Genomic DNA, 69,952 nt, shown 5'->3' with positions numbered 1-69,952 from the left:
CTGATATCTAACCCGTGCTGTACCTGCCCTGGGAGTGTTTCATGGGACAGTGTAGAGGGAGCTTTACTCTGTATCTAACCCCGTGCTGTACCTGCCCTGGGAGTGTTTCATGGGACAGTGTAGAGGGAGCTTTTACTCTGTATCAAACCCCGTGCTGTACCTGCCCTGGGAGTGTTAGATGGGACAGTGTAGAGGGAGCTTTACTCTGTATCTAACCCCGTGCTGTACCTGCCCTGGGAGTGTTAGATGGACAGTGTAGAGGGAGCTTTACCCTGTATCTAACCCGTGCTGTACCTGCCCTGGGAGTGTTTCATGGGACAGTGTAGAGGGAGCTTTACTCTGTATCTAACCCCGTGCTGTACCTGCCCTGGGAGTGTTTCATGGGACAGTGTAGAGGGAGCTTTACTCTGTATCAAACCCCGTGCTGTACCTGCCCTGGGAGTGTTAGATGGGACAGTGTAGAGGGAGCTTTACTCTGTATCAAACCCCGTGCTGTACCTGCCCTGGGAGTGTTTGACGGGACAGTGTAGAGGGAGCTTTACTCTGTATCTAACCCGTGCTGTACCTGCCCTGGGAGTGTTTGATGGGACAGTGTAGAGGGAGCTTTACTCTGTATCAAACCCCGTGCTGTACCTGCCCTGGGAGTGTTTGATGGGACAGTGAAGAGGGAGCTTTACTCTGTATCTAACCCGTGCTGTACCTGCCCTGGGAGTGTTTGATGGGACAGTGTAGAGGGTGCTTTACTCTGTATCTAACCCCGTGCTGTACCTGCCCTGGGAGTGTTTGATGGGACAGTGTAGAGAGAGCTTTACTCTGTATCTAACCCCGTGCTGCACCTGCCCTGGGAGTGTTTGATGGGACAGTGTAGAGGGAGCTTTACTCTGTATCTAACACGTGCTGCACCTGCCCTGGGAGTGTTTGATGGGACAGTGTAGAGGGAGCTTTACTCTGTATCTAACCCGTGCTGTACCTGCCCTGGGAGTGGTTGATTGGACAGTGTAGAGGGAGCTTTACTCTGTATCTAACCCGTGCTGTACCTGCCCTGGGAGTGTTTGATGGGACAGTGTAGAGGAGCTTTACTCTGTATCTAACCCCGTGCTGTACCTGCCCTGGGAGTGTTTGATGGGACAGTGTAGAGGGAGCTTTACTCTGTATCTAACCCCGTGCTGTACCTGCCCTGGGAGTGTTTGATGGGACAGTGTAGAGGGAGCTTTACTCTGTATCTAACCCGTGCTGTACCTGCCCTGGGGGTGTTTGATGGACAGTGTAGAGGGAGCTTTACTCTGTATCTAACCCCGTGCTGTACCTGCCCTGGGAGTGTTTGATGGGACAGTGTAGAGGGAGCTTTACTCTGTATCTAAACCATGCTGTACCTGCCCTGGGAGTGTTTGATGGGACAGTGTAGAGGGAGCTTTACTCTGTATCTAACCCCGTGCTGTACCTGCCCTGGGAGTGTTTGATGGGACAGTGTAGAGGGAGCTCTACTCTGTATCTAACCCGTGCTGTACCTGCCCTGGGAGTGTTTGATGGGACAGTGTAGAGGGAGCTTTACTCTGTATCTAACCCCGTGCTGTACCTGCCCTGGGAGTGTTTGATGGGACAGTGTAGAGGGAGCTTTACTCTGTATCTAACTCCGTGCTGTACCTGCCCTGGGAGTGTTTGATGGGACAGTGTAGAGGGAGCTTTACTCTGTATCTAACCCGTGCTGTACCTGCCCTGTGAGTATTTGATGGGACAGTGTAGAGGGAGCTTTACTCTGTATCTAACCCCATGCTGTACCTGCCCTGGGAGTGTTTGATGGACAGTGTAGAGGGAGCTTTACTCTGTATCTAACCCGTGCTGTACCTGCCCTGGGAGTGTTTGATGGGACAGTGTAGAGGGAGCTTTACTCTGTATCTAACCCGTGCTGTACCTGCCCTGGAGTGTTTGATGGGACAGTGTAGGGGGAGCTTTACTCTGTATCTAACCCGTGCTGTACCTGCCCTGGGAGTGTTTGATGGACAGTGTAGAGGGAGCTTTACTCTGTATCTAACCCCGTGCTGTACCTGCCCTGGGCGTGTTTGATGGGACAGTGTAGAGGGAGCTTTACTCTGTATCTAACCCGTGCTGTACCTGCCCTGGGAGTGGTTGATTGGACAGTGTGGAGGGAGCTTTACTCTGTATCTAACCCGTGCTGTACCTGCCCTGGGAGTGTTTGATGGGACAGTGTAGAGGGAGCTTTACTCTGTATCTAACCGGTGCTGTACCTGCCCTGGGCGTGTTTGATGGGACAGTGTAGAGGGAGCTTTACTCTGTATCTAACCCGTGCTGTACCTGCCCTGGGAGTGTTTGATGGGACAGTGTAGAGGGAGCTTTACTCTGTATCTAACCCGTGCTGTACCTGCCCTGGAGTGTGATGGACAGTTGTAGGAAGCTGTGGACTGATGGATGGGAGCTTTACTCTGTATCTAACCCCGTGCTGTACCTGCCCTGGGAGTGTTTGATGGGACAGTGTAGAGGGAGCTCTACTCTGTATCTAACCCGTGCTGCACCTGCCCTGGGAGTGTTTGATGTGACAGTGTAGAGGGAGCTTTACTCTGTATCTAACCCCGTGCTGTACCTGCCCTGGGCGTGTTTGATGGGACAGTGTAGAGGGAGCTTTACTCTGTATCTAACCCCGTGCTGTACCTGCCCTGGGAGTGTTTGATGGGACAGTGTAGAGGGAGCTTTACTCTGTATCTAACCCCGTGCTGTACCTGCCCTGGAGTGTTTGATGGGATAGTGTAGGGGGAGCTTTACTCTGTATCTAACCCCGTGCTGTACCTGCCCTGGGAGTGTTTGATGGGACAGTGTAGAGGGAGCTTTACTCTGTATCTAACTCCGTGCTGTACCTGCCCTGGGAGTGTTTGATGGGACAGTGTAGAGGGAGCTTTACTCTGTATCTAACCCGTGCTGTACCTGCCCTGTGAGTATTTGATGGGACAGTGTAGAGGGAGCTTTACTCTGTATCTAACCCCATGCTGTACCTGCCCTGGGAGTGTTTGATGGGACAGTGTAGAGGGAGCTTTACTCTGTATCTAACCCGTGCTGTACCTGCCCTGGGAGTGTTTGATGGGACAGTGTAGAGGGAGCTTTACTCTGTATCTAACCCGTGCTGTACCTGCCCTGGGAGTGTTTGATGGGACAGTGTAGAGGGAGCTTTACTCTGTATCTAACCCGTGCTGTACCTGCCCTGGGAGTGTTTGATGGGACAGTGTAGGGGGAGCTTTACTCTGTATCTAACCCGTGCTGTACCTGCCCTGGGAGTGTTTGATGGGACAGTGTAGAGGGAGCTTTACTCTGTATCTAACCCCGTGCTGTACCTGCCCTGGGAGTGTTTGATGGGACAGTGTAGAGGGAGCTTTACTCTGTATCTAACCCCGTGCTGTACCTGCCCTGGGAGTGTTTGATTGGGACAGTGTAGAGGGAGCTTTACTCTGTATCTAACCCGTGCTGTACCTGCCCTGGGAGTGTTTGATGGGTCAGTGTAGAGGGAGCTTTACTCTGTATCTAACCCCGTGCTGTACCTGCCCTGGGAGTGTTTGACGGGACAGTGTAGAGGAGCTTTACTCAGTATCTAACCCGTGCTGTGCCTGCCCTGGGAGTGTTTGATGGGACACTATAGAGGGAGCTTTACTCTGTATCTAACCCGTGCTGTACCTGCCCTGGGAGTGTTTGATTGGGACAGTGTAGAGGGAGCTTTACTCTCTATCTAACCCGTGCTGTACCTGCCCTGGGAGTGTTGATGGGACAGTGTAGAGGGAGCTTTACTCTGTATCTAACCCCGTGCTGTACCTGCCCTGGGAGTGTTTGATTGGGACAGTGTAGAGGGAGCTTTACTCTGTATCTAACCCGTGCTGTACCTGCCCTGGGAGTGTTTGATGGGTCAGTGTAGAGGGAGCTTTACTCTGTATCTAACCCCGTGCTGTACCTGCCCTGGGAGTGTTTGATGGGACAGTGTAGAGGGAGCTTTGCTCTGTATCTAACCCGTGCTGTACCTGCCCTGAGAGTGTTTGATGGGACAGTGTAGAGGGAGCTTTACTCTGTATCTAACCCGTGCTGTACCTGCCCTGAGAGTGTTTGATGGGACAGTGTAGAGGGAGCTTTACTCTGTATCTAACCCGTGCTGTACCTGCCCTGGGAGTGTTTGATTGGGACAGTGTAGAGGGAGCTTTACTCTGTATATAACCCGTGCTGTACCTGCCCTGGAGTGTTTGATGGGACAGTGTAGAGGGAGCTTTACTCTGTATCTAACCCCGTGCTGTACCTGCCCTGGGAGTGTTTGATTGGGCCAGTGTAGAGGGAGCTTTACTCTGTATCTAACCCGTGCTGTACCTGCCCTGGAGTGTTTGATGGGACAGTGTAGAGGGAGCTTTACTCTGTATCTAACCCCGTGCTGTACCTGCCCTGGGAGTGTTTGATGGGACAGTGTAGAGGGAGCTTTACTCTGTATCTAACCCGTGCTGTACCTGCCCTGGGAGTGTTTGATTGGGCCAGTGTAGAGGGAGCTTTACTCTGTATCTAACTCCGTGCTGTACCTGCCCTGGGAGTGTTTGATGGGACAGTGCAGAGGCAGCTTTACTCTGTATCTAACCCCGTGCTGTACCTGCCCTGGGAGTGTTTGATGGGACAGTGTAGAGGGAGCTTTACTCTGTATCTAACCCCGTGCTGTACCTGCCCTGGAGTGTTTGATTGGGCCAGTGTAGAGGTAGCTTTACTCTGTATCTAACCCGTGCTGTACCTGCCCTGGGAGTGTTTGATGGGACAGTGTAGAGGGAGCTTTACTCTGTATCTAACACGTGCTGTACCTGCCCTGGGAGTGTTTGATGGGGCAGTGTAGAGGGAGCTTTACTCTGTATCTAACCCCGTGCTGTACCTGCCCTGGGAGTGTTTGACGGGACAGTGTAGAGGGAGCTTTACTCTGTATCTAACCCGTGCTGTACCTGCCCTGGGAGTGTTTGATTGGGACAGTGTAGAGGGAGCTTTACTCTATATCTAACCCGTGCTGTACCTGCCCTGGGAGTGTTTGATGGGACAGTGTAGAGGGAGCTTTACTCTGTATCTAACCCCGTGCTGTACCCTGCCCTGGGAGTGTTTGATTGGGACAGTGTAGAGGGAGCTTTACTCTGTATCTAACCCGTGCTGTACCTGCCCTGGGAGTGTTTGATGGGTCAGTGTAGAGGGAGCTTTACTCTGTATCTAACCCCGTGCTGTACCTGCCCTGGGAGTGTTTGATGGGACAGTGTAGAGGGAGCTTTGCTCTGTATCTAACCCGTGCTGTACCTGCCCTGAGAGTGTTTGATGGGACAGTGTAGAGGGAGCTTTACTCTGTATCTAACCCGTGCTGTACCTGCCCTGAGAGTGTTTGATGGGACAGTGTAGAGGGAGCTTTACTCTGTATCTAACCCGTGCTGTACCTGCCCTGGGAGTGTTTGATTGGGACAGTGTAGAGGGAGCTTTACTCTGTATATAACCCGTGCTGTACCTGCCCTGGGAGTGTTTGATGGGACAGTGTAGAGGGAGCTTTACTCTGTATCTAACCCCGTGCTGTACCTGCCCTGGGAGTGTTTGATTGGGCCAGTGTAGAGGGAGCATTACTCTGTATCTAACCCGTGCTGTACCTGCCCTGGGAGTGTTTGATGGGACAGTGTAGAGGAGCTTTACTCTGTATCTAACCCGTGCTGTACCTGCCCTGGGAGTGTTTGATTGGGCCAGTGTAGAGGGAGCTTTACTCTGTATCTAACTCCGTGCTGTACCTGCCCTGGGAGTGTTTGATGGGACAGTGCAGAGGCAGCTTTACTCTGTATCTAACCCCGTGCTGTACCTGCCCTGGGAGTGTTTGATGGGACAGTGTAGAGGGAGCTTTACTCTGTATCTAACCCCGTGCTGTACCTGCCCTGGGAGTGTTTGATTGGGCCAGTGTAGAGGTAGCTTTACTCTGTATCTAACCCGTGCTGTACCTGCCCTGGGAGTGTTTGATGGGACAGTGTAGAGGGAGCTTTACTCTGTATCTAACACGTGCTGTACCTGCCCTGGGAGTGTTTGATGGGGCAGTGTAGAGGGAGCTTTACTCTGTATCTAACCCCGTGCTGTACCTGCCCTGGGAGTGTTTGATGGGACAGTCTAGAGGGAGCTTTACTCTGTATCTAACCTGTGCTGTACCTGCCCTGGGAGTGTTTGATGGGGCAGTGTAGAGGAGCTTTACACTGTATCTAACCCCGTGCTGTACCTGCCCTGGGAGTGTTGATGGGACAGTCTAGAGGAGCTTTACTCTGTATCTAACCCGTGCTGTACCTGCCCTGGAGTGTTTGATGGGACAGTGTAGAGGGAGCTTTACTCTGTATCTAACCCCGTGCTGTACCTGCCCTGGGAGTGTTTGATGGGACAGTGTAGAGGAAGCTTTACTCTGTATCTAACCCCCGTGCTGTACCTGCCCTGGGAGTGTTTGATGGGACAGTGTAGAGGGAGCTTTACTCTGTATCTAACCCGTGCTGTACCTGCCCTGGGAGTGTTTGACGGGACAGTGTAGAGGGAGCTTTACTCTGTATCTAACCCCGTGCTGTACCTGCCCTGGGAGTGTTTGATGGGACAGTGTAGAGGGAGCTTTACTCTGTATCTAACCCGTGCTGTACCTGCCCTGGGAGTGTTTGATGGGACACTGTAGAGGAGCTTTACTCTGTATCTAACCCCGTGCTGTACCTGCCCTGGGAGTGTTTGATGGGACAGTGTAGAGGGAGCTTTACTCTGTATCTAACCCGTGCTGTACCTGCCCTGGGAGTGTTTGATGGGACAGTGTAGAGGGAGCTTTACTCTGTATCTAACCCGTGCTGTACCTGCCCTGGGAGTGTTTGATGGGGACAGTGTAGAGGAGCTTTACTCTGTATCTAACCCGTGCTGTACCTGCCCTGGGAGTGTTTGATGGGACAGTGTAGAGGGAGCTTTACTCTGTATCTAACCCCGTGCTGTACCTGCCCTGGGAGTGTTTGATGGGACAGTGCAGAGGGAGCTTTACTCTGTATCTAACCCCGTGCTGCACCTGCCCTGGGAGTGTTTGATGGGACAGTGTAGAGGGAGCTTTACTCTGTATCTAACCCGTGCTGTACCTGCTCTGGGAGTGTTTGATGGGACAGTGTAGAGGGAGCTTTACTCTGTATCTAACCACGTGCTGTACCTGCCCTGGGAGTGTTTAATGGGAGAGTGTAGACGGAGCTTTACTCTGTATCTAACCCCGTGCTGTACCTGCCCTGGGAGTGTTTGATGGGACAGTGCAGAGGGAGCTTTACTCTGTGTGGTAAACCACTGTTTGTATTCCTGTTTGTCCTGTTTGTATTCCACTGTGTACATGCCTGGGCATGCCTCGGCTGACTCCTCCCACAGGTCCTAGTATAAAGGTGACTGCTCCCAGCCCTTGTATCCTGGACCGGTCGACCACTCGAGGCAGACCTCCATTCTGTTGTTAATAAAAGCCTTTAGTTACTCTTCTAACTCTCAGTCTTTTATGAGTAATTGATAGCGCATCAATTTTATTAACAACATTTTTATAATGGAGAAGATCCTCACACCAGCATGCCTGGACTTAGATCATCGGGAGGCGGACTCATCCACCAAGTTTACTCACTGGCTTAAGTGTTTCGAAAAATTCCTGACCGCCTCCGAAGCAATCAAATCGGACGAGGACAAACTGGATGTCCTGACCTCCAAAGTGAACCACCGAGTGTACTCGGTCATCCAAGACGCGACCTCGTACGCGGATGCTATCAAGCTCCTCAAGGACCAGTACACGCGCCCAGTGAACGAAGTGTACGCCAGGCACCTCCTGGGGAGTCGTAAACAACAACCTGGGGAATCGACCGTGGAATACCTTCAGGCACTGTCTGTGCTTGGCCGGGCCTGTGGTTGTAAGGATGTAAAGGCCGCCGTGTACACAGAGGAACTTATCCGGGACGCTTTTGTAGCGGGCCACAGATCCAACTACACACGACAGCGACTGTTGGAGCAGAGCAACCTCGACCTCAACAAGGCCTCTGAACTCGCACTATCGTTGGATGCAGCCTACCAGGGCATGGATGCCTACTCCTCTGCACCGTGGACGCCGCGGGGAATGACAGCCTGGGACACGGTAGGACCGCCTCATAGCGCCGTGCCACCCCAGCCACACCCCAACAACGGCCCAACTACCGCAGCAGTGTCCCAAGGCCAGACAGCAGTGCCCCAAGGCCAGAAATGCTACTTCTGTGGCCAGGCAAAACACCCCAGAGCGCGCTGCCCGGCGAAAAACGCGATCTGCTCGGGCTGCGGGAAGAAGGGACACTACGCTAGCGTCTGCAGGGCCAAAGCCACCCCGAACCCCAGCAGCGCCGCGTGTGGTCCATGCGGGCCGCCATTTTGGACCTCCCCGGCCGTGTGCGAATCACCGGTACAGCAGCCATTTTGGACGCCTCCAGCCACATGGGGATCATGGACGCCGCCATCTTGGACGACAGCCGGGACGCAGCAGGCCCCCGACACCGCCTCATCTGATACCCGCAGCGACACACCGACCCCTACGCTGGCATCCGTTACACTGGACCAAGCGAGACCGCACCAACTGGCCAGTTCCACAATGGACATTAAGGTAAATGGTCACGATACAATCTGCCTTTTTGACTCTGGGAGCACGGAGAGCTTCATCCACCCCGACACGGTGCGGCGTTGCTCTCTCCCAGTCCTGCCTGCGCAACAGCGGATTTCTATGGCCTCCGAGTCCCAGTCGGCGGACATCGGCGGCTACTGCGTGGTGACACTCGTAGTAGACGGGACCGTGTACGATCATTTTAAACTTCTGGTCCTGCCTGACCTCTGCGCTGCCGTCCTGCTGGGGTTAGATTTTCAGTGCCACCTTAAAAGTGTTACGATGGCGTACGGTGGACTCCTACCCCCACTCACAGTCCGCAGCCAGCAGCTTCCAAATTGCCCGCCGCGCACCAGGTGCAACCTCTCCACACTCAGAGTCACCCCCCCCCCCAACTGTTTGCTAACCTCACCCCCGACTGTAAGCCCATCGCCACAAAGAGCAGGCGATACAGTGCCGGGGACAGGGTTTTCATTAAAACCGAAGTGGAGCGGCTCCTGAAAGAAGGGATTATTGAGGGCAGCACCAGCCCCTGGCGAGCCCAGGTTGTGGTCGTTAAGACCAGCGAGAAGCAGCGCCTGGTCATCGACTACAGCCAGACAATAAATCGCTACACCCTGCTGGACGCCTACCCACTCCCCCGTATAGCTGATATGGTCAACCAGATCGCGCAGTACCGCGTCTTCTCGACCATTGACCTGAAATCAGCGTACCACCAGCTCCCCATCCGCCCTGAGGACCGCCAGTACACTGCCTTTGAGGCAAACGGCCGCCTCTATCACTTCCTTAGGGTTCCCTTTGGCGTCACCAACGGGGTCTCCATCTTCCAAAGGGAGATGGACCGGATGGTAGATCAAAATGCGTTGCAGGCCACTTTCCCATATCTGGACAATGTGACCATCTGCGGCCGTGACTTGCAGGACCATGACGCAAACCTCGAAAAATTCCTCCGCACCGCCCAACTCCTAAACCTGACATATAACAAGGAGAAGTGCATATTCCGCACAAACCGCCTCGCCATCCTTGGCTGTGTTGTGGAACACGGAGTCATCGGCCCCGACCCCGACCGGATGCGTCCCCTTATGGAACTTCCACTGCCCCACTGCCTCAAGGCCCTGAAGAGGTGCCTAGGGTTTTTCTCCTATTACGCCCAGTGGGTCCCCTACTATGCGGACAAGGCCCGTCCGCTGATCAAGTCCACCTCTTTTCCCTTGACGGCAGAGGCCCGCTTAGCCTTCCACTGTATCAAGGAGGACATTGCCAAAGCCACCATGCACGCAGTGGACGAATCCATCCCCTTCCAGGTGGAAAGCGACGCGTCCGACTTTGCCCTGGCCGCTACCCTCAATCAGGCGGGGAGACCCGTGGCCTTCTTTTCACGAACCCTCCAAGGCCCGGAGACCAGACACTCCGCTGTTGAGAAGGAGGCCCAGGCGATTGTGGAGGCTGTGCGTCATTGGAGGCACTACCTGGCCGGAAAACGATTTACCCTGCTCACTGACCAGCGTTCAGTTGCTTTTATGTTTAACAACAAGCAGAGGGGCAAAATCAAAAATGACAAGATCTTGAGGTGGAGAATCGAACTTTCCACCTACAACTACGAGATCTTGTACCGGCCCGGGAAGCTAAATGAACCCCCGGATGCGCTATCGCGTGGCACCTGCGCCAGCGCGCAGATCGATAGACTACGGGTCCTCCACAATGACCTCTGCCACCCGGGGGTCACCAGGTTCTTCCACCTCATCAAGGCCCGCAACCTGCCTTACTCTATTGAGGAGGTCAGGACCATGACCAGGAACTGCCAAGTCTGCGCTGAGTGCAAACCACACTTTTATAGACCAGACAGGGCCCACCTGATAAAAGCCACTCGCCCCTTCGAGCGCCTGAGCGTTGATTTTAAAGGGCCTCTCCCCTCCTCCGACCGCAATGTGTACTTCCTCAATATTATTGATGAGTACTCCCGTTTCCCGTTCGCCTTCCCCTGCCCGGACATGACCAGTGCCACGGTCATTAAATGTCTGAACAACCTCTTCACCCTGTTCGGCTTCCCCAGCTATATCCATAGCGACCGGGGCTCATCGTTTATGAGCGACGAACTCCGTCAGTACCTGCTAACTAGGGGTATTGCCACAAGCAGGACCACCAGTTACAACCCCCGGGGGAACGGACAAGTGGAAAGAGAAAATGCGACAGTTTGGAAGGCCGTCCTGCTAGCCTTAAAGTCTAGGGGCCTTCCAACCTCCCGCTGGCAGGATGTGCTCCCCGATGCGCTCCACTCTATTCGGTCACTGCTCTGCACTGCCACTAACGCCACCCCTCATGAGAAAATGTTTGTCTTCCCAAGGAAGTCCACATCGGGGACATCGCTACCGCCATGGCTGACGTCCCCAGGGCCGGTCCTACTGAGAAGACACGTGAGGACCCATAAAACGGACCCCCTGGTCGAGAGGGTCGACCTCCTCCACGCCAACCCCCAGTATGCTTACATCGCATACCCGGACGGGCGGGAGGACACAGTCTCCATAAGAGACCTTGCACCCTCGGGGGCCGCAGTAACCTACTACTCACTACCACCCCCCCCCCCCACGATCCGATATCCAGCCCCAGCAGACGGCAGGCCTGGGCCCCGCGACCCGCTCAACATCTACGAGGACGACACGCCTGTGCCACAGCCCACGCAGGACTCGACGCCGGAAGCTCCACTACCCCTGCCGTCGCCACGCCGATCACAGCGGCAGACAAGACCTCCGGAGAGACTCCAATACACTAACTTTTAATACACTTCACCCCGCCGGACTCAATTTTAAACAAGGGGTGAATGTGGTAAACCACTGTTTGTATTCCTGTTTGTCCTGTTTGTATTCCACTGTGTACATGCCTGGACATGCCTCGGCTGACTCCTCCCACAGGTCCTAGTATAAAGGTGACTGCTCCCCAGCCCTTGTATCCTGGACCGGTCGACCACTCGAGGCAGACCTCCATTCTGTTGTTAATAAAAGCCTTTAGTTACTCTTCTAACTCTCAGTCTTTTATGAGTAATTGATAGCGCATCACTCTGTATCTAACCCTGTGCTGTACCTGCCCTGCGAGTGTTTGATGGGACAGTGTAGAGGGAGCTTTACTCTGTATCTAACCCTGTACTGTACCTGCCCTGCGAGTGTTTGATGGGACAGTGTAGAGGGAGCTTTACTCTGTATCTAACCCTATGCTGTACCTGCTCGAACTCGTCCGTGATGGTCTTGGGCTCCTCGTGACGCTGGAACCACATCATGTACTTGGTGTGAAACCGCCAGGATTGTTTCTTCAAGGCCTTCGCTGCGAGATACTGAGCTTTGGTCCCCTGCGGTGGAGAGACAGAGAGCCCAGAGTGAGCGAGAGTCAATAAACAGAGATAAGAAAAGAGAGACAAAGCCAAGTGATCACAAGACACATCAATCTCGGTCCCTCTCGCTGTCACGCCCCTGTTGAGTGTGTTGGAGGGGGCGGAATGGCTGGGGTGGGGTGGGGTGGAGGAGTGTATTAGGGTGATGGGGGGAAGAGTGTGTCAGAGGTGGAGGCGGTGAATAACGGGCGTGAAATTAGATCGGATCAGAGATTAACCATGAAGAACAGGTGTGAGATGGGACTGGATCAGAGATTGACCACGAATAACGGGTGTGAGATGAAAGTGGACCAGAGACTGACCACGATTAACGGGTGTGAGGTGAAAGTGGATCAGAGACTGACCACGAGTAACGGGTGTGAGATGGAAGTGGATCAGAGATTAACCACGAATAACGGGTGTGAGATGGAAGTGGATCAGAGATTAACCACGAATAACAGGTGTGAGATGGAAGTGGATCAGAGATTAACCACGAATAACAGGTGTGAGATGGGAATGGATCAGAGACTGACCACGATTAACTGGTGTGAGGTGTGAGTGGATCAGAGACTGGCCAACAATAACGGGTGTGAGATGGAAGTGGATCAGAGACCGGCCAACAATAATGGGTGTGAGATGGAAGTGGATCAGAGATTAAGCATGAATAACGGGTGCGAGATGGGAGTGGATCAGAGACTGACAATAAATAACGGGTGTGAGATGGGGTTGGATCAGAGACTGACCATGAATAAAGGGTGCGAGATGGAAGGTAGAGGGTTCGGGGGGTGGAGGGGGGGGAATTGTGTTAGAGGGGGGCCACTATTTGGAAGAAGAGCAGCAGAGTTCTCCCCACTGTCCTGGGGCCAATATTGATCCCTCAACCAACATCACTAAAAAGCAGATTATGTAGTCATTATCACATTGCTGTTTGTGGGACCTTGCTGTGCGCAAATTGTCTGCCACGTTTCCTACATTCCAACAGTGACCACACTTCAAGAGTCCTTCATTGGCTGTGAAGCGCATTGGGACATCCTGAGGTTGTGAAAGGCGCTATAGAAATGCAAGTCTTTATTACTTTACCCCACAGCCTAAAATTTACAGCTAATTACCATTGCACTCTAGGTGACCTCAGCAGTTTACAAAGAGCTGCAGCTTATGAAATGATACAGCACAGATCTATATTAATGACTTGGATGAAGGGACCGAGTGCACTGTAGCCAAATTTGCTGATGATACAAAGATAGGTGGGAAAGCAAATTGTGTGGAGGACGCAAAGTGTCTGCAAAGGGATATAGATAGGTTAAGTGAGTGGGCAAAAATCTGGCAGATGGAGTTTAATGTGGGTGATGGGCCTTCAATAACCACAAAACTAGAAGTTATAGACTTAAACAAGTTGGCTTTTAATCACTAAGATCAGAGCTAACATCTCAACACGCCGACTGGTTCACAGGAATGAGTCACACAGATCCTGGGATCTTTATGTAAGAGAAGTCAGGGGCGGAGCCAAGAGCCAAGACCTGGAACCTCCCAGGTTAGTCGGGAAAGAGGAAGTGAAACTATACACAGTGGGGGAGGGTAATATACATGAGTGCAAAACGAATACAGGATCAAGACAAACAGATTTAATTGCAGTGGGAAAATGCGAGGTTATCCACTTTGGTAGGAAAAATAAAAAAGCAAAATTATGATTTAAATGGGGAGAGATTACAAAATGCTAAGGTACAGAGGGATCTGGGGGTTAGGAAGGCTAATGGAGTGTTGGCCTTTATTGCAAAGGGTACGGAGTATAAAAGTAGGGAAGTCCTGCTACAACTGTACAGGGCGTTGGCGAGACCACACCTGGAGTACTGCGTACAGTTTTGGTCTCCTTATTTAAGGAAGGATATACTTGCATTGGAGACAGTTCAGAGAAGGTTCACGAGGTTGATTCCGGAGATGAAGGGGTCGTCTTATGAAGAAAGGTTGAGCAGGTTGGGCCTATACTCGTTGGAGTTTAGAAGAATGAGAGGGGATCTTATTGAAACGTATAAAATTTTGAAGGGGCTTGACAGGGTAGATTCCTCTAGAGTCCAAAAATCTATCGATCTCGGCCTTGAATATACTCAACGACTGAGCCTCCACAGCCCTCTGGGGCAGAGAATTCCAAAGATTCACCGCCCTCTGGGTGAAGAAATTCCTCCTCATCTCAGTTCTCAATGGCCGAGCCCTTATCCTGAGACTGTGACCCCTGGTTCGAGACTCTCCAGCCCAGGGGGAAACAGCCTCTCAGCCTCTACCCTGTCAATCCCCCTCAGAATCTTATATGTTTCAATGAGATCACCTCTCATTCTTCTAAACTCTGGAGAGTATCGGCCCAATCTACTCAACCTCTCCTCATAGGACAGCCCGCTCATCACAGCGATCAGTCTAGTGAACCTTCGTTGCACCGCCCCCAAGGCAAGTAGATCCTTCCTTAGGTAAGGGTCCACATGAGCCTAATCCCGCCTCTACGAGTTGTTATGATCTGGATTTTTGGACTCTCGGGGAATCGAGGGATATGGGGGATCGGGCGGGGAAGTGCAGTTGAGGTCGAAGATCAGCCGCGATCTTATTAATAATAAGAACATACATAAGAGGTAGGAGCAGGAGGAGGTCATTCGGCCCCTCGAGCCTGCTCCGCCATTCAATAAGATCATGGCTGATCCGATCTTGGCCTCAACTCCACTTCCCAGAACCCTTCACTCCCTCACCGTTCAAATGTCTGTCCATCTCCACCTTGAATATATTCAATGACTCCGCCTCCGCAGCTCTCTGGGGAAGAGAATTCCAAAGATTCACGACCCTCTGAGAGAAGAAATTCCTCCTCATTTCCGATTTCAAAGGATGCCCCCTTATTCTGAAACTAAGCCCCCGAGTTCTAGATTCCCCCACGAGGGGAAACATCCTCTCTGCATCTACCCTGTCGAGCCCCCTTCAGAATCTTCCATGTTTCAATAAGATCCCCTCGCATTCTTCTCAACTCCAATGAGTATAGGCCCAACCTGCTCAACCTTTCCTCGTAAGACAACCCCTTCATCTCCGGAATCAACCTCGTGAACCATCTCTGAACTGTCTCCAATGCAAGTATATCCTTCCTCAAATAAGGAGACCAAAATTGTACGCAGTACTCCAGGTGTGGTCTCGCCAACGCCCTGTACAGTTGTAGCAAGACTTCCCTACTTTTATGTTCTTGCCATGGAGGGAGTGCAGCGAAGATTCACCAGACTGATACCTGGGATGGCAGGAATGACGTATGAGGAGAGATTGGGTCGATTGGGCTTATACTCACTGGAGTTTAGAAGAATGAGAGGGGATCTCATTGAAACTTATAAAATTCTAACAGGACTAGACAGACTAGATGCAGGAAGGATGTTCCCGATGGTCGGGGAGTCCAGAACCAGGGGTCACAGTCTAAGGATAAGGGGTAAGCCATTTAGGACAGAGATGAGGAGGAATTTCTTCACCCAGAGAGTGGTGAACCTGTGGAATTCTCTACCACAGAAGGCAGTGGAGGCCAATTCATTAAATATATTCAAGAAGGAGTTAGATATATTTCTTAAAGGCTAAAGGGATCAAGGGATATGGGGAGAAGGCAGGGACAGGGTACTGAATTTGGATGATCAGCCATGATCTCATTAAATGGCGGAGCAGGCTCGAGGGGCCGAATGGCCGACTCCTGCTCCAATCTTCTATGTTTCTATGTTTTTATGCTTCATTCCCTTTGCAATAAAGGCCAGCGTTCCATCTGCCTTCCTAATGACTTGCTGTACCTGCGTGCTAACTTTTTGTGATTCATGTACAAGGACCCCCCAGATCCCTCTGTACCTCAGCATTTTGTGTTGGCTCGAGGGGCCGAATGGGCTGTCGCTGTGCTGCAAAGACTTTGTAATACCTTGTCTCCAAAGCACGTCTTATCTGAGCGATCCTTGATCGGACCTACCTCTAAATAGTAGAAGATAAAAAAGAGAGTCTCCGTCGATAGCCTCTGGTAGAATTCCACCGAGTCGGAGTGTGGTGAGGGGACTTGGTGATGATATGAGGGTGTCGGGCACAGGTTCCTGGGGATGTACTGCCTACGGAAGAATGGAAAACAGTCACATTTTAGTTCTCAATCTCCTCTTCACTGCCTCCCTCCTCAGTCCAATCCATCACTGTCCCATCACCTCATGTTCTCCCGGTCCCACAGTACCAGAGTATATACATCGACCTCCGGCAGTGCAGCGCTCCCTCAGTACTGGCACCGGGGAGTGTGGGCCTGGATTATGGGGCTCGAGTCCTAGAGTATATACATCTACCTCCGGCAGTGCAGCGCTCCCTCAGTACTGGCACCGGGGAGTGTGGGCCTGGATTATGGGGCTCGAGTCCTAGAGTATATACATCTACCTCCGACAGTGCAGCGCTCCCTCAGTACTGGCACCGGGGAGTGTGGGCCTGGATTATGGGGCTCGAGTCCTAGAGTATATACATCGACCTCCGGCAGTGCAGTGCTCCCTCAGTACTGGCACCGGGGAGTGTGGGCCTGGATTATGGGGCTCGAGTCCTAGAGTATATACATCTACCTCCGACAGTGCAGCACTCCCTCAGTACTGGCACCGGGGAGTGTAGGCCTGGATTATGGAGCTCGAGTCCTAGAGTATATACATCTACCGCCGACAGTGCAGCACTCCCTCAGTACTGGCACCGGGGAGTGTGGGCCTGGATTATGGGGCTCGAGTCCTAGAGTATATACATCTACCTCCGACAGTGCAGCACTCCCTCAGTACTGGCACCGGGGAGTGTGGGCCTGGATTATGGGGCTCGAGTCCTAGAGTATATACATCTACCTCCGACAGTGCAGCGCTCCCTCAGTACTGGCACCGGGGAGTGTCGGCCTGGATTATGGAGCTCGAGTCCCAGAGTATATACATCTACCTCCGACAGTGCAGCGCTCCCTCAGTACTGGCAACGGGGAGTGTGGGCCTGGATTATGGGGCTCGAGTCCTAGAGTATATACATCTACCGCCGACAGTGCAGCGCTCCCTCAATACTGGCACCGGGGAGTGTGGCCCTGGATTATGGGGCTCAAGTCCTAGAGTATATACATCTACCTCCGACAGTGCAGCGCTCCTTCAGTACTGGCACCGGGGAGTGCGGGCCTGGATTATGGAGCTCGAGTCCGAGAGTATATACATCTACCTCCGACAGTGCAGCGCTCCCTCAGTACTGGCACCGGGGAGTGTGGGCCTGGATTATGGGGCTCGAGTCCTAGAGTATATACATCTACCTCCGACAGTGCAGCGCTCCCTCAGTACTGGCACCGGGGTGTGTGGGCCTGGATTACGGGGCTCGAGTCCTAGAGTATATACATCTTCCTCCGACAGTGCAGCGCTCCCTCAGTACTGGCACCGGGGAGTGTGGGCCTGGATTATGGAGCTCGAGTCCTAGAGTATATACATCTACCTCCGACAGTGCAGCGCTCCCTCAGTACTGGCACCGGGGCGTGTGGGCCTGGATTATGGAGCTCGAGTCCTAGAGTATATACATCTACCTCCGACAGTGCAGCGCTCCCTCAGTACTGGCACCGGGGAGTGTGGGCCTGGATTATGGGGCTCAAGTCCTGTATATACACATCTACCTCCGACAGTGCAGCGCTCCCTCAGTACTGGCACCGGGGAGTGTGGCCTGGATTACGGGGCTCGAGTCCTAGAGTATATACATCTACCTCCAACAGTGCAGCGCTCCCTCAGTACTGGCACGGGGGAGTGTGGGCCTGGATTATGGGGCTCAAGTCCTAGATTATATACATCTACCTCCGACAGTGCAGCGCTCCCTCAGTACTGGCACCGGGGAGTGTGGGCCTGGATTATGGGGCTCGAGTCCTAGAGTATATACATCTACCTCCGACAGTGCAGCGCTCCCTCAGTACTGGCACCGGGGAGTGTGGGCCTGGATTATGGGGCTCGAGTCCTAGAGTATATACATCTACCTCCGATAGTGCAGCGTTCCCTCAGTACTGGCACTGGGGAGTGTGGGCCTGGATTATGGGGCTCGAGTCCTAGAGTATATACATCTACCTCCGACAGTGCAGCGCTCCCTCAGCACTGGCACCGGGGAGTGTGGGCCTGGATTATGGAGCTCGAGTCCTAGAGTATATACATCTACCTCCGATAGTGCAGCGTTCCCTCAGTACTGGCACCGGGGGGTGTGGGCCTGGATTATGTGACTTACCGAATCCTTTCCGAGTCCGAGGGGTGAGGCATGTGTTGCCAGGCTGCCTCCACCATCGCCTGCTGGTAAGCCTGGTCCTTGGAGAGCGAGATGGGGCCGAGTGGGCAGACGCCAAGCGAGGGCTGGACAATCACCTCAGTCAAACGCAGAGTCGCGATCTGAACTGTGGTCGTCTGTGTGGTGCTGAATATATCTGCAGGGCGAAGAGAGGCCAGAGCAAACTGAGTAAAGCTCCCTCTACACTGTCCCATCAAACACTCCCAGGGCAGGTACAGCACGGGGTTAGATACAGAGTAAAGCTCCCTCTACACTGTCCCATCAAACACTCCCAGGGCAGGGACAGCATGGGTTAGATACAGAGTAAAGCTCCCATTACACTGTCCCATCAAACACTCCCAGGGCAGGTACAGCACGGGTTAGATACAGAGTAAAGCACCCTCTACACTGTCCCATCAAACACTCCCAGGGCAGATACAGCACGTGGTTAGATACAGAGTAAAGCTCCCTCTACACTGTCCCATCAAACACTCCCAGGGCAGGGACAGCATGGGTTAGATACAGAGTAAAGCTCCCATTACACTGTCCCATCAAACACTCCCAGGGCAGGTACAGCACGGGTTAGATACAGAGTAAAGCACCCTCTACACTGTCCCATCAAACACTCCCAGGGCAGATACAGCACGTGGTTAGATACAGAGTAAAGCTCCCTCTACACTGTCCCATCAAACACTCCCAGTGCAGGTACAGCACGGGGTTAGATACAGAGTAAAGCTCCCTCTACACTGTCCCCATCAAACACTCCCAGGGCAGGTACAGCACGGGTTAGATACAGAGTAAAGCACCCTCTACACTGTCCCATCAAACACTCCCAGGGCAGATACAGCACGTGGTTAGATACAGAGTAAAGCTCCCTCTACACTGTCCCCATCAAACACTCCCAGGGCAGGTACAGCACGGGTTAGATACAGAGTAAAGCTCCCTCTACACTGTCCCATCAAACACTCCCAGGGCAGATACAGCACGTGGTTAGATACAGAGTAAAGCTCCCTCTACACTGTCCCATCAAACACTCCCAGGGCAGGTACAGCACGGGGTTAGATACAGAGTAAAGCTCCCTCTACACTGTCCCATCAAACATTCCCAGGGCAGGTGCAGCACGGGTTAGATACAGAGTAAAGCTCCCTCTACACTGTCCCATCAAACACTCCCAGGGCAGATACAGCACGTGGTTAGATAGAGAGTAAAGCTCCCTCTACACTGTCCCATCAAACACTCCCAGGGCAGATACAGCACGTGGTTAGATACAGAGTAAAGCTCCCTCTACACTGTCCCATCAAACACTCCCAGGGCAGGTACAGCACGGGTTAGATACAGAGTAAAGCTCCCTCTACACTGTCCCATCAAACACTCCCAGGGCAGGTACAGCACGGGGTTAGATACAGAGTAAAGCTCCCTCTACACTGTCCCATCAAACACTCCCAGGGCAGGTACAGCACGGGGTTAGGTACAGAGTAAAGCTCCCTCTACACTGTCCCATCAAACACTCCCAGGGCAGGTACAGCACGGGTTAGATACAGAGTAAAGCTCCCTCTACACTGTCCCATCAAACACTCCCAGGGCAGGTACAGCACGGGTTAGATACAGAGTAAAGCTCCCTCTACACTGTCCCATCAAACACTCCCAGGGCAGGTACAGCACGGGTTAGATACAGAGTAAAGCTCCCTCTACACTGTCCCATCAAACACTCCCAGGGCAGGTACAGCACGGGGTTAGATACAGAGTAAAGCTCCCTCTACACTGTCCCATCAAACACTCCCAGGGCAGGTACAGCACGGGGTTAGGTACAGAGTAAAGCTCCCTCTACACTGTCCCATCAAACACTCCCAGGGCAGGTACAGCACGGGTTAGATACAGAGTAAAGCTCCCTCTACACTGTCCCATCAAACACTCCCAGGGCAGGTACAGCACGGGGTGAGATACAGAGTAAAGCTTCCTCTACACTGTCCCATCAAACACTCCCAGGGCAGGTACAGCACGGGGTTAGATACAGAGTAAAGCTCCCTCTACACTGTCCCATCAAACACTCCCAGGGCAGGTACAGCACGGGGTGAGATACAGAGTAAAGCTCCCTCTACACTGTCCCATCAAACACTCCCAGGGCAGGTACAGCACGGGGTGAGATACAGAGTAAAGCTCCCTCTACACTGTCCCATCAAACACTCCCAGGGCAGGTACAGCACGGGGTGAGATACAGAGTAAAGCTCCCTCTACACTGTCCCATCAAACACCCCCAGGGCAGATACAGCACGGGGTGAGATACAGAGTAAAGCTCCCTCTACACTGTCCCATCAAACACTCCCAGGGCAGGTACATCACAGCGTTAGATACAGAGTAAAGCTCCCTCTACACTGTCCCATCAAACACTCCCAGGGCAGGTACAGCACGGGGTTAGATACAGAGTAAAGCTCCCTCTACACTGTCCCATCAAACACTCCCAGGGCAGGTACAGCACGGGTTAGATACAGAGTAAAGCTTCCTCTACACTGTCCCATCAAACACTCCCAGGGCAGGTACAGCACGGGGTTAGATACAGAGTAAAGCTCCCTCTACACTGTCCCATCAAACACTCCCAGGGCAGGTACAGCACGGGGTTAGATACAGAGTAAAGCTCCCCCTACACTGTCCCATCAAACACTCCCAGGGCAGGTACAGCTCGGGGTTAGATACAGAGTAAAGCTCCCCCTACACTGTCCCATCAAACACTCCCAGGGCAGGTACAGCTCGGGGTTAGATACAGAGTAAAGCTCCCTCTACACTGTCCCATCAAACACTCCCAGGACAGGTACAGCACGGGGTTAGATACAGAGTAAAGCTCCCCCTACACTGTCCCATCAAACACTCCCAGGGCAGGTACAGCTCGGGGTTAGATACAGAGTAAAGCTCCCCCTACACTGTCCCATCAAACACTCCCAGGGCAGGTACAGCTCGGGGTTAGATACAGAGTAAAGCTCCCTCTACACTGTCCCATCAAAGACTCCCAGGGCAGATACAGCACGGAGTAAGATACAGAGTAAAGCTCCCTCTACACTGTCCCATCAAACACTCCCAGGGCAGGTACAGCTCGGGGTTAGATACAGAGTAAAGCTCCCTCTACACTGTCCCATCAAACACTCCCAGGGCAGGTACAGCTCGGGGTTAGATACAGAGTAAAGCTCCCTCTACACTGTCCCATCAAACACTCCCAGGGCAGGTACAGCACGGGGTTAGATACAGAGTAAAGCTCCCTCTACACTGTCCCGGAGGGGTGAGAGGACAGTGTCTGAACCCAGTCTCCATGGTCGTTTACCTGTTTCGGTCAGGTGCAGTGAAGACACTTGCTCTTGTAAACTGGGCGGGACCGGCAATAGATCCAAAACAGCTGTCAGAGAATTCAGATTCTCCTGCACCTGGAAGAGAGGCAAAGCAGATCAATTGGGGAAAAAAGTACAGGCAACCTTGCCAAGAAACAACAAACCCACACACAGAGCAGGAAAGGCCAAGGCCCTTTCTTCATTCATTCATGGGATGCGGGCATCGCTGGCGAGGCCAGCATTTATTGCCCATTCCTAGTTGCCCCTTGAGAAGCTGGTGGTGAGCCGCCTTCTTGAACCGCTGCAGTCCGTGTGGTGAAGGTACTCCCACAGTGCTGTTCGGGAGGGAGTTCCAGGATTTGGACCCAGCGACGATGAAGGAACGGCCGATATATTTCTAAGTCAGGATGGTGTGTGACTTGGAGGGGAACTTGGAGGTGGTGGTGTTCCCGTGCGCCTGCTGCCCTTGTCCTTCTAGGTGGTAGAGGTCGCGGGTTTGGGAGGTGCTGCCGAAGAAGCCTTGGCGAGTTGCTGCAGTGCATCTTGTAGATGGTACACACTGCAGCCACGGTGGTGGAGGGAGTGAATGTTTAAGGTGGTGGATGGGGTGCTGATCAAGCGGGCTGCTTTGTCCTGGATGGTGTCGAGCTTCTTGAGTGTTGTTGGAGCTGCACTCATCCAGGCAAGTGGAGAATATTCCATCACACTCCTGACTTGTGCCTTGTAGATGGTGGAAAGGCTTTGGGGAGTCAGGAGGTGAGACACTCGCCGCAGAATACCCAGCCTCTGACCTGCTCTTGTAGCCACAGTATTTATGTGGCTGGTCCAGTTAAGTTTCTGGTCAATGGTGACCCTCCCAGGATGTTGATGGTGGGGGATTCGGCGATGGTAATGCTGTTGAATGTCAAGGGGAGGTGGTTAGACTCTCGCTTGTTGGAGATACTCATTGCCTGGCACTTGTGTGGCGCGACTGTTACCTGCCACTTATCAGCCCAAGCCTGAACGTCGTCCAGTTCTTGCTGCATGTGGGCACGGACTGCTTCATTATCTGAGGAGTTGCGAATGGAACTGAACACTGTGCAGTCATCAGCGAACATCCCCCCCCCCCCCCCCCATCATGTCAGAAGTGGGGAAGGTCAATTCAATTCAATTTTATTTGTCATATATGCAGCAGACGTGTGTACTGCACAATGAAATGTTGATTTTTACGAGTCCTCCCAACATTGGAATAAATATGGTATAATAAAATACTAATAGAAATACTAATAGAAATACAGTAATAATAAATAAAACAACAGTAATAAATAATAATAAATTAATCGTTCATGAGTCTTATGGCCTGGGGGTAGAAGCTGTTTCGAAACCTGCTGGTACGAGGCCGTATGCTTCGGTATCTCTTACCAGACGGGAGCAGGGCGAAGAGGTTGTGGCTGGGGTGGCTCGCGTCTTTAATGATTCTCAGGGCCTTCCCCCGGCACCCCTCGGGGTAGATATCCTGCACAGCACGTAGTTTAATTCCTATAGTCTGTTGTGCAGCTTTCACTACCATCTGTAGAGCCTTGCGGTCTGTGGCGGTGCAGTTGCCATACCAGGTAGTGATGCAGCCGGACAGGATACTCTCGATGGTGCACCGGTAGAAGTTGGTGAGAATCTGGGGGGGCCATTCCAAATTTTTTCAGTCTCCTGAGGAAGAACAGGCGTTGGCATGCCTTCTTGGTTACGACGTCGATGTGATGGGACCACGTTAAGTCCTCCGTAATGAATACACCCAGGAATTTTAAACTGCTGACCCTCTCCACCTCCGCCCCTTCGATGTCGATTGGGGTGTGTCCCTCCCCCCTGCCGCTTCCTGTAGTCCACGATCATCTCCTTTGTTTTGCTGATGTTGAGGGAGAGGTTGTTGTACTTGCACCATTCTGCTAGGGCTCTTACCTCCTCCCTGTAGCCTGTCTCGTCGCCATCTGTGATCAGGCCTACAACGGTAGTGTCATCAGCAAACTTGATGATGGAGTTGGAGTTGTGCGTGGTCATTGATGAAGTAGCTGAAGATGTTTGGGCCTCTGGATTACTAGACCAGTAACAGCTTGTGCTGAGCTGGCCTGGTCTCACACCCGACGTGGTATTGAGCCCCACACACAGAGCAGGAAAGGACCAAGCTCCAATCCCCGGCCTGTACTTGGGCAATGATCAGGAGCCGGAACTCCTGATGCCCAGTTGTAGCCTCCCCCTGGCTTTAAAAAAAAAAAAGGCCGGTCATAGAATTATAGAAGATAGGAGCAGGAGTAGGCCATTCGGCCCCTCGAGCCCGCTCCACCATTCAATGAGATCATGGCTGATCATCCAAACACAGTACCCTGTTCCTGCCTTCTCCCCATATCCCTTGATCCCTTTAGCCTTAAGAAATATATCCAACTCCTTCTTGAATATATTTAATGAATTGGCCTCCACTGCCGTCTGTGGTAGAGAATTCCACAGGTTCACCACTCTCTGGGTGAAGAAATTCCTCCTCATCTCAGTCCTAAATGGCTTACCCCTTATCCTTAGACTGTGACCCCTGGTTCTGGACTCCCCCGCCATCGGGAACATCCTTCCTGCATCTAGTCTGTCTAGAATTTTATAAGTTGTAATGACATCCCCTCTCATTCTTCTAAACTCCAGCGATTATAAGCCCAATCGACCCAACCTCTCCTCATACGTCATTCCTGCCATCCCAGGTATCAGTCTGGTGAATCTTCGCTGAACTCCCTCCATGGCAAGAACATCCTTCCTCAGATAAGGCGACCAAAACTGCACACAATACTCAAGGTGCGGTCTCACCAAGGCCCCTGTACAACTGCAGCAAGACATTTGGCCCGTTTAGCTCCCCCGCCCCCCCACACCTTGAGCTCTTGTGTGCTGGCGTAGTGGACGGGTCCGTTGGCCAGCACCGGCGTAGGCTTGGGCTCCACGAAGCTCGGGGCCGGAGAGCTGGGCGGAGGGTTGCTGCTAACGCCAAGGTTAACCTGTAAACTGCCGATCCCCGGCGGCGAAATGTTCGAGGCCTCCTTCCTGTGTGGCGAGGTTGCGGAGAGAGGGGGAGAGGAAGAGAAAAAGGACAAGAGGTTAGGAGATCCCACCGCCAAACGCATCTCCCCCTCACCTCCCCTTTCAGCATTCCGAAGGGACCGCTCCCTCCGCGACACCCTGGTCCACTCCTCTATCACCCCCAGCACCCCTTCCCCCGGCACCTTCCCGTGCAAGCGGAGGAGATGTAACACCTGCCCTTATACCTCCCCACTTCCCACTGTCCAGGGCCCCAAACACCCCTTCCAGGTGAAACAGCGATTTACTTGTACTTCTTGCAATCTAGTATACTGTATTCGCTGCTCACGATGCGGTCTCCTCTACACTGGGGAGACCAAACGCAGATTGGGTGACCGCTTTGCAGAACACCTCCGCTCAGTCCGTAAGGGGGACCCCCCCCCCGCCGAGCTTCCGGTGGCCTGTCACTTTAATTCTCCACTCCATTCCCACTCGGACCTCGCCGTCCTTGGCCTCTTGTATTGTTCCACAGAAGCTCAACGTAAACTCGAGGAACAGCACCTCATCTTTCGATGAGGCACTTTACAGCCTTCAGGACTCAACACAGAGTTCAGCAAGTTTGCAGACGACACAAAGCTGGGTGGGCGTGTGTGCTGTGAGGAGGATGCCGAGAAACTCCAGTACGATTTGGACAGGTTGGGCGATTGGGCAGATGCAGTATAAAGTGGATAAATGCGAGGTTATCCGCTTTGGTGGCAAAAACAGGAAGGCAGATTATTATCTGAACGGCAATAGATTGGGAGAAGGGGGAAGTGCAACGAGACCTGGGTGTCCTTGTGCACCAGTCGCTGAAGGTAAGCATGCAGGTGCAACAGGCGGTTAAGAAGGCAAATGGTATGTTGGCCTTCGTAGCGAGAGGGTTCGAGTACAGGAACAAGGATGTCTTGCTGCAGTTGTACAGGGCCTTGGTGAGACCACACCTTGAGTATTGTGTGCAGTTTTGAGATTTGATAGAGGTGTTCAAAATCATGAATGGTTTTGATAGAGGAAACATATTATTAGTCAGCGAGTTGTTGTGATCTGGAATGCGCTGCCTGAAAGGGCGGTGGGAAGCAGATTCAATAGTAACTTTCAAAAGGGAATTGGAGAAATACTTGAAGGGGTAAAATCTGCAGGGCTGTGGGGAACGAGCGAGGGGGAGTGGGATTAATTGGAGAGCTCGACCCAAAGAGCCGGCACAGGCACGATGGGCCGAATGGCCTCCTTCTGTGCCGGGAGATGCTGGGACTGGTCATGGTGAAGGGGCCGAAAGTCCACAGTGTACCCCTTGCCCCCTATGCTGGTTCTGACTGGTCGAACGGGCTCAATACTTACACATTACTGACGGGCAGGCTGTGGCAATGCGTCTCGACGTTCTGCGGTTGGGCACTGTTGGGTTGTGGAGCCTCCAGTGAATTCTCCGCGACCACCGAACTGTAACCTGGAGCGGGAGGGATGGCAGCCATGAGGTGAGTTCCGATACGCCACGGCAGAGGACACAGGGGACCCTGCGGAGAGACTCACTCTTTAAAAGGGGTCCCTGATGGAGAGAGTCCCTCTTTAAAAGGGGTCCCTGATGGAGAGAGACTCCCTCTTTAAAAGGGGTCCCTGATGGAGTCTCCCTCTTTAAAAGGGGTCCCCGACGGAGAGACTCCCTCTTTAAAAGGGGTCCCTGATGGAGTCTCCCTCTTTAAAAGGGGTCCCTGATGGAGAGAGACTCCCTCTTTAAAAGGGGTCCCTGATGGAGAGACTCCCTCTTTAAAAGGGGTCCCCGATGGGGCCTAGCTAATAGGGGCTCCACCCGCCAATGCAGCTCCTTCCAGCCCGCGGGGTTTAATCTGTTGCCCCCCGCCCCGTACCCTCCGCCTGCCCCCAACACCCCCGCTCTCACTTACTTGTGGCTCCGTTGGGCTTGACCGTCAGCGGCTGGATGCTGGGAGGCCTGGCCTGCGACGACCCTTGACTGATGGCCGCTGGCGTGTAGGCCGCAGCCTGGGCCTGGATTTGGCTCTTGGCCGCCAGGGACAGGGCGCTCCCGCCGGTGCCGGTGCTCCCGCTGCCGCCGGAACCGTTGCCCAGCAGCATGGCGACCGTCGTCGTGGAAACCAGGCCCACCCCTCCCTGAAGGCTCGGGGGCTGGGGGAGGTGATTGCCATGGATCGTCTTCGGGCAGCTGTTCTTGGCCGGCGACTTAGGGTTGGCGAGAGAGAGAAGAGAAAACATTTTTTTGTTAATAGTTGTTCCTCACCTGCTCTGGGACCTGGGAGTCAGCAACAACAATTCAGATTATTATCTGAACGGCAATAGATTGGGAGAAGGGGAAGTGCAACGAGACCTGGGTGTCCTCGTGCACCAGTCGCTGAAGGTAAGCATGCAGGTGCAGCAGGCGGTTAAGAAGGCAAATGGTATGTTGGCCTTCGTAGCGAGAGGGTTCGAGTACAGGAGCAAGGATGTCTTGCTGCAGTTGTACAGGGCCTTGGTGAGACCACACCTTGAGTATTGTGTGCAGTTTTGGTCGCCTTATCTGAGGAAGGATGTTCTTGCCATGGAGGGAGTGCAGCGAAGATTCACCAGGCTGATACCTGGGATGGCAGGAATGACGTATGAGGAGAGATTGGGTCGATTGGGCTTGTATTCGCTGGAGTTTAGAAGAATGAGAGGGGATCTCATTGAAACTTATAGAATTCTGACAGGACTGGACAGACTAGATGCTGGAAGGATGTTCCTGATGGTCGGGGAGTCCAGAACCAGGGGTCTAAGGATAAGGGGTAGGCCATTTAGGACTGAGATGAGGAGGAATTTCTTCACCCAGAGAGTGGTGAACCTGTGGAATTCTCTACCACAGAAGGCAGTGGAGGCCAATTCATTAAATATATTCAAGGAGGAGTTAGATATATTTCTTAAGGCTAAGGGGATCAAGGGATATGGGGAGAAGGCAGGGACAGGGTACTGAATTTGGATGATCAGCCATGATCTCATTGAATGGCGGAGCGGGCTCGAGGGGCCGAATGGCCTACTCCTGCTCCTATCTTCTATGTTTCTATGATTGAGGATTGGTTAACGGACAGGAAACAAGAGAGTAGAAATAAACGGGACTTTTTCGGGTTGGCAGGCTGTAACTAGCAGGGTACCGCAAGGATCAGTGCTTGGGCCTCAGCTATTTACAATCTATATTAATGACCCAGATGAAGGGACTGAGTGTAACGTATCCAAGTTTGCTGATGATACAAAGATAGGTGGGAAAGTAAGCTGTGCGGAGGACACAAAGAGGCTGCAGAGAGATCTAGAAACATAGAAACATAGAAGATAGGAGCAGGAGTCGGCCATTCGGCCCCTCGAGCCTGCTCCGCCATTCAATGAGATCATGGCTGATCATCCAAATTCAGTACCCTGCCCCTGCCTTCTCCCCATATCCCTTGATCCCTTTAGCCTTAAGAAATATATCCAACTCTTTCTTGAATATATTTAATGAACTGGCCTCCACTGCCTTCTGTGGTAGAGAATTCCATAGGTTCACCACTCTTTGGGTGAAGAAATTCCTCCTCATTTCAGTCCTAAATGTCCTACCCCTTATCCTTAGACTATGACCCCTGGTTCTGGACTCCCGGCCATCAGAAACATCCTTCCAGCATCTAGTCTGTCTAGTCCTGTCAGAATTTTATAGGTTTCGATGAGATCCCCTCTCAACCTTCTAAACTCCAGCGTGTATAAGCCCAATCGACCCAATCTCTCCTCATACGTCATTCCTGCCATCCCAGGTATCAGCCTGGTGAATCTTCGCTGCACTCCCTCCATGGCAAGAACGTCCTTCCTCAGATAAGGCCACCAAAGCTGCACACAATACTCAAGGTGTGGTCTCACCAAGGCCCTGTACAACTGCAGCAAGACATCCTTGTTCCTGTACTCGAACCCTCTCGCTACGAAGGTCAGCATACCATTTGCCTTCTTAACCGCCTGCTGCACCTGCATGCTTACCTTCAGCGACTGGTGCACAAGAACATCTAGACGGGTTGCCTGAGTGGGCAAGAACATGGCAAATGGAATATAAAAGTGTGAGGTTATCCACTTTGGTAGGAAAAACAAACAAGCAGAGTATTTTTTAAATGGTGAGAGATTGGGAAATGTTGGTGTTCAGAGGGACCTGGGTGTCCTTGTACACAAATCACTGAAAGTTACCATGCTGGTACAGTGAGCAATAAGGAAGGCAAATGGTCTGTTGGCCTTTATTGCAAGGGGGTTGGAGTATAAGAGTGAGGAAGTCTTGCTACAATTGTACAGGGCCTTGGTGAGACCACACCTGGAGTACTGTGCACAGTTCTGGTCTCCTTATCTAAGGAAGGATATACTTGCCTTGGAGGCGGTGCAACGAAGGTTCACTAGATTGATTCCTGGGGTGAGAGGGTTGTCCTATGATGAGAGATTGAGTAGATTGGGCCGATACTCCCTGGAGTTTAGGAGAATGAGAGGTGATCTCATTGAAACATATAAGATTCTGAGGGGGATTGACAGGGTAGGTGCTGAGAGGCTGTCTCCCCCCTGGGCTGGAGAGTCTCGAACCAGGGGTCACAGTCTCAGGATAAGGGGTCGGCCATTGAGGACTGAGATGAGGAGGAATTTCTTCACTCAGAGGGCGGTGAATCTTTGGAATTCTCTGCCCCAGAGGGCTGTGGAGGCTCAGTCGTTGAGTATATTCAAGGCCGAGATCGATAAATTTCTAGGAACGAAGGGAATCGAGTGATACGGGGATAGTGCAGGAAGGTGGAGTTGAGGTAGATCAGCCATGATCTTGATGAATGGCGGAGCAGACTCGAGGGGCCGTATCACCTACTCCTGCTCCTATACCGTAGGTTCTTAACAACAACTTGTATTTATAGCCCGCCTTTAATATAGTAAAACGTCTCACGGCGCTTCACGGGAGCGATTATCAAACACTATCTGACACCGAGCCACATAAGGAGATATTAGGACAGGTGACCAAAAGCTGGGTCAAAGAGGTCGGTTTTAAGGAGCGTCTTAAAGGAGGAGAGAGAGGCGGAGAGGTTTAGGGAGGGAATTCCAGAGCTCAGGGCCCCAGGCAGCTGAAGGCACGGCCGCCAATGGTGGAGCGATGGAAATCGGGGATGCTCAAGAGGGCAGAATTGGAGGAGCGCAGAGATCTTGGAGGGTCGTAGGGCTGGAGGAGGTTACAGAGATAGGGAGGGGGCGAGGGGCCATGGAGGGATTTGAACAGGAGGATGAGAATTGTAGGGGCTGGAGGAGGTTACAGAGATAGGGAGAGGGCGAGGGGCCATGGAGGGTTTTGAACAGGAGGATGAGAATTGTAGGGATGGAGGAGGTTACAGAGATAGGGAGGGGGCGAGGGGCCGTGGAGGGATTTGAACAGGAGGATGAGAATTGTAGGGGCTGGAGGAGGTTACAGAGATAGGGAGAGGGCGAGGGGCCATGGAGGGATTTTAACAGGAGGATGAGAATTGTAGGGATGGAGGAGGTTACAGAGATAGGGAGGGGGCGAGGGGCCATGGAGGGATTTGAACAGGAGGATGAGAATTGTAGGTTAGAAATAGGGAGGGGGCGAGGGCTATGGAGGGATTTGAACAGGAGGATGAGAATTGTAGGGGCTGGAGGAGGTTACAGAGATAGGGAGGGGTGAGGGCCCATGGAGGGATTTGAACAGGAGGATGAGAATTGTAGGGGCTGGAGGAGGTTACAGAGATAGGGAGGAGGCGAGGGCCCATGGAGGGATTTGAACAGGAGGATGAGAATTGTAGGGGCTGGAGGAGGTTACAGAGATAGGGAGGGGGCGAGGGGCCATGGAGGGATTTGAACAGGAGGATGAGAATTGTAGGGCTGGAGGAGGTTACAGAGATAGGGAGGGGGCGAGGGCCATGGAGGGATTTGAACAGGAGGATGAGAATTGTAGGGCTGGAGGAGGTTACAGAGATAGGGAGGGGGCGAGGGCCCATGGAGGGATTTGAACAGGAGGATGAGAATTGTAGGGGCTGGAGGAGGTTACAGAGATAGGGAGGGGGCGAGGGGCCATGGAGGGATTTGAACAGGAGGATGAGAATTGTAGGGCTGGGGGAGGTTACAGAGATAGGGAGAGGGTGAGGGGCCATGGAGGGATTTGAACAGGAGGATGAGAATTGTAGGGCTGGAGGAGGTTAGAGAGATAGGGAGGGGGCGAGGGGCCATGGAGGGATTTGAACAGGAGGATGAGAATTGTAGGGGCTGGAGGAGGTTACAGAGAGAGGGAGGGAGCGAGGGCCATGGAGGGATTTGAACAGGAGGATGAGAATTGTAGGGGCTGGAGGAGGTTACAGAGATAGGGAGGGGGCGAGGGCCATGGAGGGATTTGAACAGGAGGATGAGAATTGTAGGGCTGGAGGAGGTTACAGAGATAGGGAGGGGGCGAGGGCCATGGAGGGATTTGAACAGGAGGATGAGAATTGTAGGGCTGGAGGAGGTTACAGAGATAGGGAGGAGGCGAGGTCCATGGAGGGATTTGAACAGGAGGATGAGAATTGTAGGGCTGGAGGAGGTTACAGAGATAGGGAGGGGCTGAGGGCCATGGAGGGATTTGAACAGGAGGATGAGAATTGTAGGGCTGGAGGAGGTTACAGAGATAGGGAGGGGGCGAGGGCCATGGAGAATGACATGAAATAATACTGGGCGGCCTGCGGGTGGCGCTGTCCAGGGAGAGTATAAATACTCGGGTGTGGGCCCAGCTTGCTCAGGACATTCTTTAACAGGAACTAGTGAAGGACACAACTAGACCTCCATGTTGTAAAACAGTTGATGAAAGCTTTGTTTAACGCTTAGACCAAGTGCCGAGTAGTTTCCTTACGTCACAGGGATTTGGTCGGAAGCTGAGCTCGGGGAGACCAAGGGAACCTCTCTCTCCGACATTGCCCCGATTCAACCTGTTCGGCCACCGACTTACTAAATTAAACCGACCGCTGGACCCACCTGGATAGTCTCGCTGTCTGTCGAGCGCCCTCTCCTCTTCTCTTCCTCAAGGTTGTCCTGTTGAGGTTCCAAAAAGAGAAGGCTTGAGAGACGGTGGTGGGGGGAACGAGAGGAGAAAAACTAACCGCGCTTTCGTACCCCGCGGAGGAGAGAGGGACGAGGAAACCGCAGACAGGGGGAAAAGGGGGAGGGTTCAGGGTGATGGGAAGCAAAGCGACGAGGAGGTAGGGGGGAGGATCACGAGAGGCAAGGAGCCACAGAGCACAGAAGGAGGCCATTCGGCCCACCGTGCCTGTGCCGGCTCTTTGGGTCGAGCTCCCCAATTAGTCCCACTCCCCCCTCGCTCGTTCCCCACAGCCCTGCAAATTTTCCCCTTCAAGTATTTCTCCAATTCCCTTTTGAAAGTTACTATTGAATCTGCTTCCACCGCCCTTTCAGGCAGCGCATTCCAGATCACAACAACTCGCTGCGTAAAGAAATGTTTCCTCATCTCCCCCTCTGGTTCTTTTACCGATTATCTTCAATCTGTGTCCTCTGGTTACCGACCCTCCTGCCACTGGAAACAGTTTCTCCTTATTTACTCCATCAAAACCCTTCATGGTTTTGAACACCTCGATCAAATCTCCCCTTAACCTTCTCTGCTCTAAGGAGAACAACCCCAGCTTCTCCAGTCTCTCCACATCACTGAAGTCCCTCATCCCCGGTCCCATTCTGGTCAATCTCCCCTTAACCTTCTGTGCTCTAAGGAGAACAACACCAGCTTCTCCAGTCTCTCCACGTCACTGAAGTCCCTCATCCCTGGTACCATTCTGGTCAATCTCCCCTTAACCTTCTCTGCTCTAAGGAGAACAACCCCAGCTTCTCCAGTCTCTCCACATCACTGAAGTCCCTCATCCCTGGGACCATTCTGGTCAATCTCCCCTTAACCTTCTCTGCTCTAAGGAGAACAACCCCAGCTTCTCCAGTCTCTCCACATCACTGAAGTCCCTCATCCCTGGTACCATTCTGGTCAATCTCCCCTTAACCTTCTCTGCTCTAAGGAGAACAATCCCAGCTTCTCCAGTCTCTCCACATCACTGAAGTCCCTCATCCCCGGTACCATTCTGGTCAATCTCCCCCTTAACCTTCTCTGCTCTAAGGAGAACAACCCCAGCTTCTCCAGTCTCTCCACATCACTGAAGTCCCTCATCCCCTGGTACCATTCTGGTCAATCTCCCCTTAACCTTCTCTGCTCTAAGGAGAACAATCCCAGCTTCTCCAGTCTCTCCACATCACTGAAGTCCCTCATCCCTGGTACCATTCTGGTCAATCTCCCCTTAACCTTCTCTGCTCTAAGGAGAACAATCCCAGCTTCTCCAGTCTCTCCACATCACTGAAGTCCCTCATCCCTGGTACCATTCTGGTCAATCTCCCCTTAACCTTCTCTGCTCTAAGGAGAACAACCCCAGCTTCTCCAGTCTCTCCACATCACTGAAGTCCCTCATCCCTGGCACCATTCTGGTCAATCTCCCCTTAACCTTCTCTGCTCTAAGGAGAACAATCCCAGCTTCTCCAGTCTCTCCACATCACTGAAGTCCCTCATCCCTGGTACCATTCTGGTCAATCTCCCCCTTAACCTTCTCTGCTCTAAGGAGAACAACCCCAGCTTCTCCAGTCTCTCCACATCACTGAAGTCCCTCATCCCCTGGTACCATTCTGGTCAATCTCCCCTTAACCTTCTCTGCTCTAAGGAGAACAACCCCAGCTTCTCCAGTCTCTCCACATCACTGAAGTCCCTCATCCCCGGTACCATTCTGGTCAATCTCCCCTTAACCTTCTCTGCTCTAAGGAGAACAATCCCAGCTTCTTCAGTCTCTTCACATCACTGAAGTCCCTCATCCCTGGTACCATTCTAGTCAATCTCCCCCTTAACCTTCTCTGCTCTAAGGAGAACAACCCCAGCTTCTCCACATCACTGAAGTCCCTCATCCCTGGTATCATTCTGGTCAATCTCCCCTTAACCTTCTCTGCTCTAAGGAGAACAATCCCAGCTTCTCCAGTCTCTCCACATCACTGAAGTCCCTCATCCCTGGTACCATTCTGGTCAATCTCCCCTTAACCTTCTCTGCTCCAAGGAGAACAATCCCAGCTTCTCCACATCACTGAAGTCCCTCATCCCTGGTACCATTCTGGTCAATCTCCCCGTTAAACCTTCTCGGTTCCCATCCCACCCCAACTCCCGATGCAACGCGCCGATGGTAATACTCACCGTGTAGCAGTTGGCAGGACTCGGGGGGACAGGCGAACTGGAAGTGGTGGAGGTCGGGGTGCTGCTGAACTGGATGAACATCTCCTCCTCCAAGTTGCTGTTGCTCGCAGGCGAGCTGGGGACGAGAACCGGCTGAGCTGTGTATGGGTTTGGGGAGGGAGGAGAAAGAGAGGGGAGTTACGAGAGAGCACCCACACACAATGAACGAGAAGCTTAAAGCCCCCCGTCTCCAAAAGGAGAGCGTCCAACCATCGCCCCTTGACATGCCCATCGCCGAATCCCCCACCATCACATAGCCCATCACCATTGACCAGAAACTTAACTGGACCAGCCACATAACTAATGTGGCAACAGAGGCTGGGTATTCTGCGGCGAGTGTCTCACCTCCTGACTCCCCAAAGCCTCTCCACCATCTACAACCCACAAGTCAGGAGTGTGATGGAATACTCTCCACTTGCCTGGATGAGTGCAGCTCCAACAACACTCAAGAAGCTCGACACCATCCAGGGCAAAGCAGCCCGCTTGATCAGCACCCCATCCACCACCTTAAACATTCACTCCCTCCACCACCGGCGCACCGTGGCTGCAGTGTGGACCATCTACAAGATGCACTGCAGCAACTCACCAAGGCTTCTTTGGCAGCACCTCCCAAACCTGTGACCTCTTCCACCTAGAAGGTCAAGGGCAGCAGGCGCACGGGGAACACCACCACCTCCAAGTCACACACCATCCCGACTTGGAAATATATTGGCCGTTCCTTCATCGTCGCTGGGTCAAAATCCTGGAACTCCCTCCCTAACAGCACTGTGGGAGCACCTTCACCACACGGACTGCAGCGGTTCAAGAAGGCGGCTCACCACCACCTTCTCGAGGGCAACTAGGGATGGGCAATAAAGGCCGGCCTTGCCAGCGACAAGATTCTCAGAACTGTGCCGAACCTCTTCACAAAACGTCAGTGGCCTTTGACGAGCGGTCGATGTCATGATGCGGGCAGAGGCGGCAGCCATTTTTGCGCACAGCAAGACCCCACGAGGTGACTTGATCTGTTTAAGATGAGAGCGCAACGTTGGTGCCCAGGACACCAAGGAGAACTCTCCTCCCACAGTGGCCGCGGGATCTTGAACACCCAGCTGAGACAGCAGACGAGACCCCTGGTTTAACGTCTTATCGGAAGGGCTCCATCCGCGGCCTCTCCCGAGTTCGCCGATCTCAACTGCAAGGTCAACTGTCATTGGTGGAGAGCTGGGAAGAGCGGCTGAAAGGTCTTTGGCCATTTCGTCAGGGCATTGGTGAGACCACATCTGGAGTACGGTGCATGGTATTGGTCTCCTTATTTAAGTATGTAAATGCGCTGGAGGCAGTTCAGCGAAGGTTCACTAGACTAATACCTGGAATGGGCGGGTTGTCTTATGAGGAAAGGTTGGACAGGCTAGGCTTGAATCCGCTGGAGTTTAGAAGAGTAAGAAGTGACTTGATTGAAACATAGAAGATCCGGAGGGGTCTGGACAGGGCGGATGTGGAGAGGATGTTCCCTCTTGTGGGAGAATCTAGAACTAGGGGTCACTCATTTACCACAGAAGATAGGAGCAGGAGTAGGCCATTCGGCCCCTCAAGCCTGCTCCGCCATTCAATGAGATCATGGCTGATCATCCAAGTTCAGTACCCGGTCCCTGCCTTCTCCCCATATCCCTTGATCCCTTTAGCCTTAAGAAATATATCCAACTCCTTCTTGAATATATTTAATGAATTGGCCTCCACTGCCTTCTGTGGTAGAGAATTCCACAGGTTCACCACTCTCTGGGTGAAGAAATTCCTCCTCATCTCTGTCCTAAATGGCTTACCCCTTATCCTTAGACTGTGACCCCTGGTTCTGGACTCTCCCGCCATCGGGAACATCCTTCCTGCATCGAGTCTGTCTAGTCCTGTTAGAATTTTATAAGTTTCAATGAGATCCCCTCTCATTCTTCTAAACTCCAGCGAATACAAGCCCAATCGACCCAATCTCTCCTCATACGTCATTCCTGCCATCCCAGGTATCAGCCTGGTGAATCTTCGCCGCACTCCCTCCATGGCAAGAACATCCTTCCTCAGATAAGGCGACCAAAACTTGCACACAATACTCAAGGTGTGGTCTCACAAGGCCCTGTACAACTGCAGCAAGACATCCTTGCTCCTGTACTCGAACCCTCTCGCTACGAAGGCCATCATACCATTTGCCTTCTTAACCGCCTGCTGCACCTGCATGCTAACCCCAAACCCCTGCTCCCTGCCACTCACGGATCTCTTCCAGGTCCAAGTCGTCGTACAGAAACTCGTTCTCCTCGAAGTCGGTGTCCTGCCCCGAGTCGATGTAATACTCCACGTCGTCCTTGATTTTCCGGATCGACTCCACCACAATGGAGTCGTTGTCCAGCATCCGGAGAATGGTCTCCAGCATCCGGATGTGGTACCGGTGCTTGTCCACGTGCTGCTTCAGCTCCTCGATCCGGTCCTGCTTCTGCACGGGAGGGTATCAAGGGTCCATGGGGTTAAGGGGGAGGGGGTCGAGGGGAGGGGGCAAAAGGCAATTTCGGCAAATTAGAAAGGTAGCTCTTTTAACTTTCCCTCCTCGCTGGGGGGACGAGTCCCCACGGGCGCTGACTCTGTATCTAACCCCGTGCTGTACCTGCCCTGGGAGTGTTTGATGGGACAGTGTAGAGGGAGCTTTACTCTGTATCTAACCCGTGCTGTACCTGCCCTGGGAGTGTTTGATGGGACAGTGTAGAGGGAGCTTTACTCTGTATCTAATCCCGTGCTGTACCTGCCCTGGGAGTGTTTGATGGGACAGTGTAGAGGGAGCTTTACTCTGTATCTAACCCCGTGCTGTACCTGCCCTGGGAGTGTTTGATGGGACAGTGTAGAGGGAGCTTTACTCTGTATCTAACCTGGGCTGTACCTGCCCTGGGAGTGTTTGATGGGACAGTGCAGAGGGAGCTTTACTCTGTATCTAACCCCGTGCTGTACCTGCCCTGGGAGTGTTTGATGGGACAGTGTAGAGGGAGCTTTACTCTGTATCTAATCCCGTGCTGTACCTGCCCTGGGAGTGTTTGATGGGACAGTGTAGAGGGAGCTTTACTCTGTATCTAACCCCGTGCTGTACCTGCCCTGGGAGTGTTTGATGGGACAGTGTAGAGGGAGCTTTACTCTGTATCTAACCTGGGCTGTACCTGCCCTGGGAGTGTTTGATGGGACAGTGCAGAGGGAGCTTTACTCTGTATCTAACCCCGTGCTGTACCTGCCCTGGGAGTGTTTGATGGGACAGTGTAGAGGGAGCTTTACTCTCTATCTAACCCGTGCTGTACCTGCCCTGGGAGTGTTTGATGGGACAGTGCAGAGGGAGCTTTACTCTGTATCTAACCCCGTGCTGTACCTGCCCTGGGAGTGTTTGATGGGACAGTGTAGAGGGAGCTTTACTCTGTATCTAACCCCGTGCTGTACCTGCCCTGGGAGTGTTTGATGGGACACTGTAGAGGGAGCTTTACTCTGTATCTAACCCCGTGCTGTACCTGCCCTGGGAGTGTTTGATGGGACAGTGTAGAGGGAGCTTTACTCTGTATCTAACCCCGTGCTGTACCTGCCCTGGGAGTGTTTGATGGGACAGTGTAGAGGGAGCTTTACTCTGTATCTAACCCGTGCTGTACCTGCCCTGGGAGTGTTTGATGGGACAGTGTAGAGGGAGCTTTACTCTGTATCTAACCTGTGCTGTACCGGCCCTGGGAGTGTTTGATGGGGACAGTGTAGAGGGAGCTTTACTCTGTATCTAACCCGTGCTGTACCTGCCCTGGGAGTGCTTGATGGGACAGTGTAGAGGGAGCTTTACTCTGTATCTAACCCGTGCTGTACCTGCCCTGGGAGTGTTTGATGGGGACAGTGTAGAGGGAGCTTTACTCTGTATCTAACCCGTGCTGTACCTGCCCTGGGAGTGCTTGATGGGACAGTGTAGAGGGAGCTTTACTCTGTATCTAACCCGTGCTGTACCTGCCCTGGGAGTGTTTGATGGGACAGTGTAGAGGGAGCTTTACTCTGTATCTAACCCCGTGCTGTACCTGCCCTGGGAGTGTTTGATGGGACAGTGTAGAGGGAGCTTTACTCTGTATCTAACCCGTGCTGTACCTGCCCTGGGAGTGTTTGATGGGACAGTGTAGAGGGAGCTTTACTCTGTATCTAACCCCGTGCTGTACCTGCCCTGGGAGTGTTTGATGGGACAGTGTAGAGGGAGCTTTACTCTGTATCTAACCGGTGCTGTACCTGCCCTGGGAGTGTTTGATGGGGACAGTGTAGAGGGAGCTTTACTCTGTATCTAACCCGTGCTGTACCTGCCCTGGGAGTGTTTGATGGGACAGTGTAGAGAGAGCTTTACTCTGTATCTAACCCCGTGCTGTACCTGTCCTGGGAGTGTTTGATGGGACAGTGTAGAGGGAGCTTTACTCTGTATCTAACCCGTGCTGTACCTGCCCCGGGAGTGTTTGATGGGACAGTGTAGAGGGAGCTTTACTCTGTATCTAACCTGTGCTGTACCTGCCCTGGGAGTGTTTGATGGGACAGTGTAGAGAGAGCTTTACTCTGTATCTAACCCCGTGCTGTACCTGCCCTGGGAGTGTTTGATGGGACAGTGTAGAGGGAGCTTTACTCTGTATCTAACCGGTGCTGTACCTGCCCTGGGAGTGTTTGATGGGACAGTGTAGAGGGAGCTTTACTCTGTATCTATCCCGTGCTGTACCTGCCCTGGGAGTGTTTGATGGGACAGTGTAGAGAGAGCTTTACTCTGTATCTAACCCCGTGCTGTACCTGCCCTGAGAGTGTTTGATGGGACAGTGTAGAGGGAGCTTTACTCTGTATCTAACCCCGTGCTGTACCTGCCCTGGGAGTGTTTGATGGGACAGTGTAGAGGGAGCTTTACTCTGTATCTAACCCGTGCTGTACCTGCCCTGGGAGTGTTTGATGGGACAGTGTAGAGGGAGCTTTACTCTGTATCTAACCCGTGCTGTGCCTGCCCTGGGAGTGTTTGATGGGACAGTGCAGAGGGAGCTTTACTCTGTATCTAACCCCGTGCTGTACCTGCCCTGGGAGTGTTTGATGGGACAGTGTAGAGGGAGCTTTACTCTGTATCTAACCCCGTGCTGTACCTGCCCTGGGAGTGTTTGATGGGACAGTGTAGAGGGTGCTTTACTCTGTATCTAACCCCGTGCTGTACCTGCCCTGGGAGTGTTTGATGGGACAGTGTAGAGGGAGCTTTACTCTGTATCTAACCCGTGCTGTACCTGCCCTGGGAGTGTTTGATGGGACAGTGTAGAGGGAGCTTTACTCTGTATCTGACCCCATGCTGTACCTGCCCTGCGAGTGTTTGATGGGACAGTGTAGAGGGAGCTTTACTCTGTATCTAACCCGTGCTGCACCTGCCCTGGCAGTGTTTGATGGGGCAGTGTAGAGGGAGCTTTACTCTGTATCTAACCCCATGCTGTACCTGCCCTGGGAGTGTTTGATGGGACAGTGTAGAGGGAGCTTTACTCTGTATCTAACCCCGTGCTGTACCTGCCCTGGGAGTGTTTGATGGGACAGTGTAGAGGGAGCTTTACTCTGTATCTAACCCGTGCTGTACCTGCCCTGGGAGTGTTTGATGGTACAGTGTAGAGGGAGCTTTACTCTGTATCTAACCCGTGCTGTACCTGCCCTGGGAGTGTTTGATGGGACAGTGTAGAGGGAGCTTTACTCTGTATCTGACCCCATGCTGTACCTGCCCTGCGAGTGTTTGATGGGACAGTGTAGAGGGAGCTTTACTCTCTATCTAACCCATGCTGTACCTGCCCTGGGAGTGTTTGACGGGACAGTGTAGAGGGAGCTTTACTCTGTATTTTAGTCCCTGTATCCCGCACACTCTACGCGACTCAGAGTGAAGCCGGTAACTTGGCGGGTATCTGGCTCACCTCTTTGTCTCCTTTCTTCTTCCGTGTTTGTACCGAGAGGGACTCCACCTCGCTTTCGAACTGGTCCACCTGTGCCAAGGACGCAAGAGCAGGATGATGCGTCGAGGGATTAAACACAAGCCGTAATTCTGCCCGCAGTGTGCAACATACACCTCACTTCCTGTTGTCACATCCCGTTATAAATGGAAAATTCCAATGTAAACGGGTCACGCCGCATTTACACCCTCCCACCACCGGTGGCGCGGTGGCCCCTCAGCCGGCGCGGCGGAGAAACACCTCCGACCTTCCCCCAAATTGCTGCTCGACATGTTGCCATTTAACGATTATTTGAAAGGGTGGGGCTTTGGCGAGACCACACCTGGAGCAGTGTGTGCAGTTCTGGTCTCCTAACCTAAGGAAGGATATACTTGCCACAGAGGGAGTGCAACAAAGGTTCACTAGACTGGTTCCTGGGATGGCGGGACTGTCGTATGAGAAACATAGAAGATAGGAGCAGGAGTAGGCCATTCGGCCTCTCGAGCCCGCTCCGCCATTCAATGAGATCATGGCTGATCATCCAAATTCAGTACCCTGTCCCTGCCTTCTCCCCATATCCCTTGATCCCTTTAGCCTTAAGAAATATATCCAACTCCTTCTTGAATATATTTAATGAACTGGCCTCCACCGCCCTCTGTGGCAGAGAATTCCACAGGTTCCCCACTCTCTGGGTGAAGAAATTCCTCCTCATCTCAGTCCTAAATGGATTACCCCTTATCCTTAGACTATGACCCCTGGTTCTGGAATCCCCGGCCATCCGAAACATCCTTCCTGCATCTAGTCTGTCCAGACCTGACAGAATTTTATAGGTTTCAATGAGATCCCCTCTCAATCTTCTAAACTCCACTGAGTATAAGCCCAATCGACACAATCTCTCCTCATACGTCATTCCTGCCATCCCAGGTATCAGCCTGGTGAATCTTCGCTGCACTCCCTCCATGGCAAGAACGTCCTTCCTCAGGTAAGGTGACCAAAACTGCACACAATAGTCAAGGTGTGGTCTCACCAAGGCCCTGTACAACTGCAGCAAGACATCCTTGTTCCTGTACTCGAACACTCTTGCTATGAAGGCCAACATACCATTTACCTTCTTAACCGCCTGCTGCACCTGCATGCTTACCTTCAGCGACTGGTGCACAATAACACCCAGGTCTCTTTGCACTTCCCCTTCTCCCAATCTATTGCCATTCAAATAATAATCTGCCTTCCTGTTTTTGCCACCAAAGTGGATAACCTCACATTTATCCACATTATAGTGCATTTGCCATGTTTCTGCTGAAGAGATTGAGTAAACTAGGCCTGTATTCTCTTGAATTCAGAAGAGTGACTGATCCCTGGAACTTGGAGGTGGTGGTGTTCCCGTGCGCCTGCTGCCCTTGTCCTTCTAGGTGGAAGAGGTCGCGGGTTTGGGAGGTGCTGCCGAAGAAGCCTTGGCGAGTTGCTGCAGTGCATCTTGTAGATGGTACACACTGCAGCCACGGTGCGCCGGCGGTGGAGGGAGTGAATGTTTAAGGTGGTGCATGGGGTGCCAATCAAGCGGGGCTGCTTTGTCCTGGATGGTGTCGAGCTTCTTGAGCGTTGTTGGAGCTGCACTCATCCAGGCAAGTGGAGAGTATTCCATCACACTCCTGACTTGTGCCTTGTAGATGGTGGAAAGGCTTTGGGGAGTCAGGAGGTGAGACACTCACCGCAGAATACCCAGCCTCTGACCTGCTCTTGTAGCCACAGTATTTATGTGGCTGGTCCAGTTAAGTTTCTGGTCAATGGTGACCCCCCAGGATGTTGATGGTGGGGGATTCGGCGATGGTAATGCTGTTGAATGTCAAGGGGCGGTGGCTAGACTGTTGCTTGTTGGAGATACTCATTGCCTGGCACTTGTGTGGCGCGAATGTTACCTGTCACTTATCAGCCCATCCAGCAAGCAGTTAAGAAGGCAAATGGTATGTTGGCCTTCACTGAGTACAGGAGCAAGGTTGTCTTACTACAGTTGTACAGGGCCTTGGTGAGACCACACCTGGAGTACTGTGTGCAGTTTTGGTCTCCTTACCTAAGAAAGGATATACTTGCCATAGAGGGAGTGCAGCGAAGGTTCACCAGACTGATTCCTGGGATGGCAGGACTGTTGTATGAGGAGAGATTGGGTCGACAAGGCCTGTAATCACTGGAGTTTAGAAGAATGAGAGGGGATCTCATTGAAATGTTTAAAATTCTAACCGGGCTAGACAGACTGGATGCAGGGAGGATGTTTCCCCTGGCTGGGGGGTCTATAACGAGGGGTCACAGTCTCAGGATACGGGGTAGGACATTGAGGACTGAGATGAGGAGAAATGTCTTCACTCAGAGGGTGATGAACCTGTGGAATTCTCTACCACAGAAGGCTGTGGAGGCCAAGTCACTGAATATATTGAAGAAGGAGATCGATAGATTTCTAGACACAAAAGGCATCAAGGGGTATGGGGAGAGAGCGGGATTATGGTATTGAGATAGAGGATCAGCCATGATCATATTGAATGGCGGAGCAGGCTCGAAGGGCCGAATTGCCGACTCCTGCTCCTATTTTTCTACGTTCTATGTTCGATCCCAACCACTGTGCTTCCTTAGGCCCGTATTTCATAGGCAGGGCACAGAAGGAAGCCATTCGGCCCATCACGCCAGCGCTTTGAAACAGCTCTACTAGAAATTTTTTAAACCGCGGCCGGTAGATTTTGGGGAGCCGCAGCGCTCCCATCGCACGTTCTAGGTGCTGGGTCTCGCGAGCGAGCGCGAAGTGAGATCTGTCCTTACCTGCATGTTTAAAGTGTCGATTGTGTTCTGTTGGCGAGAGGGAGAGAGAAAAAGAGGAAAAAATAACAGGGGTCACACACGGCACAAAAGTGAGATAATTAACACTCAGGGTCGAGGAGGAGGGAGTGAGGAGATTCGATGGGCCTTTGGAAATTCACTTTGACTGCCTGGGACCAAAGGAGAGACATTGGGGCTGGAAGGGAGAGTCACGGTGATGACGAATACACCAACAACAGTCGTCCCAACCTCGGACTTTAGTGAGGACAGGTGGATGGATATACTCAAGGACTCGAGCTCCATAATCCAGGCCCACACTCCCCGGTGCCAGTACTGAGGGAGCGCTGCACTGTCGGAGGTAGATGTATATACTCTAGGACTCGAGCCCCATAATCCAGGCTCACACTCCCCGGTGCCAGTACTGAGGGAGCGCTGCACTGTCGGAGGTAGATGTATACACTCTAGGACTCGAGCTCCATAATCCAGGCCCACAATCCCCGGTGCCAGTACTGAGGGAGCGTTGAACTGTCGGAGGTAGATGTATACACTCTAGGACTCGAGCCCCATAATCCAGGCCCACACTCCCCGGTGCCAGTACTGAGGGAGTGCTGCACTGTCGGAGGTAGATGTATATACTCTAGGACTCGAGCCCCATAATCCAGGCCCACACTCCCTGGTGCCAGTACTGAGGGAGCGCTGCACTGTCGGAGGTAGATGTATATACTCAAGGACTCAAGCCCCATAAGCCAGGCCCACACTCCCCGGTGCCAGTACTGAGGGAGCGCTGCACTGTCGGAGGTAGATGTATATACTCTAGGACTCAAGCCCCATAATCCAGGCGCACACTCCCCGGTGCCAGTACTGAGGGAGCGCTGCACTGTCGGAGTTAGATGTATATACTCTAGGACTTGAGCTCCATAATCCAGGCCCACACTCCCCGGTGCCAGTACTGAGGGAGCGCTGCACTGTCGGAGGTAGATGTATATACTCTAGGACTCTAGCCCCATAATCCAGGCGCACACTCCCCGGTGCCAGTACTGAGGGAGCGCTGCACTGTCGGAGGTAGATGTATATACTCTAGGACTCGAGCCCCATAATCCAGGCCCACACTCCCCGGTGCCAGTACTGAGGGAGCGCTGCACTGTCGGAGGTAGATGTATATACTCAAGGACTCAAGCCCCATAAGCAGGGCCCACACTCCCCGGTGCCAGTACTGAGGGAGCACTGCACTGTCGGAGGTAGATGTATATACTCTAGGACCCGAGCCTCATAATCCAGGCCCACACACCCCAGTGCCGGTACTGAGGGAGCGCTGCACTGTCGGAGGTAGATGTATATACTCTTGGACTCGAGCCTCATAATCCAGGCCCACACTCCCCGGTGCCAGTACTGAGGGAGCGCTGCACTGTCGGAGGTAGATGTATATACTCTTGGACTCGAGCCTCATAATCCAGGCCCACACTCCCTGGTGCCAGTACTGAGGGAGCGCTGCACTGTCGGAGGTACATGTATATACTCTAGGACTCGAGCCCCATAATCCAGGCCCACACTCCCCGGTGCCAGTACTGAGGGAGCGTTGCACTGTCGGAGGTAGATGTATATACTCCAGAGACTCGAGCCCCATAATCCAGGCCCACAATCCCCGGTGCCAGTACTGAGGGAGCGCTGCACTGTCGGACGTACATGTATATACTCTAGGACTCGAGCCCCATAATCCAGGCCCACACTCCCCGGTGCCAGTACTGAGGGAGCGTTGCACTGTCGGAGGTAGATGTATATACTCCAGAGACTCGAGCCCCATAATCCAGGCCCACAATCCCCGGTGCCAGTACTGAGGGAGCGCTGCACTGTCGGACGTACATGTATATACTCTAGGACTCGAGCCCCATAATCCAGGCCCACACTCCCCGGTGCCAGTACTGAGGGAGCGTTGCACTGTCGGAGGTAGATGTATATACTCCAGGGACTCGAGCTCCATAATCCAGGCCCACACTCCCCGGTGCCAGTACTGAGGGAGTGCTGCACTGTCGGAGGTAGATGTATATACTCTAGGACTCGAGCCCCATAATCCAGGCGCACACTCCCCGGTGCCAGTACTGAGGGAGCGCTGCACTGTCGGAAGTAGATGTATATACTCTAGGACATGAGCCCCATAATCCAGGCCTACACTCCCGGTGCCAGTACTGAGGGAGCACTGCACTGTCGGAGGTAGATGTATATACTCTAGGACTCGAGCCCCATAATCCAGGCCCACACTCCCCGGTGCCAGAACTGAGGGAGCAATGCACTGTCGGAGGTAGATGTATATACTCTAGGACTCGAGCCCCATAATCCAGGCCCACACTCCCCGGTGCCAGTACTGAGGGAGCAATGCACTGTCGGAGGTAGATGTATATACTCTAGGACTCGAGCCCCATAATCCAGGCCCACACTCCCCGGTGCCAGTACTGAGGGAGCAATGCACTGTCGGAGGTAGATGTATATATTCTAGGACTTGAGCTACATAATCCAGGCCCACACTCCCCGGTGCCAGTACTGAGGGAGTGCTGTACTGTCGGAGGTAGATGTATATACTCTGGGACTCGAGCCCCATAATCCAGGCCCACACTCCCCGGTGCCAGTACTGAGGGAGCGCTGCACTGTCGGAGGTAGATGTATATACTCTAGGACTCGAGCCCCGTAATCCAGGCCTCATCCTATTTCTTACGTTTTCAAATGACACAGAACTCAGAGGGACGAACTCACCGTCAACCACTGCCCAACATCTTCCTTCTCTTTCTGCGCTGGGTCGATCTTGGTCGCTAGGCCCAAGCCTTCCTTGGAGTAGGCTTTGGTCTTGGTCTCACGCTCCACCACCTTGAACCGTTCCATTTGCTGGAGGTAAAGGGCAGATAGAAGGTGAGACACAACGAGAACACGCTTAAAGCAGTAAAACGTCCCAAGGCGTTTCACTGGAGGATTTTCCAAATCCCTCCATGGCCCCTCGCCCCCTCCCTATCTCTGTAACCTCCTCCAGCCCTACAATTCTCACCCTCCTGTTCAAATCCCTCCATGGCCCTTCGCCCCCTCCCTATCTCTGTAACCTCCTCCAGCCCTACAATTCTCATCCTCCTGTTCAAATCCCTCCATGGCCCCTCGCCCCCTCCCTATCTCTGTAACCTCCTCCAGCCCCTACAATTCTCATCCTCCTGTTCAAATCCCTCCATGGCCCTCGCCCCCTCCCTATCTCTGTAACCTCCTCCAGCCCTACAAATCTTATCCTCCTGTTCAATACCTCCATGGCCCTCGCCCCCTCCCTATCTCTGTAACCTCCTCCAGCCCCTACAATTCTCATCCTCCTGTTCAAATCCCTCCATGGCCCTCGCCCCCTCCCTACCTCTGTAACCTCCTCCAGCCCCTACAATTCTCATCCTCCTGTTCAAATCCCTCCATGGCCCTCGCCCCCTCCCTATCTCTGTAACCTCCTCCAGCCCTACAATTCTCATCCTCCTGTTCAAATCCCTCCATGGCCCTCGCCCCCTCCCTATCTCTGTAACCTCCTCCAGCCCTACAATTCTCATCCTCCTGTTCAAATCCCTCCATGGCCCCTCGCCCCCTCCCTATCTCTGTAACCTCCTCCAGCCCTACAATTCTCATCCTCCTGTTCAAATCCCTCCATGGCCCCTCACCCCCTCCCTATCTTTGTAACCTCCTCCAGCCCTACAATTCTCATCCTCCTGTTCAAATCCCTCCATGGCCCCTCGCCCCCTCCCTATCTCTGTAACCTCCTCCAGCCCCTACAATTCTCATCCTCCTGTTCAAATCCCTCCATGGCCCTCGCCCCCTCCCTCTCTCTGTAACCTCCTCCAGCCCTACAATTCTCATCCTCCTGTTCAAATCCCTCCATGGCCCTCGCCCCCTCCCTATCTCTGTAACCTCCTCCAGCTCCTAAGGTGGTCTTTGAGAGACAGGATCCACTGCCCCATCCTGACCCCCAGAGAGAGGAACCCTCCAGCACCCCCCCCCCGGCGGGGACTGAACTTGACCCCAGATCGCAGCGGGCGAAAGGTCAATATCTGACCCCTCAGCCCTGCCCATCACGCAAGGTCCCTCGACGTTCTCTCACCGTCTCAATCAGCCTCCGATTCTCAATCAGTTGCCTTTTGTCTTTAATCTCGTTCGACGCCACCCATGTTTTGATTTGGTCTCGTAACCGCTGGCAGGACAAAGAGAAGGAAGACGGTTAGGATACAAGAGGTTTAAGTCATGTTGCATCTGTACAAAGCTTGCCGGGATGAGTGCAGCTCCAACAACACTCGAGAAGCTCGACACCATCCAGGACAAAGCAGCCCGCTTGATAGGCACCTCATCCACCACCTTAAACATTCACTCCCTCCACCACCGGCGCACCGTGGCTGCAGTGTGCACCATCTACAAGATGCACTGCAGCAACTCGCCAAGGCTTCTTCGGCAGCACCTCCCAAACCCGCGACCTCTTCCACCTCGAAGGACAAGGGCAGCAGCCGAATGGGAACACCACCAACTCCAAGTTCCACCTCCAAGTCACACACACCATCCTGACTTGGAAATATATCGGCCGATCCTTCATCGTCGCTGGGTCAAAATCCTGGAACTCCCTCCCTAACAGCACTGTGGGAGCACCTTCACCACACGGACTGCAGCGGTTCAAGAAGGCGGCTCACCACCACCTTCTAGAAACATATTCTTGGGGGCTGGTAGCTCCTGTCCTGCCTTCCTCCTAGCCTCGTCTATGGCCCTTTCGCCAGCCCTTATGGTCAGCCCGAGGAATTTGACTTCCTCCTGGCCGATCTGGGCTTGACCTTGAACCCCGCCCCCCTGCAACAGCTTTAGCAGCTCGTCCAGCAGTGGCCCGTGGTTCTCCCCCTCTGCGGAGAACAAAAGCAGGTCGTCCACGTACTGGATCAACTGGTGGGGTCGGCTGACGCCTTTTAATGCGTCTGCCATGCATTGGTGGAATATGGAGGGGCTGCTGTGGAACCCCTGGGGAAGGCATGTCCATGTATACATAGAAACATAGAAGATAGGAGTAGGAGTAGGCCTTTCGGCCCCTCGAGCCTGTTCCGCCATTTATTCCTGGAGTGTATACAGGATGGTTTCCTGGACCAATATGTCGAGGAACCAACTAGAGATCAGGCCATCTTAGACTGGGTATTATGTAATGAGAAAGGATTAATTAGCAATCTTGTTGTGCGAGGCCCCTTGGGTCGGAGCGATCATAATATGATAGAATTCTTCATTAAGCTGGAGAGTGAAGTAGTTGACTCAGAAACTAGGGTCCTGAATTTAAATAAAGGAAACTACGATGGTATGAGGCGCGAGTTGGGTAGGATTGATTGGGGAATGTCACTCAAAGGGTTGACGGTGGATAGGCAATGGCAAACATTCAAAGACCGCATGGATGAACTACAGAATTTGTTCATCCCAGTTTGGCATAAAAATAAAACAAAAAAGTTGACTCAACCGTGGCTAACAAGGGAAATTAGGGACAGCATAAGATCCAAGGAGAGGACATATAAATTGGCCAGAAAAAGCAGTAGACCTGAGGATTGGGAGCAGTTTAGGATTCAACAAAGGAGGACAAAAGGAATTGATTAAGAAAGGGAAGATAGAGTATGAGAGTAAGCTTTCAGGGAACATAAAAACTGACTGTAAAAGCTTTTATAGATATTGTGAAGAGAAAAAGATTGGTGAAGTCAAGCGTAGGTCCCTTGCAGTCAGAATCAGGGGAATTTATAATGGGGAACAAAGAAATGGCAGACCAATTAAATACATACTTTGGTTCTGTCTTCACAAAGGAGGACACAAATAACCTCCCAGAGATGTCGGGGAACATAGGGTCTGATGAAAGGGAGGAACTGATAGAAATCAGTATTTGTAGGGAAATGGTGTTAGGGAAATTGACGGGATTGAAGGCCGATAAATCCCCAGGGACTGATAATTTACATCCTCGGGTATTTAAGCAAGTGGCCATGATCTCATTGAATGGCGGAGCAGGCTCGAGGGGCCGAATGGCCTACTCCTGCTCCTATCTTCTATGTTTCTATGTTAATGAGATCATGGCTGATCATCCAAATTCAGTACCCGGTCCCTGCTTTCTCCCCACATCCCTTGATCCCTTTAGCCTTAAGAAATATATCCAACTCCTTCTTGAATATATTTAATGAATTGGCCTCCACTGCCTTCTGTGGTAGAGAATTCCACAGGTTCACCACTCTCTGGGTGAAGAAATTCCTCCTCATTTCTGTCCTAAATGGCTTACCCCTTATCCTTAGACTGTGACCCCTGGTTCTGGACTCCCCAACTATCGGGAACATCCTTCCTGCATCTAGTCTGTCCAGTCCTGTTAGAATTTTATAAGTTTCAATGAGATCCCCTCTCATTCTTCTAAACTCCAGCGAGTATAAGCCCAATCGACCCAATCTCTCCTCATACGTCATTCCTGCCATCCCAGGGATCAGTCTGGTGAATCTTCGCTGCACTCCCTCCATGGCAAGAACATCCTTCCTACACAAAGCCCTGGTTAGACCACACCTGGAGCACTGTGAGCAGTTCTGGGCACCACACCGTAGGAAGGATAGATTAGCCTTGGAAAGTGTGCAGCGTAGGTTTACCAGAATGATACCTGGGCTCCAAGGGTTAAGTTACGAGGAGAGATGACACAATTAGGGTTGTATTCCCTAGAATTTAGCAGGTTAAGGGGCGATCTGATCCAAGTTTTCAGGATATTCCGTGGAACAGATAGGGTAGAGAGAGAGAGAAACTATTTCCGCTGGTTGGGGATTCTAGGACTAGGGGACATAGTCTAAAAATTAGAGCCAGACCTTTCAGGAGTGAAGTAAGGAAACACTTCGACACACAAAGGGTGGTAGAAGTTTGGAACTCTCCTCCGCAAGTGGCAATTGATGCCGGGTCAATTGGTAATTTTAAATCTGACATTGACAGATTTCTGTTAACCAAAGGTATCAAGGGATATGGGGCAAAGGCGGGTCAATGGATTTAGGTCGCAGATCAGTCATGATCTCGTTGAATGGTGGAACAGGCTCGAGGGGCTGAATGGGCCTCCTCCTGTACAGTTACAGTGAGTGACCATCACCCTGAATAAACAGTGACTCTGTACAGTTACACAGTGAGTGACCCTTACCCTGAATAAACAGTGACTCTGTACAGTTACACAGTGAGTGACCCTTACCCTGAATAAACAGTGACTCTGTACAGTTACAGTGAGTGACCCTTACCCTGAATAAACAGTGACTCTGTACAGTTACAGTGAGTGACCCTTACCCTGAATAAACAGTGACTCTGTACAGTTACAGTGAGTGACCCTTACCCTGAATAGACAGTGACTCTGTACAGTTACAGTGAGTGACCCTTACCCTGAATAAACAGTGACTCTGTACAGTTACAGTGAGTGACCCTTACCCTGAATAAACAGTGACTCTGTACAGTTACAGTGAGTGATCCTTACCCTGAATAAACAGTGACTCTGTACAGTTACAGTGAGTGATCCTTACCCTGAATAGACAGTGACTCTGTACAGTTACAGTGAGTGATCCTTACCCTGAATAAACAGTGACTCTGTACAGTTACACAGTGAGTGACCCTTACCCTGAATAAACAGTGACTCTGTACAGTTACACAGTGAGTGACCCTTACCCTGAATAAACAGTGACTCTGTACAGTTACACAGTGAGTGACCCTTACCCTGAATAAACAGTGACTCTGTACAGTTACAGTGAGTGACCCTTACCCTGAATAAACAGTGACTCTGTACAGTTACACAGTGAGTGACCCTTACCCTGAAGAAACAGTGACTCTGTACAGTTACACAGTGAGTGACCCTTACCCTGAATAAACAGTGACTCTGCACAGTTACAGTGAGTGACCCTTACCCTGAATAAACAGTGACTCTGTACAGTTACACAGTGAGTGACCCTTACCCTGAATAAACAGTGACTCTGTACAGTTACACAGTGAGTGACCCTTACCCTGAATAAACAGTGACTCTGTACAGTTACACAGTGAGTGACCCTTACCCTGAATAAACAGTGACTCTGTACAGTTACACAGTGAGTGACCCTTACCCTGAATAAACAGTGACTCTGTACAGTTACAGTGAGTGACCCTTACCCTGAATAAACAGTGACTCTGTACAGTTACACAGTGAGTGACCCTTACCCTGAATAAACAGTGACTCTGTACAGTTACAGTGAGTGACCCTTACCCTGAATAAACAATGACTCTGTACAGTTACACAGTGAGTGACCCTTACCCTGAATAAACAGTGACTCTGTACAGTTACAGTGAGTGACCCTTACCCTGAATAAACAGTGACTCTGTACAGTTACAGTGAGTGACCCTTACCCTGAATAAACAGTGACTATGTACAGTTACACAGTGAGTGACCCTTACCCTGAATAAACAGTGACTCTGTACAGTTACACAGTGAGTGACCCTTACCCTGAATAAACAGTGACTCTGTACAGTTACAGTGAGTGACCCTTACCCTGAATAAACAGTGACACTGTACAGTTACAGTGAGTGACCCTTACCCTGAATAAACAGTGACACTGTACAGTTACAGTGAGTGACCCTTACCCTGAATAAACAGTGACTCTGTACAGTTACAGTGAGTGACCCTTACCCTGAATAAACAGTGACTCTGTACAGTTACTGTGAGTGACCCTTACCCTGAATAAACAGTGACTCTGTAGAGTTACACAGTGAGTGACCCTTACCCTGAATAAACAGTGACTCTGTACAGTTACACAGTGAGTGACCCTTACCCTGAATAAACAGTGACTCTGTACAGTTAAACAGTGAGTGACCCTTACCCTGAATAAACAGTGACTCTGTACAGTTACAGTGAGTGACCCTTACCCTGAATAAACAGTGACTCTGTACAGTTACACAGTGAGTGACCCTTACCCTGAATAAACAGTGACTCTGTACAGTTACACAGTGAGTGACCCTTACCCTGAATAAACAGTGACTCTGTACAGTTACACAGCGAGTGACCCTTACCCTGAATAAACAGTGACTCTGTACAGTTACAGTGAATGACCCTTACCCTGAATAAACAGTGACTCTGTACAGTTACAGTGAGTGACCCTTACCCTGAATAAACAGTGACTCTGTACAGTTACACAGTGAGTGACCCTTACCCTGAATAAACAGTGACTCTGTACAGTTACAGTGAGTGACCCTTACCCTGAATAAACAGTGACTCTGTACAGTTACAGTGAGAGACCCTTACCCTGAATAAACAGTGACTCTGTAGAGTTACACAGTGAGTGACCCTTACCCTGAATAAACAGTGACTCTGTACAGTTACAGTGAGTGACCCTTACCCTGAATAAACAGTGACTCTGTACAGTTACACAGTGAGTGACCCTTACCCTGAATAAACAGTGACTCTGTACAGTTACACAGTGAGTGACCCTTACCCTGAATAAACAGTGACTCTGTACAGTTACAGTGAGTGACCCTTACCCTGAATAAACAGTGACTCTGTACAGTTACACAGTGAGTGACCCTTACCCTGAATAAACAGTGACTCTGTACAGTTACACAGTGAGTGACCCTTACCCTGAATAAACAGTGACTCTGTACAGTTACACAGTGAGTGACCCTTACCCTGAATAAACAGTGACTCTGTACAGTTACACAGTGAGTGACCCTTACCCTGAATAAACAGTGACTCTGTACAGTTACAGTGAGTGACCCTTACCCTGAATAAACAGTGACTCTGTACAGTTACACAGTGAGTGACCCTTACCCTGAATAAACAGTGACTGTACAGTTACACAGTGAGTGACCCTTACCCTGAATACACAGTGACTCTGTACAGTTACACAGTGAGTGACCCTTACCCTGAATAAACAGTGACTCTGTACAGTTACACAGTGAGTGACCCTTACCCTGAATACACAGTGACTCTGTACAGTTACACAGTGAGTGACCCTTACCCTGAATAAACAGTGACTCTGTACAGTTACAGTGAGTGACCCTTACCCTGAATAAACAGTGACTCTGTGCAGTTACAGTGAGTGACCCTTACCCTGAATAAACAGTGACTCTGTACAGTTACAGTGAGTGACCCGTACCCTGAATAAACAGTGACTCTGTACAGTTAGTGAGTGACCCTTACCCTGAATAAACAGTGACTCTGTACAGTTACACAGTGAATGACCCTTACCCTGAATAAACAGTGACTCTGTACAGTTACACAGTGAGTGACCCTTACCCTGAATAAACAGTGACTCTGTACAGTTACACAGTGAGTGACCCTTACCCTGAATAAACAGTGACTCTGTACAGTTACAGTGAGTGACCCTTACCCTGAATAAACAGTGACTCTGTACAGTTACACAGTGAGTGACCCTTACCCTGAATAAACAGTGACTCTGTACAGTTACAGTGAGTGACCCTTACCCTGAATAAACTGTGACTCTGTACAGTTACAGTGAGTGACCCTTACCCTGAATAAACAGTGACTCTGTACAGTTACACAGTGAGTGACCCTTACCCTGAATAAACAGTGACTCTGTACAGTTACACAGTGAGTGACCCTTACTCTGAATAAACAGTGACTCTGTACAGTTACACAGTGAGTGACCCTTACCCTGAATAAACAGTGACTCTGTACAGTTACAGTGAGTGACCCTTACCCTGAATAAACAGTGACTCTGTACAGTTACAGTGAGTGACCCTTACCCTGAATAAACAGTGACTCTGTACAGTTACAGTGAGTGATCCTTACCCTGAATAAACAGTGACTCTGTACAGTTACACAGTGAGTGACCCTTACCCTGAATAAACAGTGACTCTGTACAGTTACAGTGAGTGACCCTTACCCTGAATAAACAGTGACTCTGTACAGTTACAGTGAGTGACCCTTACCCTGAATAAACAGTGACTCTGTACAGTTACACAGTGAGTGACCCTTACCCTGAATAAACAGTGACTCTGTACAGTTACACAGTGAGTGACCCTTACCCTGAATAAACAGTGACTCTGTACAGTTACAGTGAGTGACCTTACCCTGAATAAACAGTGACTCTGTACAGTTACACAGTGAGTGACCCTTACCCTGAATAAACAGTGACTCTGTACAGTTACAGTGAGTGACCCTTACCCTGAATAAACAGTGACTCTGTACAGTTACAGTGAGTGACCCTTACCCTGAATAAACAGTGACTCTGTACAGTTACACAGTGAGTGACCCTTACCCTGAATAAACAGTGACTCTGTACAGTTACACAGTGAGTGACTCTTACCCTGAATAAACAGCGACTCTGTACAGTTACAGTGAGTGACCCTTACCCTGAATAAACAGTGACTCTGTACAGTTACAGTGAGTGACCCTTACCCTGAATAAACAGTGACTCTGTACAGTTACACAGTGAGTGACCCTTACCCTGAATAAACAGTGACTCTGTACAGTTACAGTGAGTGACCCTTACCCTGAATAAACAGTGACTCTGTACAGTTACAGTGAGTGACCCTTACCCTGAATAAACAGTGACTCTGTACAGTTACAGTGAGTGACCCTTACCCTGAATAAACAGTGACTCTGTACAGTTACAGTGAGTGACCCTTACCCTGAATAAACAGTGACTCTGTACAGTTACAGTGAGTGACCCTTACCCTGAATAAACAGTGACTCTGTACAGTTACAGTGAGTGACCCTTACCCTGAATAAACAGTGACTCTGTACAGTTACACAGTGAGTGACCCTTACCCTGAATAAACAGTGACTCTGTACAGTTACACAGTGAGTGACCCTTACCCTGAATAAACAGTGACTCTGTACAGTTACAGTGAGTGACCCTTACCCTGAATAAACAGTGACTCTGTACAGTTACAGTGAGTGACCCTTACCCTGAATAAACAGTGACTCTGTACAGTTACACAGTGAGTGACCCTTACCCTGAATAAACAGTGACTCTGTACAGTTACAGTGAGTGACCCTTACCCTGAATAAACAGTGACTCTGTACAGTTACACAGTGAGTGACCCTTACCCTGAATAAACAGTGACTCTGTACAGTTACAGTGAGTGACCCTTACCCTGAATAAACAGTGACTCTGTACATTTACACAGTGAGTGACCCTTACCCTGAATAAACAGTGACTCTGTACAGTTACAGTGAGTGACCCTTACCCTGAATAAACAGTGACTCTGTACAGTTACACAGTGAGTGACCCTTACCCTGAATAAACAGTGACTCTGTACAGTTACAGTGAGTGACCCTTACCCTGAATAAACAGTGACTGTACAGTTACACAGTGAGTGACCCTTACCCTGAATAAACAGTGACTCTGTACAGTTACAGTGAGTGACCCTTACCCTGAATAAACAGTGACTCTGTACAGTTACAGTGAGTGATCCTTACCCTGAATAAACAGTGACTCTGTACAGTTACACAGTGAGTGACCCTTACCCTGAATAAACAGTGACTCTGTACAGTTACAGTGAGTGACCCTTACCCTGAATAAACAGTGACTCTGTACAGTTACACAGAGAGTGACCCTTACCCTGAATAAACAGTGACTCTGTACAGTTACAGTGAGTGACCCTTACCCTGAATAAACAGTGACTCTGTACAGTTACACAGTGAGTGGCCCTTACCCTGAATAAACAGTGACTCTGTACAGTTACAGTGAGTGACCCTTACCCTGAATAAACAGTGACTCTGTACAGTTACAGTGAGTGACCCTTACCCTGAATAAACAGTGACTCTGTACAGTTACACAGTGAGTGACCCTTACCCTGAATAAACAGAGACTCTGTACAGTTACACAGTGAGTGACCCTTACCCTGAATAAACAGTGACTCTGTACAGTTACAGTGAGTGACCCTTACCCTGAATAAACAGTGACTCTGTACAGTTACACAGTGAGTGACCCTTACCCTGAATAAACAGTGACTCTGTACAGTTACAGTGAGTGACCCTTACCCTGAATAAACAGTGACTCTGTACAGTTACAGCGAGTGACCCTTACCCTGAATAAACAGTGACTCTGTACAGTTACAGTGAGTGACCCTTACCCTGAATAAACAGTGACTCTGTACAGTTACAGCGAGTGACCCTTACCCTGAATAAACAGTGACTCTGTACAGTTACAGTGAGTGACCCTTACCCTGAATAAACAGTGACTCTGTACAGTTACACAGTGAGTGACCCTTACCCTGAATAAACAGTGACTCTGTACAGTTACAGTGAGTGACCCTTACCCTGAATAAACAGTGACTCTGTACAGTTACACAGTGAGTGACCCTTACCCTGAATAAACAGTGACTCTGTACAGTTACACAGTGAGTGACCCTTACCCTGAATAAACAGTGACTCTGTACAGTCACACAGTGAGTGACCCTTACCCTGAATAAACAGTGACTCTGTACAGTTACACAGTGAGTGACCCTTACCCTGAATAAACAGTGACTCTGTACAGTTACAGTGAGTGACCCTTACCCTGAATAAACAGTGACTCTGTACAGTTACACAGTGAGTGATCCTTACCCTGAATAAACAGTGACTCTGTACAGTTACAGTGAGTGACCCTTACCCTGAATAAACAGTGACTCTGTACAGTTACAGTGAGTGACCCTTACCCTGAATAAACAGTGACTCTGTACAGTTACAGTGAGTGACCCTTACCCTGAATAAACAGTGACTCTGTACAGTTACACAGTGAGTGACCCTTACCCTGAATAAACAGTGACTCTGTACAGTTACACAGTGAGTGACCCTTACCCTGAATAAACAGTGACTCTGTACAGTTACAGTGAGTGACCCTTACCCTGAATAAACAGTGACTCTGTACAGTTACAGTGAGTGACCCTTACCCTGAATAAACAGTGACTCTGTACAGTTACAGTGAGTGACCCTTACCCTGAATAAACAGTGACTCTGTACAGTTACAGTGAGTGACCCTTACCCTGAATAAACAGTGACTCTGTACAGTTACACAGTGAGTGACCCTTACCCTGAATAAACAGTGACTCTGTACAGTTACACAGTGAGTGACCCTTACCCTGAATAAACAGTGACTCTGTACAGTTACAGTGAGTGACCCTTACCCTGAATAAACAGTGACTCTGTACAGTTACACAGTGAGTGACCCTTACCCTGAATAAACAGTGACTCTGTACAGTTACACAGTGAGTGACCCTTACCCTGAATAAACAGTGATTCTGTACAGTTACACAGTGAGTGACCCTTACCCTGAATAAACAGTGACTCTGTACAGTTACACAGTGAGTGACCCTTACCCTGAATAAACAGTGACTCTGTACAGTTACAGTGAGTGACCCTTACCCTGAATAAACAGTGACTCTGTACAGTTACACAGTGAGTGACCCTTACCCTGAATAAACAGTGACTCTGTACAGTTACAGTGAGTGACCCTTACCCAGAATAAACAGTGACTCTGTACAGTTACACAGTGAGTGACCCTTACCCTGAATAAACAGTGACTCTGTACAGTTAGTGAGTGACCCTTACCCTGAATAAACAGTGACTCTGTACAGTTACAGTGAGTGACCCTTACCCTGAATAAACAGTGACTCTGTACAGTTACACAGTGAGTGACCCTTACCCTGAATAAACAGTGACTCTGTACAGTTACACGGTGAGTGACCCTTACCCTGAATAAACAGTGACTCTGTACAGTTACACAGTGAGTGACCCTTACCCTGAATAAACAGTGACTCTGTACAGTTAGTGAGTGACCCTTACCCTGAATAAACAGTGACTCTGTACAGTTACAGTGAGTGACCCTTACCCTGAATAAACAGTGACTCTGTACAGTTACACAGTGAGTGACCCTTACCCTGAATAAACAGTGACTCTGTACAGTTACACAGTGAGTGACCCTTACCCTGAATAAACGGTGACTCTGTACAGTTACAGTGAGTGACCCTTACCCTGAATAAACAGTGACTCTGTACAGTTACAGTGAGTGACCCTCACCCTGAATAAACAGTGACTCTGTACAGTTACAGTGAGTGACCCTTACCCTGAATAAACAGTGACTCTGTACAGTTACACAGTGAGTGACCCTTACCCTGAATAAACAGTGACTCTGTACAGTTACACAGTGAGTGACCCTTACCCTGAATAAACAGTGACTCTGTACAGTTACAGTGAGTGACCCTTACCCTGAATAAACAGTGACTCTGTACAGTTACACAGTGAGTGACCCTTACCCTGAATAAACAGTGACTCTGTACAGTTACAGTGAGTGACCCTTACCCTGAATAAACAGTGACTCTGTACAGTTACACAGTGAGTGACCCTTACCCTGAATAAACAGTGACTCTGTACAGTTACACAGTGAGTGACCCTTACCCTGAATAAACAGTGACTCTGTACAGTTACACAGTGAGTGACCCTTACCCTGAATAAACAGTGACTCTGTACAGTTATACAGTGAGTGACCCTTACCCTGAATAAACAGTGACTCTGTACAGTTACACAGTGAGTGACCCTTACCCTGAATAAACAGTGACTCTGTACAGTTACACAGTGAGTGACCCTTACCCTGAATAAACAGTGACTCTGTACAGTTACAGTGAGTGACCCTTACCCTGAATAAACAGTGACTCTGTACAGTTACACAGCGAGTGACCCTTACCCTGAATAAACAGTGACTCTGTACAGTTACACAGTGAGTGACCCTTACCCTGAATAAACAGTGACTCTGTACAGTTACAGTGAGTGACCCTTACCCTGAATAAACAGTGACTCTGTACAGTTACAGTGAGTGACCCTTACCCTGAATAAACAGTGACTCTGTACAGTTACACAGTGAGTGACCCTCACCCTGAATAAACAGTGACTCTGTACAGTTACACAGCGAGTGACCCTTACCCTGAATAAACAGTGACTCTGTACAGTTACAGTGAGTGACCCTTACCCTGAATAAACAGTGACTGTACAGTTACAGTGAGTGACCCTTACCCTGAATAAACAGTGACTCTGTACAGTTACACAGTGAGTGACCCTCACTCTGAATAAACAGTGACTCTGTACAGTTACAGTGAGTGACCATCACCCTGAATAAACAGTGACTCTGTACAGTTACACAGTGAGTGACCCTTACCCTGAATAAACAGTGACTCTGTACAGTTACAGTGAGTGACCCTTACCCTGAATAAACAGTGACTCTGTACAGTTACACAGCGAGTGACCCTTACCCTGAATAAACAGTGACTCTGTACAGTTACACAGTGAGTGATCCTTACCCTGAATAAACAGTGACTCTGTACAGTTACACAGCGAGTGACCCTTACCCTGAATAAACAGTGACTCTGTACAGTTACACAGTGAGTGACCCTCACTCTGAATAAACAGAGACTCTGTACAGTTACAGTGAGTGACCCTTACCCTGAATAAACAGTGACTCTGTTCAGTTACACAGTGAGTGACCCTTACCCTGAATAAACAGTGACTCTGTACAGTTACAGTGAGTGACCCTTACCCTGAATAAACAGTGACTCTGTACAGTTACACAGTGAGTGACCCTTACCCTGAATAAACAGTGACTCTGTGCAGTTACACAGTGAGTGACCCTTACCCTGAATAAACAGTGACTCTGTACAGTTACAGTGAGTGACCCTTACCCTGAATAAACAGTGACTCTGTACAGTTACACAGTGAGTGACCCTTACCCTGAATAAACAGTGACTCTGTACAGTTACACAGTGAGTGACCCTTACCCTGAATAAACAGTGACTCTGTACAGTTACAGTGAGTGACACTTACCCTGAATAAACAGTGACTCTGTACAGTTACAGTGAGTGACCATCACCCTGAATAAACAGTGACTCTGTACAGTTACACAGTGAGTGACCCTTACCCTGAATAAACAGTGACTCTGTACAGTTACAGTGAGTGACCCTTACCCTGAATAAACAGTGACTCTGTACAGTTACACAGCGAGTGACCCTTACCCTGAATAAACAGTGACTCTGTACAGTTACAGTGAGCGACCCTTACCCTGAATAAACAGTGACTCTGTACAGTTACACAGTGAGTGACCCTTACCCTGAATAAACAGTGACTCTGTACAGTTACAGTGAGTGACCCTTACCCTGAATAAACAGTGACTCTGTACAGTTACACAGTGAGTGACCCTTACCCTGAATAAACAGTGACTCTGTACAGTTAGTGAGTGACCCTTACCCTGAATAAACAGTGACTCTGTACAGTTACAGTGAGTGACCCTTACCCTGAATAAACAGTGACTCTGTACAGTTACACAGTGAGTGACCCTTACCCTGAATAAACAGTGACTCTGTACAGTTACACAGTGAGTGACCCTTACCCTGAATAAACAGTGACTCTGTACAGTTACACAGTGAGTGACCCTTACCCTGAATAAACAGTGACTCTGTACAGTTACACAGTGAGTGACCCTTACCCTGAATAAACAGTGACTCTGTACAGTTACACAGTGAGTGACCCTTACCCTGAATAAACAGTGACTCTGTACAGTTACACAGTGAGTGACCCTTACCCTGAATAAACAGTGACTCTGTACAGTTACACAGTGAGTGACCCTTACCCTGAATAAACAGTGACTCTGTACAGTTACAGTGAGTGACCCTTACCCTGAATAAACAGTGACTCTGTACAGTTACAGTGAGTGACCCTTACCCTGAATAAACAGTGACTCTGTACAGTTATACAGTGAGTGACCCTTACCCTGAATAAACAGTGACTCTGTACAGTTACACAGTGAGTGACCCTTACCCTGAATAAACAGTGACTCTGTACAGTTACAGTGAGTGACCCTTACCCTGAATAAACAGTGACTCTGTACAGTTACAGTGAGTGACCCTTACCCTGAATAAACAGTGACTCTGTACAGTTACAGTGAGTGACCCTTACCCTGAATAAACAGTGACTCTGTACAGTTACAGCGAGTGACCCTTACCCTGAATAAACCGTGACTCTGTACAGTTACACAGTGAGTGACCCTTACCCTGAATAAACAGTGACTCTGTACAGTTACACAGTGAGTGATCCTTACCCTGAATAAACAGTGACTCTGTACAGTTACACAGTGAGTGATCGTTACCCTGAATAAACAGTGACTCTGTACAGTTACAGTGAGTGACCCTTACCCTGAATAAACAGTGACTCTGTACAGTTACACAGTGAGTGACCCTTACCCTGAATAAACAGTGACTCTGTACAGTTACAGTGAGTGACCCTTACCCTGAATAAACAGTGACTCTGTACAGTTACACAGTGAGTGACCCTTACCCTGAATAAACAGTGACTCTGTACAGTTACAGTGAGTGACCCTTACCCTGAATAAACAGTGACTCTGTACAGTTACACAGTGAGTGACCCTTACCCTGAATAAACAGTGACTCTGTACAGTTACACAGTGAGTGACCCTTACCCTGAATAAACAGTGACTCTGTACAGTTACAGTGAGTGACCCTTACCCTGAATAAACAGTGACTCTGTACAGTTACAGTGAGTGACCCTTACCCTGAATAAACAGTGACTCTGTACAGTTACACAGTGAGTGACCCTTACCCTGAATAAACAGTGACTCTGTACAGTTACAGTGAGTGACCCTTACCCTGAATAAACAGTGACTCTGTACAGTTACAGTGAGTGACCCTTACCCTGAATAAACAGTGACTCTGTACAGTTACAGTGAGTGACCCTTACCCTGAATAAACAGTGACTCTGTACAGTTACACAGTGAGTGACCCTTACCCTGAATAAACAGTGACTCTGTACAGTTACAGTGAGTGACCCTTACCCTGAATAAACAGTGACTCTGTACAGTTACAGTGAGTGACCCTTACCCTGAATAAACAGTGACTCTGTACAGTTACACAGTGAGTGACCCTTACCCTGAATAAACAGTGACTCTGTACAGTTACAGTGAGTGACCCTTACCCTGAATAAACAGTGACTCTGTACAGTTACACAGTGAGTGACCCTTACCCTGAATAAACAGTGACTCTGTACAGTTACAGTGAGTGACCCTTACCCTGAATAAACAGTGACTCTGTACAGTTACAGTGAGTGACCCTTACCCTGAATAAACAGTGACTCTGTACAGTTACACAGTGAGTGACCCTTACCCTGAATAAACAGTGACTCTGTACAGTTACAGTGAGTGACCCTTACCCTGAATAAACAGTGACTCTGTACAGTTACAGTGAGTGACCCTTACCCTGAAAAAACAGTGACTCTGTACAGTTACACAGTGAGTGATCCTTACCCTGAATAAACAGAGACTCTGTACAGTTACAGTGAGTGACCCTTACCCTGAATAAACAGTGACTCTGTACAGTTACACAGTGAGTGACCCTTACCCTGAATAAACAGCGACTCTGTACAGTTACACAGTGAGTGACCCTTACCCTGAATAAACAGTGACTCTGTACAGTTACAGTGAGTGACCCTTACCCTGAATAAACAGTGACTCTGTACAGTTACAGTGAGTGACCCTTACCCTGAATAAACAGTGACTCTGTACAGTTACAGTGAGTGACCCTTACCCTGAATAAACAGTGACTCTGTACAGTTACAGTGAGTGACCCTTACCCTGAATAAACAGTGACTCTGTACAGTTACAGTGAGTGACCCTTACCCTGAATAAACAGTGACTCTGTACAGTTACAGTGAGTGACCCTTACCCTGAATAAACAGTGACTCTGTACAGTTACACAGTGAGTGACCATTACCCTGAATAAACAGTGACTCTGTACAGTTACAGTGAGTGACCCTTACCCTGAATAAACAGTGACTCTGTACAGTTACACAGTGAGTGACACTTACCCTGAATAAACAGTGACTCTGTACAGTTACACAGTGAGTGACCCTTACCCTGAATAAACAGTGACTCTGTACAGTTACACAGTGAGTGACCTTACCCTGAATAAACAGTGACTCTGTACAGTTACAGTGAGTGACCCTTACCCTGAATAAACAGTGACTCTGTACAGTTACACAGTGAGTGACCCTTACCCTGAATAAACAGTGACTCTGTACAGTTACACAGTGAGTGACCCTTACCCTGAATAAACAGTGACTCTGTACAGTTACACAGTGAGTGACCCCTTACCCTGAATAAACAGTGACTCTGTACAGTTACACAGTGAGTGACCCTTACCCTGAATAAACAGTGACTCTGTACAGTTACAGTGAGTGACCTTACCCTGAATAAACAGTGACTCTGTACAGTTACAGTGAGTGACCCTTACCCTGAATAAACAGTGACTCTGTACAGTTATACAGTGAGTGACCCTTACCCTGAATAAACAGTGACTCTGTACAGTTACACAGTGAGTGACCCTTACCCTGAATAAACAGTGACTCTGTACAGTTACAGTGAGTGACCCTTACCCTGAATAAACAGTGACTCTGTACAGTTACAGTGAGTGACCCTTACCCTGAATAAACAGTGACTCTGTACAGTTACAGTGAGTGACCCTTACCCTGAATAAACAGTGACTCTGTACAGTTACAGCGAGTGACCCTTACCCTGAATAAACAGTGACTCTGTACAGTTACAGTGAGTGACCCTTACCCTGAATAAACAGTGACTCTGTACAGTTACACAGTGAGTGACCCTTACCCTGAATAAACAGTGACTCTGTACAGTTACACAGTGAGTGATCCTTACCCTGAATAAACAGTGACTCTGTACAGTTACACAGTGAGTGATCGTTACCCTGAATAAACAGTGACTCTGTACAGTTACAGTGAGTGACCCTTACCCTGAATAAACAGTGACTCTGTACAGTTACACAGTGAGTGACCCTTACCCTGAATAAACAGTGACTCTGTACAGTTACAGTGAGTGACCCTTACCCTGAATAAACAGTGACTCTGTACAGTTACACAGTGAGTGTCACTTACCCTGAATAAACAGTGACTCTGTACAGTTACACAGTGAGTGACCCTTACCCTGAATAAACAGTGACTCTGTACAGTTACACAGTGAGTGACCATTACCCTGAATAAACAGTGACTCTGTACAGTTACAGTGAGTGACCCTTACCCTGAATAAACAGTGACTCTGTACAGTTACACAGTGAGTGACCCTTACCCTGAATAAACAGTGACTCTGTACAGTTACACAGTGAGTGATCCTTACCCTGAATAAACAGTGACTCTGTACAGTTACAGTGAGTGACCCTTACCCTGAATAAACAGTGACTCTGTACAGTTACACAGTGAGTGACCCTTACCCTGAATAAACAGTGACTCTGTACAGTTACAGTGAGTGACCCTTACCCTGAATAAACAGTGACTGTGTACAGTTACAGTGAGTGACCCTTACCCTGAATAAACAGTGACTCTGTACAGTTACACAGTGAGTGACCCTTACCCTGAATAAACAGTGACTCTGTACAGTTACACAGTGAGTGACCCTTACCCTGAATAAACAGTGACTCTGTACAGTTACACAGTGAGTGAACCTTACCCTGAATAAACAGTGACTCTGTACAGTTACACAGTGAGTGACACTTACCCTGAATAAACAGTGACTCTGTACAGTTACACAGTGAGTGACCCTTACCCTGAATAAACAGTGACTCTGTACAGTTACAGTGAGTGACCCTTACCCTGAATAAACAGTGACTCTGTACAGTTACACAGTGAGTGACCCTTACCCTGAATAAACAGTGACTCTGTACAGTTACACAGTGAGTGACCCTCACTCTGAATAAACAGTGACTCTGTACAGTTACAGTGAGTGACCATCACCCTGAATAAACAGTGACTCTGTACAGTTACACAGTGAGTGACCCTTACCCTGAATAAACAGTGACTCTGTACAGTTACAGTGAGTGACCCTTACCCTGAATAAACAGTGACTCTGTACAGTTACACAGCGAGTGACCCTTACCCTGAATAAACAGTGACTCTGTACAGTTACACAGTGAGTGATCCTTACCCTGAATAAACAGTGACTCTGTACAGTTACACAGCGAGTGACCCTTACCCTGAATAAACAGTGACTCTGTACAGTTACACAGTGAGTGACCCTCACTCTGAATAAACAGAGACTCTGTACAGTTACAGTGAGTGACCCTTACCCTGAATAAACAGTGACTCTGTTCAGTTACACAGTGAGTGACCCTTACCCTGAATAAACAGTGACTCTGTACAGTTACAGTGAGTGACCCTTACCCTGAATAAACAGTGACTCTGTACAGTTACACAGTGAGTGACCCTTACCCTGAATAAACAGTGACTCTGTGCAGTTACACAGTGAGTGACCCTTACCCTGAATAAACAGTGACTCTGTACAGTTACAGTGAGTGACCCTTACCCTGAATAAACAGTGACTCTGTACAGTTACACAGTGAGTGACCCTTACCCTGAATAAACAGTGACTCTGTACAGTTACACAGTGAGTGACCCTTACCCTGAATAAACAGTGACTCTGTACAGTTACAGTGAGTGACACTTACCCTGAATAAACAGTGACTCTGTACAGTTACAGTGAGTGACCATCACCCTGAATAAACAGTGACTCTGTACAGTTACACAGTGAGTGACCCTTACCCTGAATAAACAGTGACTCTGTACAGTTACAGTGAGTGACCCTTACCCTGAATAAACAGTGACTCTGTACAGTTACACAGCGAGTGACCCTTACCCTGAATAAACAGTGACTCTGTACAGTTACAGTGAGCGACCCTTACCCTGAATAAACAGTGACTCTGTACAGTTACACAGTGAGTGACCCTTACCCTGAATAAACAGTGACTCTGTACAGTTACAGTGAGTGACCCTTACCCTGAATAAACAGTGACTCTGTACAGTTACACAGTGAGTGACCCTTACCCTGAATAAACAGTGACTCTGTACAGTTAGTGAGTGACCCTTACCTGAATAAACAGTGACTCTGTACAGTTACAGTGAGTGACCCTTACCCTGAATAAACAGTGACTCTGTACAGTTACACAGTGAGTGACCCTTACCCTGAATAAACAGTGACTCTGTACAGTTACACAGTGAGTGACCCTTACCCTGAATAAACAGTGACTCTGTACAGTTACACAGTGAGTGACCCTTACCCTGAATAAACAGTGACTCTGTACAGTTACACAGTGAGTGACCCTTACCCTGAATAAACAGTGACTCTGTACAGTTACACAGTGAGTGACCCTTACCCTGAATAAACAGTGACTCTGTACAGTTACACAGTGAGTGACCCTTACCCTGAATAAACAGTGACTCTGTACAGTTACACAGTGAGTGACCCTTACCCTGAATAAACAGTGACTCTGTACAGTTACAGTGAGTGACCCTTACCCTGAATAAACAGTGACTCTGTACAGTTACAGTGAGTGACCCTTACCCTGAATAAACAGTGACTCTGTACAGTTATACAGTGAGTGACCCTTACCCTGAATAAACAGTGACTCTGTACAGTTACACAGTGAGTGACCTTACCCTGAATAACAGTGACTCTGTACAGTTACAGTGAGTGACCCTTACCCTGAATAAACAGTGACTCTGTACAGTTACAGTGAGTGACCCTTACCCTGAATAAACAGTGACTCTGTACAGTTACAGTGAGTGACCCTTACCCTGAATAAACAGTGACTCTGTACAGTTACAGCGAGTGACCCTTACCCTGAATAAACCGTGACTCTGTACAGTTACACAGTGAGTGACCCTTACCCTGAATAAACAGTGACTCTGTACAGTTACACAGTGAGTGATCCTTACCCTGAATAAACAGTGACTCTGTACAGTTACACAGTGAGTGATCGTTACCCTGAATAAACAGTGACTCTGTACAGTTACAGTGAGTGACCCTTACCCTGAATAAACAGTGACTCTGTACAGTTACACAGTGAGTGACCCTTACCCTGAATAACAGTGACTCTGTACAGTTACAGTGAGTGACCCTTACCCTGAATAAACAGTGACTCTGTACAGTTACACAGTGAGTGACCCTTACCCTGAATAAACAGTGACTCTGTACAGTTACAGTGAGTGACCCTTACCCTGAATAAACAGTGACTCTGTACAGTTACACAGTGAGTGACCCTTACCCTGAATAAACAGTGACTCTGTACAGTTACACAGTGAGTGACCCTTACCCTGAATAAACAGTGACTCTGTACAGTTACAGTGAGTGACCCTTACCCTGAATAAACAGTGACTCTGTACAGTTACAGTGAGTGACCCTTACCCTGAATAAACAGTGACTCTGTACAGTTACACAGTGAGTGACCCTTACCCTGAATAAACAGTGACTCTGTACAGTTACAGTGAGTGACCCTTACCCTGAATAAACAGTGACTCTGTACAGTTACAGTGAGTGACCCTTACCCTGAATAAACAGTGACTCTGTACAGTTACAGTGAGTGACCCTTACCCTGAATAAACAGTGACTCTGTACAGTTACACAGTGAGTGACCCTTACCCTGAATAAACAGTGACTCTGTACAGTTACAGTGAGTGACCCTTACCCTGAATAAACAGTGACTCTGTACAGTTACAGTGAGTGACCCTTACCCTGAATAAACAGTGACTCTGTACAGTTACACAGTGAGTGACCCTTACCCTGAATAAACAGTGACTCTGTACAGTTACAGTGAGTGACCCTTACCCTGAATAAACAGTGACTCTGTACAGTTACACAGTGAGTGACCCTTACCCTGAATAAACAGTGACTCTGTACAGTTACAGTGAGTGACCCTTACCCTGAATAAACAGTGACTCTGTACAGTTACAGTGAGTGACCCTTACCCTGAATAAACAGTGACTCTGTACAGTTACACAGTGAGTGACCCTTACCCTGAATAAACAGTGACTCTGTACAGTTACAGTGAGTGACCCTTACCCTGAATAAACAGTGACTCTGTACAGTTACAGTGAGTGACCCTTACCCTGAAAAAACAGTGACTCTGTACAGTTACACAGTGAGTGATCCTTACCCTGAATAAACAGAGACTCTGTACAGTTACAGTGAGTGACCTTACCCTGAATAAACAGTGACTCTGTACAGTTACACAGTGAGTGACCCTTACCCTGAATAAACAGCGACTCTGTACAGTTACACAGTGAGTGACCCTTACCCTGAATAAACAGTGACTCTGTACAGTTACAGTGAGTGACCCTTACCCTGAATAAACAGTGACTCTGTACAGTTACAGTGAGTGACCCTTACCCTGAATAAACAGTGACTCTGTACAGTTACAGTGAGTGACCCTTACCCTGAATAAACAGTGACTCTGTACAGTTACAGTGAGTGACCCTTACCCTGAATAAACAGTGACTCTGTACAGTTACAGTGAGTGACCCTTACCCTGAATAAACAGTGACTCTGTACAGTTACAGTGAGTGACCCTTACCCTGAATAAACAGTGACTCTGTACAGTTACACAGTGAGTGACCATTACCCTGAATAAACAGTGACTCTGTACAGTTACAGTGAGTGACCCTTACCCTGAATAAACAGTGACTCTGTACAGTTACACAGTGAGTGACACTTACCCTGAATAAACAGTGACTCTGTACAGTTACACAGTGAGTGACCCTTACCCTGAATAAACAGTGACTCTGTACAGTTACACAGTGAGTGACCCTTACCCTGAATAAACAGTGACTCTGTACAGTTACAGTGAGTGACCCTTACCCTGAATAAACAGTGACTCTGTACAGTTACACAGTGAGTGACCCTTACCCTGAATAAACAGTGACTCTGTACAGTTACACAGTGAGTGACCCTTACCCTGAATAAACAGTGACTCTGTACAGTTACACAGTGAGTGACCCTTACCCTGAATAAACAGTGACTCTGTACAGTTACACAGTGAGTGACCCTTACCCTGAATAAACAGTGACTCTGTACAGTTACAGTGAGTGACCCTTACCCTGAATAAACAGTGACTCTGTACAGTTACAGTGAGTGACCCTTACCCTGAATAAACAGTGACTCTGTACAGTTATACAGTGAGTGACCCTTACCCTGAATAAACAGTGACTCTGTACAGTTACACAGTGAGTGACCCTTACCCTGAATAAACAGTGACTCTGTACAGTTACAGTGAGTGACCCCTTACCCTGAATAAACAGTGACTCTGTACAGTTACAGTGAGTGACCCTTACCCTGAATAAACAGTGACTCTGTACAGTTACAGTGAGTGACCCTTACCCTGAATAAACAGTGACTCTGTACAGTTACAGCGAGTGACCCTTACCCTGAATAAACAGTGACTCTGTACAGTTACAGTGAGTGACCCTTACCCTGAATAAACAGTGACTCTGTACAGTTACACAGTGAGTGACCCTTACCCTGAATAAACAGTGACTCTGTACAGTTACACAGTGAGTGATCCTTACCCTGAATAAACAGTGACTCTGTACAGTTACACAGTGAGTGATCGTTACCCTGAATAAACAGTGACTCTGTACAGTTACAGTGAGTGACCCTTACCCTGAATAAACAGTGACTCTGTACAGTTACACAGTGAGTGACCCTTACCCTGAATAAACAGTGACTCTGTACAGTTACAGTGAGTGACCCTTACCCTGAATAAACAGTGACTCTGTACAGTTACACAGTGAGTGACACTTACCCTGAATAAACAGTGACTCTGTACAGTTACACAGTGAGTGACCCTTACCCTGAATAAACAGTGACTCTGTACAGTTAACACAGTGAGTGACCATTACCCTGAATAAACAGTGACTCTGTACAGTTACAGTGAGTGACCCTTACCCTGAATAAACAGTGACTCTGTACAGTTACACAGTGAGTGACCCTTACCCTGAATAAACAGTGACTCTGTACAGTTACACAGTGAGTGATCCTTACCCTGAATAAACAGTGACTCTGTACAGTTACAGTGAGTGACCCTTACCTGAATAAACAGTGACTCTGTACAGTTACACAGTGAGTGACCCTTACCCTGAATAAACAGTGACTCTGTACAGTTACAGTGAGTGACCCTTACCCTGAATAAAACAGTGACTCTGTACAGTTACAGTGAGTGACCCTTACCCTGAATAAACAGTGACTCTGTACAGTTACACAGTGAGTGACCCTTACCCTGAATAAACAGTGACTCTGTACAGTTACACAGTGAGTGACCCTTACCCTGAATAAACAGTGACTCTGTACAGTTACACAGTGAGTGAACCTTACCCTGAATAAACAGTGACTCTGTACAGTTACACAGTGAGTGACACTTACCCTGAATAAACAGTGACTCTGTACAGTTACACAGTGAGTGACCCTTACCCTGAATAAACAGTGACTCTGTACAGTTACAGTGAGTGACCCTTACCCTGAATAACAG

At 50.0% G+C, this 69,952-nt stretch overlaps 1 protein-coding gene across 1 annotated transcript; it reads right to left on the bottom strand.

Moving 5' to 3' along the window:
* Positions 1-11,817: 11,817 nt before the first annotated feature.
* On the bottom strand, positions 11,818-46,836 carry LOC147080952 (CCR4-NOT transcription complex subunit 3-like). The gene is given in 15 exon segments (XM_085981007.1): positions 11,818-11,918; positions 11,921-11,969; positions 15,949-16,081; positions 18,216-18,408; positions 21,562-21,661; positions 24,445-24,613; positions 25,961-26,066; positions 26,521-26,815; positions 31,592-31,648; positions 33,840-33,976; positions 36,117-36,336; positions 39,803-39,871; positions 42,623-42,649; positions 45,365-45,493; positions 46,725-46,836. Coding segments are annotated over 14 exon segments (1,767 nt in total). The 5' UTR covers positions 45,491-45,493; positions 46,725-46,836; the 3' UTR covers positions 11,818-11,832.
* Positions 46,837-69,952: the final 23,116 nt, after the last annotated feature.

The sequence above is a fragment of the Somniosus microcephalus genome, unplaced genomic scaffold (genome assembly GCF_052327205.1).
Source record: "Somniosus microcephalus isolate GS21.2 unplaced genomic scaffold, FLI_Smic_1.0 scaffold941, whole genome shotgun sequence".
In the NCBI taxonomy this organism is placed as follows: domain Eukaryota; kingdom Metazoa; phylum Chordata; class Chondrichthyes; order Squaliformes; family Somniosidae; genus Somniosus; species Somniosus microcephalus.
Note: the sequence above shows the minus strand (reverse complement) of the source record. Positions and strands in the feature narration are given on the sequence as shown.